The 72,089-nt window shown below is 41.9% G+C and overlaps 2 protein-coding genes across 5 annotated transcripts; both read right to left on the bottom strand.

Moving 5' to 3' along the window:
• Positions 1-1,310: 1,310 nt before the first annotated feature.
• LOC140200716 (homeobox protein CDX-1-like) lies at positions 1,311-7,650 on the bottom strand. The gene is made up of 3 exons (XM_072264296.1): positions 7,224-7,650; positions 2,536-2,681; positions 1,311-1,505 (listed from the first exon to the last, which is right to left on the bottom strand). The coding sequence occupies exons 1-3, from the start codon at positions 7,648-7,650 to the stop codon at positions 1,311-1,313; spliced, it is 768 nt and encodes a 255-aa protein (XP_072120397.1).
• Positions 7,651-45,184: 37,534 nt separating this feature from the next.
• On the bottom strand, positions 45,185-71,528 carry urad (ureidoimidazoline (2-oxo-4-hydroxy-4-carboxy-5-) decarboxylase). 4 transcript variants are annotated; one of them, XM_072264295.1, is made up of 4 exons: positions 71,354-71,528; positions 51,525-51,605; positions 47,960-48,126; positions 45,185-45,773 (listed from the first exon to the last, which is right to left on the bottom strand). In XM_072264295.1, exons 1-3 carry the CDS (start codon positions 71,526-71,528, stop codon positions 47,978-47,980), a joined length of 405 nt encoding a protein of 134 aa, XP_072120396.1. In that variant the 3' UTR covers positions 45,185-45,773; positions 47,960-47,977. The 4 variants fall into 4 exon arrangements, 2 of the variants coding, with proteins under 2 accessions (XP_072120396.1, XP_072120395.1); XR_011886701.1 differs by lacking the exons at positions 47,960-48,126; positions 51,525-51,605; positions 71,354-71,528 and adding an exon at positions 48,197-48,442; XR_011886702.1 differs by lacking the exons at positions 47,960-48,126; positions 51,525-51,605; positions 71,354-71,528 and adding an exon at positions 48,197-48,442 and having other exon boundaries at positions 45,185-45,703.
• Between the last annotated feature and the right edge of the window lie 561 nt (positions 71,529-72,089).

Below are 72,089 nucleotides of genomic sequence, written 5' to 3'. Positions count from 1 at the left end.
AGTTTATGGTCTGCTGTTTCACAGCAACGCATAGCAACCAGTAAGCTCATGGGCAATAAGATCAATTATCTAGCTCTATTTATTCGATAGCATGTAGGAAGTATCAAAGTACGTTTCCAGCACAATGCACAAAGTGATAATGTGACCTATTCCACTTTAGCAAACAATCGACGGATCTTCTCATGCCAATCGGCGCAAAGGTTAAAGAGACTGAATGGCAGTTTCTACTTAATCATTTTTCTCTAGTGGTGTTTCAATTTATTCTGGAACAGAATTAAATCAAAAGACTTTGGTCACATTTGCACATGTTCTAAGGTTCCATCTTTCGCCATTCATTTTTGCATTTATTATAAATGAAGATTGGGCTGTAATATGGCCAAATCATAATGTAATGTAGTCCCATATTCTAAGCACACAGGTAATTGCCAGAGCATTATAAATGCAGCTCGCAAAAAGTTCAATATGTGGATGTCCTTGTGCAGTAAAGATTTAAGTATTAGCGGATCGTTAAGCAATAGTTGGTGATCCACTATAGTAAAACCAATCCATTAAAACTTCTGAGAAAGTGCTTTCCCTTCTTTCCAAATGCAACTAAAATAGATGGTTTATTATGCTCCGTACCCTGGAGCATAATAACAACAACGACCCGAGCCTCTTTGTCCTTCCCGTCAATAAAAAAAACATTGTGCTGAAAAGTTACAGCTGACATTCTGAAACTTAAAGAGATAAATCAGATTCTGTGATTCGGAATAGAGGCTTCAAAATCTACATTATAATAAACTAGCCAACTCACAACTAACCCAAAAGATTTACAGTAGTATCTCTAAAGGGGAAAATACAGAAATTATTTACATTGAAAGATGAAAACAATTACAATACGTACAGTACAATTAGGTGCATTTCTGGGGGAAGGGAATTCACATTTGAAATGTCAAAATGCATCTGGTAGTGTTTCAGACTCGGATATAATCTAACATTTGACAACTATATTAAAATATTTCAACAATATAAAGCCTGAAAGACCCTGGAAAAAAAAATCCCAATTACAATTGGTTCACATTGTCAGAAGGTCCGCGGCCATCTTCAGTTTCCTTTAGTGTTGAGGCCCTGATTGCTTGATGCATGAAGTCTGAAACAAAATGCCCAAGCAAATTGTTTGATTCTAAACCTCCAATGCTGCCAGTATGAATTTGTGGAGTGCTGTAAAATGTCCTCTCGGACACGGAAGAGTCTGGAACTCCTGGCTTGAATAGGCACCAGTTCACGCTTTGCCTCCATCCCTTCGGGTGTAGGTAAACATCTGTATGGGTTCACTGAGAGACCGTGCCAGGTAAAACCGCACTGCTGGCCGCCCCCATTACTCCGCCGTTGGTAACCGACAGAGCACCGGCTGTCCCGGGAGGAACCGGGCTTAACTGGGCCGACGCCTGTTGAGACTGCTGTTGTAACTTCTTCTTCGTCATTTTCCGCTCCTTCGCCCTTCGATTCTGAAACCAGATCTTCACCTAAACGTGACGAAAAGGAAACCAATTTAGTACAGTCAAAAAGTTCCACTTCAATGTTAGGATTAAATAACTCATAGATTGTAGAAATTAAGACTACGGCAACTGAGAAAAAAATTAAAAGAGATTGCATTTGTATAATTTATGTTTATTTTTTAAAATAAATTATTTTCTCCGCGTAACAATCCAAACAAACTGTTAAAACTGATTTGTTACGCAATGGAGAAATCTTTAAGGAAACAGCTTTTGGTCGCTTGTCGCCGGATTTCAACACTTGTCGCCATAACTCTTTGCAGGCGCGGCCGATTTCTCTAGAAACTGCGTACTGAACATTTCAGCAACTGGATCTAATTGACCGAATAGCAGGGATGTGATACATCACAAATTCGGTTATATCAGCTACAACATTTAATTGGAAGTTTCTAATTTATGTTCAGGACATGCACACACACGATTAGCCCATTTTCTAATAGTTTTTTAGCTGTTATTTAATTATTAGATTTATCCACGAATATTACTTTTTAATTTTACTTACATTATTATCCACTCAATGGGAGAGAATACAAACCATCTTATAGCCAGCTATTGCATGTCGTATGTGATTAAAGGAAGTTTAGAATCTCTGTCCTAATCTGTCCGTCTCCGCTTCTGGACCTCTAGTTGTTAGATAGCACAAATACCGACTCTCCCGATATATTTGGAAAAGTAATTATCATTGTAACTCGTTTTATTTTTGAAGATATTCTGACTTTAGAAGTTACATTTCATGCTCTGTTACATTACAAAGATAGTTTGCTTGACGCTATGAGCCTTACTGTTCAATTACCAGAAAATTGCTCATAAAACGTAAACCAATTTTGTGATCTATGTTAACTTTCCCTCAGTCAGACGTGGAAGAAGAAATCGGATTACAGTCACTGGCAAGGTAACATATCCAAGCCGCTCTGCGGATACGGTGTGCGCGACCTAAGGGGCAGCTCTTAGATTTTGTTTAGAGTCCGCTAGGATGCCGAGTCTTAGCGCCGTCACCTACCTGCCTTTCGGAAAGTCCCAGGTTCGCAGCCAGTTCCGCTTTACGCCGAATGGTGATGTAACGGCTATAATGGAACTCTTTTTCCAGTTCCAGTCTCTGGTGATCTGTGTACACCACCCGATATTTGTCCTTTGTTCTCGTTTTATCTATATAAAAAAACAAGTAAGGGCGCTTAAATAATAGTAAAAGCGAATTGCATTGTATGATGTGCTTTCTCTCGAATTCCTTAACCCAACGCCTGAAAATGCATGATGGAATTATTATTAAACAACTTGTAAGTATCATATAAGTATTTTTGAAAGCTCAGTTTCTTGAATTGTGGACCAGCATTTTTGAAAACAATTCCTATTAAATTTTGATGATACCTACGCCTCTCGAAATTAATGTACAAGGCAAGATGTGTGAAGTTCACATAAATATGCTAGCTATTTCAGTTTCTCCGTGATAACAGAACGGATAAGGATGATTGATTTGGAAACACTTTAAAAAAAAACAAAGATGTATATTTCAAAATTAGAATAAAAGGTTAAATGGGGTTAATCGATAGGTGAACTCAGATGTTAAATCAGAGTGGAAGAGCACGGGAAACGCCCCGTCTAACCTACAGAGTGCTGTAAAGAGACATCCCCTAGGGAACAATCAATAGAATATACCTTAGAAGCGTGGCCGGGTTCTACTACTATGCAGCTATAATTATACATTTCCTAATGTTGCACACCCCCCTACGCTCAGTATATTGTTAACGCTTTACAATTAATGCTCTAAATTTTACGTTTCTTCAATTTTCTTCAGTATTTTTTTCTACGTCTTTCTGTGATCAGATGGGGTTACGAGAATTTCCAGAATAAATGCCTAGTTTTCTGGAAGAATTGCAAGTGTTTTGCCTTCTAAACACAGAAACTTCGGGTCAGAGCTGAATCCTCAGGCCCATCGCCAATACATGCATCCTTCAATCAAGATTTAAGGGACGGGTGTAACATGGAAACAATGCACCTCAATGGAGGCCCGAAAACAGTAAAAACGATTTAGGTTTCTAAGATCAGAATGGCAGGAAATTCACCAAAGTCCCAATCATTCAGATGTTTAAGGTATTTTAGTAACTTGATTTTAGAATAATTATAAAAATATTCATTAATCTGCGACGGGAATTTGACGATAAGATTTAATGGCTGAAACTGTTTTTGCTGATCGATAATGCATGTTTGGCGGAAATATCGATCCTAGTGTCTTGTGTGGATAATTTAGGTCAAATACTGGCCAGGCTGAGCCCAACACTAAAAGTAAATCAAACTAACTCAAACAGATGCTGTTAAACTAATGCCGGGAGGTGTCAGTAACAAGTCTGAAAATATTGAGTGCAAAATGAGTTTGAGCACACATCGAACGCTTTAAGGAGAAATTGCAGCATCTGAGCATTTGGGAGTAATTACCATTCCGCCAAATAACAGCCGTAAATGAAAGCTGCAGGGATAGTAGGGCATCCACTCTCCCACTTACATACCACAAACAGGTGTGTTCGTGATGTACAACGGTGTTCACTTCTGAGCGTAGCGAATGGTTAACGGCGGAATAGGATTTGATAACCTCGTTTATTTATATGTGCCCCGGAAGCATTTTATAAAGAATGCAACCGCTATTGGCGATTCGTATCCAGAAACATTTTTCCCCTCCTGTATTCCGACTTTGAACGCCAGCAGGCTAACATTGTTCAGATAATTTGCTGCAAACCTCAACAAAAGAGCCCCACGTAGAAACAAGCTTGATGCGGGGAAAATGTATACAGCTGGTTAAAAGCGAACACGGCTCGAACAATGCAGTACAAGGCGACCTTATCAAAGAGATTTTTTCCCCGTGGTGGAATAACAAGCACATTCTGTTTGAATTGGCACTCATGAACAAATGGCGGCCGAACCTTTCATCTCAAACTTCAGCACATTTACATTTAAAACCCCATTCCGAAAGAAAGAAGAATGCTGAAGCATTTCAATGGGGATACGCTTCAAAGATGAAGATTGGCCATTGGAGGGCACAGACGGACATTTTTAGGAGGCAAGAAAATGATCTGACAAATGTACTTTAAAAACAACATTAATAATCTAAAACACACATCTTATCTCGTGCAGCACGCACTACTGAAATAATTCTCGGGCGCTTATTGGGAGGGTCAGCAAACTCATTGAGAAAGGGATCAGATTTTTGATTATGTATTTTTCTGCGAGTTCATCCAAAACCAAATTCTGAATAAACGTGATAAAGTAAAGGAAACACGGGCACGCATTTAAAAATGATGTGATTTCTAACTTCCACACACGCTAAATTGTTTACACTTTTCCCGAGTTATTACAAAAGGAACCTTATAACCTGATCTACACACATCATAGTTGCTGGTGTGTAACTTGAATTTCCAGCATCTGCAGAATTCCTCGTGTTTGCGCGTATAACCTGATGCTATATTGCTCACGATTTCTTGGGGTCATTACGAAAGCAACATTTTATAAAGTAAAATTCCTTTGTAAATGAAAAAATAATGCAAGCCATGACATTTGCCATTCAAACGTTTGCAGTTTTAAGATTTAAGCAGCATGTTGTGTTCATTTAGTGATTTTTTTGAAATTTGAACAGCAATGCATTTTTAAAAAAAATCCTTCACAAGCATATATTAAGTCACGATTTCACATAAATATTTTCTTTTGCAGTCATTCGACTTGTATGTATGTCACGGATAACACTTCGTTAGTTGGAATAAGTAATATTTATTGTTCCGTGATGGCCTGGGAACCGAATGAAAAGAAACAGAAAGAGGCTGAAAAGGATCGTGCAGAAACGTCAAAATTCTTTATTTGCTGCGAAACTCGCCACCTTTTCCGGGAGATGGACGGAACAATAGACTGGGGTTGCTGGAAAAAAGGTGTATATCAAAGCACTTCATGTTAAAAGGTCATGACACAGACTGAGCGGGGGTGGGGAGGAGATACAATAAATTAAAGAGATCTGCACTCCATATAAATCTTTAATTTACATTACAACCATGGCCAGCACCTGGTCGTGCTGCCTGCCTCTTTAGTTACAGCTCAGGTTAGCATTTCACCTATACGGAGGACGGTAATGAAAAATTCACCGATAATCTTCCGTTTCAAAACTAAAAGGACTGTAAGCTTCATTCGAATGTTGCAACGGCAGAATCCTACTTGTAGTCGCTCGGAATAGATTCAAAATATTGTGGTTCAACACCTATTTGTGTTTTAATTAAGGCCAAAATATTCTTGAACGTCCGGGGACGTATAATCTACTGCGAACGCGCAGATTTGTGAAGATTAGCCATTTTCCAAGTAAACCAAAGTTCACTTGGGTCGATTTCTTGTAAAAGTTTTGAGATCGTGGTTAAGGAGTTATGAGGGTAGCTCTAGCCATGTGGTTACATGGAATGGCTAGGGGATGCAGTCGTGCTACTCTGATTGAAGAGCGGGCGATGGTTAATTTTAGTGAGGGATTGAGAACGCAGCATTCCTATTCTATTATATCAACATTTTCGGTTGCGAGCAGTTTTGGGTAACGCTGGGCACAGAGGGCTGGATGAACAATTCTACTCGAGACGAGCGGTAAAGCGATTTTCAGATTGGCTATTTATCAAATAATACAGCTTAGTGTTTGGAAAATAGCGGGTACTAATATAAGTATTTGCTTAATGACTCAGAAATTACTGTTAGTCGACTGTTATTATGGTTTATATGGTCAATCGATAACAGAATTTGGAGTTATAACAATTAAAGTATGTCTCCACAATTCAAGAGGTTTATCCGAATACTAATGAATAAATTAAGCTGAAAAAAGCAAAATAAATAACTGCCACAAACTGCGTTACCGATTTCCTGTCGTTCATTTAGACATTAATTATATTTCTAAGTTGCCTCATAGTGACATTGTTCACATGAGAAGAAATTGACCAATAAATACTGCACGCATGGTAACGGTTCAAAAAGCATTCTGACATCGTATTACCTCCTCATTTGCCATTATTTGAGCAGGATTTTGTAACACATTCACAATAAACGAAAGAGGAACAGACATTAAGGTACATATATTAGGAGGTCGACATTACTTCAAAGTTTAAGACTTTGCAGATCCGGTGGGCGTTTGGTGCAATGGAGTTAAAACATCTCGGGTTATTTGTACAATTGTTAACGGGAACTGGATTATTATTTAAAATCTCAAAATTAAAAACGTTTATATTCATCTTGACGAAGGAGATCCCAGAAATTCCAGGAGCCTGTACAATAAAAGCGTGAGCAATTCCTCAAAGTAATATGAAGTTTCTAGGCGAGGATACGCGCAACAATTGGATTGATTTCAAAATTTTTCCCTCTTCTGGACGAATTATTTTATGATCATATTTTCTATACGTAGGGTAGGGTGAGAATGACGGGGTCTCTCTTTTGTATTTAGTGTTCGGGCTAATCCCCCTAGATAGAAGGAGCAATCTTTATCACAAGCTGCACTGAGGCGTGGGAAGTTTTATACCATAGAAACGTAATAGCTGTTGCTTAAAAGTATTCGGGGTTTCTTTTTGCACAGTTACTCGAATGGTCGGTATTGAAGAGAGAATGCGATTTTGCCAGTAATGTGAAAATGGAACCTTGGTAGCAATCTCTCTAATCATTTTCTGCTCTGGAGTGTAACTACAATCTTACCTGTTCCTGATAGCTGCTGGCTTGGCTTCCTCATCCATTGGTAAGGGTTGCGCCTTTGGCTATTGGGAGAATGCTGTTCCAAAAGATTATTGTTTAAAGGCTGTATGACGCCAGAACCCGGGGTCTGAACGGAGTTATAATCTGCAGGGTTGTAAGACAGCGTCCCTGGTGAGGCGTTGATGGCGTGGACCGTGCTTGTAGGTGCAGCATACGCACTCCATTCATCCCGGGGAGGCCCATAAGGTGACGGCCAAGATCCTGACGATTGAGGGTGATTGTCCAAATTTACGCCGGGTACATGATAACCAGCATACTCCGGGTACTGTGGTGGGTTGACGAAATTCTGAGCTCCCAGGTTAATGCCAGAATGCCGGACGGACCCTGGGTACATGCTCACGTCTTTATCCAGAAGATAGCTCACGTACATGTTGGCGGCGGAGCGCAAACGGCATGCTTCTTTGGAGAAATCCAGGTTACTGTAATTTCAAGACTTTCTTTTTCCTGGTTTGCCACTGTGTCTCCAAAGGCGATCAGGGCGATCCGCCCGTGTCCCACATGATTAACGATTGTTTACAAGCTTCTATTAGTAATGGCAAACTGAAGGTAGGTGACGTCAACTAATTCATACAGCCAAAGATTTGCATTTAAAAAGATAAGGAGACAGGAGCGACTCGATCAAGACCTGCATATTCAACCAAGTATTGTTCGAAAAGCTTCCTCCTTCTACTTCAACCTTCCGCACTTTAACCTCTTGCTCTCGACGGTCAAATCATTTAGAAACTAAAAAAAAACAGATTTGAAAGGTTTACTGGTTCTGCGGGTAGCGAGGATGACCCGAACAAGAATCGCGGAAGTGATTCGACACGCAAAGGTCAAGAGGCGGCAGATTCGCCCACTTGGACAGCACATCACGGGCGCGTAGTCCAGTCACATTTTAAGGCATGGCGAGGAAAGGCACGCAAATATCTGGTCTCATACACTAGTTTTGTAAATGACAAACCCCGAGAAGCCAACCCAAACATATTATACTAAAACTACGTGCTAATGAAATGTGTGTGTGTGTGTGTGGGGGGGGGGGGGTTCTCGAATGTCAGAATGCAGCTTCTTCTGACGTTTCAACTTTCAAAGCTCAGAATGCATGAATGAAACTCCCCAGAGACTTTAACAAATGATTTGAAGATGGTTGAGACTAGCCAAACGGACTGTACGAAGGGCAGAAAATGACGTGTAGTGCAGAACAGATATCGATATGAATTTAACGTTTCTATGCAATTACTTTGTCAAATGCCAAATGTTCAATGGACTGAAATCATGTTTGAAGATATTCAGGGCAGCAGAGATGAAAGTGTATTTTTACTGCACAGTTTAGGATCGTTATTTTCATGTAAGACATTTTACATCTATGACATATTTGACTTCAAATAAAATAAATATAAATGACATTCGTCGATAATTTAAACCATAGGGAACATGCTGGGTTAATAATACTGAAATATTGAAAATAATCGAAATAAGAATAGCTAAAGTGGAGACAAAGCACCCACCTTCACCCCCCAGACCTGAAACAATAACTGGAGATTGGTCAAAGTTTTACAAAGATAAGTTTCCGAATTTCGTTGCTTTTTATAATTTAGTATTAAAGAACTTCCGTGACAGTTCTCAAAATATTTCATATTCAATAGCAGAAGAAGATGTATATGCAACAAGGAATTGATAACAATTTGGGTTATTATTACAATAAAAAATGCCAGAAACATGGAAATGATTATCGGAAGACGGAAAAGTATAAATATTTTGTGCCCTATAAAAGACCGCTTAGTGTACTGAGATCCAGATGGGGATGATATTATAATAATTGTTTATTGTTTAATTTGTCATGTCTCCACAAAGCGAGTAGTCGTTATGAACGATATTCGACTCGGCTCAGGAAGTTACAAGAATCGAACCTGACTATTCTTCACATTTGCTAATACAGTCACACAAATAGCATTGACGCTCTTGACTCAACTTTTCCAGAGCATTTTGAGAATTCTTCGATGCGTGGCGCGGAGAGGCGTAAAGCTTCCATTTGAGTTTGTAGTGGTACTATTCAATTACTGAAGCAATGGACGTGGAGAGCTGCTATTAAAAAGTTTTCATTATTATTCAAATATTACAAAGGACAATAAATGTCCTAATTACATAGCATATTGTATCCCACGCACGTTAACCATTTTAAACGGAGGATGATATTAGCAAAGAGATCCTGTTTTACGTTACAAAGTACGGCCATATTGAACATCAACCTGCTGATTCCAATGATACGGGTTAAATCGTTACGTTTCAAGCCCTGAATGAATGTGTGCACGGAACAGTACAGGTTGTAGAAGGTGTGTAATTACATACGGTCTAGCACCAGAAATTATTTGAAAGGGCAATTTCGTTTCTTGCTGGTCACCACCTTCCGCGCCGCGAGTGTGTGAACGAATGATGATAGAAGCCGGAGTAACAACGTTCGGTCAATGCTGACAAATTGGCCAAAAAAAAAAGCTTAGTCTTTTTTTAGAGATAACGGTGAACCGAGGAAATATTTAGCGACAACCATTTATTTTGTGGCACGGGCCACATCTGCGCACATCTGGTTAGGCTTTAGCATTTATCCCGGTGCCATCCGGAGTCGGGCAATCCTACCCAGAGTTTTATTACCATTCATTTTGGGTTTTATAAACCACCCAATCTTCTTCGCCGGTTTTAGGTAAAGCTGCGACCAAACTGAAGTCTCCACGGCTCTCTTCTGGTCGATGTCAACGACATGTTAATGGCCAATTTTAAATCGCGAATTCGATGAAGCAATAAACTTAAAATACAATTTAAAAAGGCGATAAAACTGACAAAAGTTGCTGTAACTTGAATTATATTGCATGATTGTGCTTCATAAATTTCAGCTCGCAGCTGTCTGCTCTGTAAATAGCTTTTAGATTAAGTAATCTCAAAGTGATATATGACCATTAACTAGACGAGTTATAATCATGGCTATTTATTAGGCTAACGTGACTCTGGTCTCTGCAGCTTAATCTGCTATAATTCATTTTGTCAAAACAATACACGAGTTATTTTGGTCAAGTTCTGAAAAGCGTATTCGAAAGACGCTTCTGGGATTGAGGGTTGGCGAATGTTCGTTGTAGGTTAGTGTCCAGTTTAATCAGATTCTGACTATTTCCGAGAATTTTACCGATATTCTACAATGTAAAATACCCTAACCAAATCCAAGGACATGTTCGGATGGCCTTTATGTTCAATAAAGGATATCCATCAACGCCAAAGAAACGAATATTCTAACATGTGGGAATACGGTAAAGTCAATATATAGATATATTTATTGCAAAAAAATTAATTAAAACAAGCCAAATAAGTTTTCGTCTCGCCACTCTTATTATTAACAAGTTCATACCATTTATGCGATTGCCGATATTACGGTTCTGGAATCAAGTATTCTCGTATTTCATTCGGAGTGCAATGTGATGTCGTGTTACCTACTGGTTTTTTTGGTTATTTCGGAAGTCTCTTACAATCTTTATTTCATTTGGTAGCCTGGGCTACGTGGATAAGGGTATTCAAAAGGCACAACGGACAGATGATTTATGCTCCTCATTGTTAACCTTATTCCCTGCATGTTACGAGTCCAGCCGGATGATCGTTTTGAATATGGTGTCCCAATAATTCAGCCTGACGAATCTCTTCTTCTAAGCACCGTTACCCCACAAACTCTGGCTCTGGCTCTGGCTCTGGCTCGCATTGAGGATGGTTAAATCAGATCGGCCTCTGCTCCCAATGGGGTTCGGTCAGTATCCGAGCATCCCCGTCAGGTCAGCACAGAGCGGCGGGGTTCCTTCACAGATGCAAATGCACTCTCTTTGATTTAAGAAACTTAAATACGTCCAGGTTAAAATTTAGCAATCAACTAAAACCGAGAATAAATAAAAATAAAAATAAAAATAGAAATCGATATAGCTTGTTCTAAATAGTAAGAAGCTGATGAAACTTACGAAAAGTGGGGTCATTAAACTTGGTGGGAAGACACTGGCGGTTAATAATATGTTACCTGTTCGAATGTAAGTCTGTGCACAGTTGTAGGAATTTACAGTTGGGTCACATTTGGGCGGCTGCTCTCAGTTCTGAACATTGTTCCTTGTGCTAACCATTCACTCAGGTGAATCCGGAGCTAAATAGCAAGCTACGAAGGCAGATTGCAATAAGCCCTGGAGTATATGAAATGAATGATTGGTCTGTTTGAAGAATGAAGCTGATTAAACGATTTGATATGGTATGCAGAAAAATATTTCACGCAGTGACTGGAACAAAGGGCGTTAAACTGAATGTGGGAGGCAGGTTTTTCAGTGATGAAGTTAGAAAGCACATGAATATACTTTTAAAAAGTATTGAATATTTTAAAATCATTCTACCAAAGAAGATACTGAGAGGAGATCCATCGAAAAAGTCACAGTGCAAATGGATAGCTCTTGATAATATATGTTATAGAACAAAAATGGATGAACAGATATGATTTAGAGGTTGTCCATAATCTATTAAGCAGGGTCCACTCAGTTACTAGAGCTTCTACTTCTACTTGTCTGCTTCTCCCCTTCTATCTCTACTCCTCTTCCACAATCTTTGCCTTTCTGACTGTCTGTCTGTCTGTCTCTACTTCTCTTGTCTCTAACTCCCTATTTCTCTTTTCCCCTTTCTCTGTCTCTCACCATCTCTCCACTGTTCTTTATCCCTCTTCTCTAACTCTCACTCAAATCATTCCACAGCACAAAACATATCTATTTGTCTAGCTTCCTAGTCCCTCTTTTAAATCTATGACTTCTGGTTCACTACCAATTCGCTATGAAAATATAATTTCCCTAATCATTCAGTAACATATAAAATTTGATCATATGCGAAGTTCAAAAGTTATCCTGGAGTGAATGTTTCAAACTGTCACCAATATGATTAAGAGCAGCTTTTCCTTCACTTAACCTTATTTTGCTATTCTAAAAACAAAGCATTGATTGTTCAGCTGATTTGATCAGCCATTCTAGTTACGCTCCCCCCCAACGTACTTCCTTCTATCTATTACCTCAGTCATTGCACTGAACTGCAAACAATTTAAACCTCTTTTTATAATGCTGTTTACCTTGTAAATTCATGCTGATATTTAAGTATTTATGCACATTGTATTCCACACCCATACTTTAACCTCTAACTTGTTGTCGTATATAATTTTTTATTCTTTATAATTGTTGAGTAGTGTTTTTGTTGCATATTGCACTAATACACTACAGCCAATTCCCAATACATGTAAATAAAGTTAATGTGAATAAAGTTAATCCTGGATGCTTGATCCTATGCATTTCTTGTTAGAATGTATTGTCAAAACAAATTATGTAGAAACCCAAGAACTGTTGATATAAAAATTCATATAGTTCTTCTAAATGCATCTCGTTCATAGAAGATATTGTGTTTATTATTACATTGCCCCAGTATTCTATTCACAGTTATGATTTTGATTCTTCAAAAAATAATAATATATTCAACTCTGTCTGATTGGTTCAATATCAGTTTCTGTTTAAGGAATGTGTGATTATTTAGCCAACTGGCTGTCTGTGTTAAACAATTTAAGGGCACTCTCCTAAATAACTTCCCCTTTGTTAAATCAATTCAAAGGTGCAAATTTGCTCTGCATCTCTGTATCCAAGCTGACTCAATTGTACCTAATCATAGTTTTCCCCCCAAAAAGAACTTTAAAGGTGCCTTTCAGTACAGGGCATTTAGACCTTTCAGGTGATTGTTACTCATAAATTAGTGGGAGTTTTTGGATCTCTACTTTTGTCTCGCTTTTCTAATGACAGGCAATAATTAGGCTCTGAAAATCAGAATCAGGTTTATTATCACCGGCATGTGTCGTTTCCTCAAAATTTACCTCAAAACACAAACATATCCAAAAGAACATTTTTAGTTATTCATGCTTTTGTAATCCCTTGGTGATTCCACACAGATAATGTAACTTAATTCAGACATAACTTTAGTAAATTTCCTCTTAGGTAGTGCTTTATCCTTGTTTATGCTTGAGGATATACAATACAAATTATAATGTTATCTGGAGCCTGGAAAATTTTTCCTGATCAATAAATATTCCATAAAACTTTTAAAGTGTTTCTCAGATATTCCTCATCAGTTTTTAAGTTACTTAAGATTCTATTGGTTATTTTACATCATAGAGAGATGCATTTTATCCTGATATATTGCACTTTTGTACAATCTTTCATTTCAAAATTATCCCAAATCTAAACATTGCCAGGCTGCCGGATTCTGTCAGTTTTATTCACAACTAAACTATATTTCTTGGTGAACAGCAAACAATCAACATATAATTTTCTATTTTTCCTTTCACTCAAGATTTCATCATTCATTTAGGCTTCAGCTACTTTTTGTATATTGTATTGGAAAGTAGCAAGCACCCTTGCATATGTTAAATCCAAGCCTCTGATGGTAAATGGCTTAAATTCAAATGATCATTCTCTAGTAATATTTGACGCAGTCAAAACAGATCTTACGTTTCCCAAGCAACTAGTTCTTTTGTTTCACCATAGTAATGCTCTTATGAATGTAAAATCTCATTGTGATTTGTTTAGACAAGATGACAAGACTCAACTGTGTGTCTATTTAAGGGCCCAAAGCTCAGTTTAACTTTTCTTTTAAAGATATTGTGGGGAATCATTTACTCCAATAGTTAAGACTCATAATATCAAACATTATTTATATTTTCATTCAATGAAAGTTCTGCAATGAACTTAAGAAGCTGTCTGTAGGAGAGTTAACTTCTTTGTCGACTTACAAAATATTACTAGATGTGATTGGTTTGAATAGTGTTAGTACACATACAGTATTCTCAATGAAATATTTTACCTCTTGTGGAAGCTGCTTATTTTCTCTATCAGATGATATCTCCAGGTATGTAGGAATGAGCATCTCATAACATGATGAAATGAGTTCTAAAAAATGCTAAACGGGTTTGCATTACAAGTTGAAATATTAGAAATATGTTGGAACATTGAATGCTATGCTCTATGTGAAAGTCCTTTAGAAGGTTTCTAAATTCCTTTCACTACCCAAACTGACCGTGTGTACAATGGAAGATAATGAGTTATATTCAAATTACGTTGTATTTTGTAGATCGTTAATTGTTTTCCTGATGAAATTAGACCATTGTCCTGAAGCACTCTACAACTCTCAAGTACAAGTCACAGCTAAAAACTGTTCTGGAATGATATGATTCTTGCTTTTAATCCATTAGTTTATTGTTATTGTTCCAAGGTCTTCATTCAAATTCTGTGAATAGAGATTGAACATTTACAAACGTTGCACATGTTTATTGTTGAGATCAGATTATGACAATTTAAATTCAGACTTGCGTGCCAATAACAGGTAACAAAAGAAAAAATGACTAAGGGAGAGAGTGTAAGAAAGCTTGCAAAGAGCTTATAAACAAACCCTGGAAAATTACATAACTCATGTTGTATTTTCAAATGATTTTAAGTTGTGATCATAAAAATATGGAAGGTAAAAGAAGAGTAGTTGTCACATTCCCAGACGAGCTAAAGAAGATGGAACTTCACTCAGATTCTGAGACACTTACACCAAGATGTTCTGAAAATAGAAAATAAGTCCTTCCATTTATAGCTTTGAAAAGAATGGAATATTTCCTTTATCTCATTTTTTTTACTCTGTCACATTGATTTTCTTCACTGTTTGTCTACATTGATTTTCTTCCCTGTTCCCATTCAACAAAATCCTAGTGAGTGGGTGTGGAAGGAGGTAATCAGGTCTCAAACTTGTAGTAATCAAAACAGAACTTTAGTCAATGTTCAAGTTAATATTAAACAACACCACTCATTTTAACTTGAGATGCATGTAGCAATAATTTCTGGCCATAATCTAGTTAAAACAGAATATTTTGGAATACTCATGAAAAAAATGCAGAGGCTGGAGATTTAAAACAAAGATAAAAGTCATTGGAAACACTCAGAACTGTAGGCTAGCATCTATGGAAAAAGAAAGAGTTAATGCTTGAGTTCTTCAAAAGGTCTTCAACTGGGAGCAAAAATGGTATTTCTCCTTCCACAAATGCTGCATAGCTGGCTGTGATTTTCCAGCATTCTCTTTTCTTATTTGATTTGAAATGCTTATTTAATTTGACACCACAAGAAATCTTGTATCTAAGACTTTTCATCCAAATACTCAACTTCAAACATTCTCTGTGAAAATTCTTCCTTTTCTTTAGTGCACAATAAGTCTCAATCTCAATAAGATCCATACTAGTGTCTTTAACTTAGAACATATGCACATGTCCCTGGGTACAGACACTTAAACAATATATGACTACTTTCACTTTCATCTAGCTTGGAAGTATTAATCTCTAACTGTAATAAAATCATAGAAAACCACAACACAGAAACAGGCCCTTTGGTCCATCTAGTCAGTGCCAAACCATTTAAACTGCCTGAACCAATGAACCTGCACCCAGATCATAGCCCTTCCTACCCCTCCCATCCATGTATCTATCCAAGCTTCCCTTAAACTTCAAAATCAAAATCGCATCCACCACTTGCGGTGGCTGTTCTTCCCACATTCTCATCACCCTCTGAATGCAGAAGTTTGCCCTCATGTTGTCCTTAAGCATTTCACTTTTCACCCTTAATCCATGACCTCTAGTTGTAATCTCACCCAAACTCAGTGGAAAAAACCTGCTTGCATTTACTCTATTTATACCCCTTATAATTTTGTATACGCAGTTGGTTCAAAACTTAAAGTATGCTAACAATCAAGGGATAATCTGGTCTTGCAAATCAATGAAAAAATACATATCTGTTAAATAAGTTAAATTTTAAAGTTTAAATTTAAATTTAAAATTTTAATAATAAAGATAAATTTTCAGGTTGAAGAGCCTTTGACAGTCTTAGGGACAGAAATGAGCGTGCTACCTGAGGGTAGTAGGAGAATTATTGCCCACATGATGGGAGACTTCAGGATCATGAACTCATACACCAGGCAACCTGTCGCTGGGTAGACCAGTGTTTCATTGACACACCGTTTCTTCATTGCTTAAACTTCCTGGCCCGGAGCTGAGCCAGCTGACAGATCTGGAACCACAGGTGGCTTGAGCTCCTCTCACTGTCAGCTCTCTGCACAAGCTGAGCAGTAAACTACTTGCAACAATGAGGGCTGTGGGTGGAATGTTGCTGCTGTTGTAGAGGAGCAACAAGTTCCTGTGCCATATCTCTTGTGGTGGGAAAGACATCTGCCGACATGCACTGTCACCATGGAGAACAGCAATCTGCTTGACGGGGACACCATGCTGCTCCCTGGTTGCATATCATTGTTCTTTTAGTGTTTCAAGCTGCTTCCTTTCAGCACGTATTAGTCCTCTACCTGAATCAGGGTGAGACTGCACATAGGCAGAAATACTTCATTGCGACCATTTATAGATCCAGTAAATACAATCATTACACAACTTTGTAGCCATTGTGTACATACTCATTTCTACACCACAGTCAAATAATTCAAAGGTTCATTTATTATCAAAGTATACAACTCTGAAATCCTTCTTCTCCAGATAGCCACAAAACTAAGAAAAAAAAAGAGAATGGCAACATGATCATCAACCTCCAAATCCCCCTCCACCTCACAGAACACTACAAGAACACCAGCCTCCAAATCCCCCTCCAGCACACAAAACACTACAAGAACATCAGTCTCCAAATCCACTCCCCGCACAAAAAATGGGCATAAAACACAGAATATATTAAAACTATAAGACTGAAAATGCCAGTGGGAGTTGTGTACAGGCCACCTAACAGTAGTAGTGAGGTTGGGGATGGCATTAAACAGGAAATTAGAAGTGCATGCAGTAAAGGAACAGCAATTATAATGGGTGACTTCAATGTACATATAGATTGGGTGAACCAAATTGGTAAGGGTGCTGAGGAAGAGGATTTCTTGGAATGTATGCGAGATGGTTTTCTGAACCAACATGTCGAGGAACCAACTAGAGAGCAGGCCATTCTAGACTGGGTATTGAGCAATGAGGAAGGGTTAATTAGCAATCTTGTCGTGTGAGGCCCCTTGGGTAAGAGTGACCATAATATGGTGGAATTCTTCATTAAGATGGAGAGTGATATAGTTAATTCAGTAACAAAGGTTCTGAACTTAAAGAAGGGTAACTTTGAAGGTATGAGACATGAATTAGCTAAGACAAACTGGCAAATGATACTTAAAGAGTTGACGGTGGATATGCAAGTAATTTAAAGATCGCATGGATGAACTACAAGAATTGTTCATCCCAGTTTGGCAAAAGAATAAACCAGGGAAGGTAGTGCACCCGTGGCTGACAAGGGAAATTAGGGATAGTATCAATTCCAAAGAAGAAACATACAAATTAGCCAGAAAAAGTGGCACACCTGAGGACTGGGAGAAATTCAGAGTCCAGCAGAGGAGGACAAAGGGCTTAATTAGGAAAGGGAAAAAAGATTATGAGAGAAAGCTGGCAGGGAACATAAAAATTGACTGTAAAAGCTTTTATAGATATGTGAAAAGAAAAAGATTGGTTAAGACAAATGAAGGTCCCTTATAGTCAGAAACAGGTGAATTGATCATGGGGAACAAGGACATGGTAGATCAATTGAATAACTATCTTGGTTCTGTCTTCACTAAGGAGGACATAAATAATCTTCCAGAAATAGTAGGGGACCGAGGGTCTAGTGAGATGGAGGAACTGAGAGAAATAGATGGTAGTAGGGAAGTGGTGTTAGGTAAATTGAAGGGATTAAAGGCAGATAAATCCCCAGGACCAGATGGTCTGCATTCCAGAGTGCTTAAGGAAGTAGCCCAAGAAATAGTGGATGCATTAGTGATAATTTTTCAAAACTCTTTAGATTCTGGATTAGTTCCTGAGGATTGGAGGGTGGCTAATGTAAACCCGCTTTTTAAAAAAGGAGGGAGAGAGAAACCGGGGAATTATAGACCGGTAAGCCTGACATCGGTGCTGAGGAAAATGCTAGAGTTAGTTATCAAAGATGTGATAACAGCACATTTGGAAAGCGGTGAAATCATCGGACAAAGTCAGCATGGATTTGTGAAAGGAAAATCATGTCTGACGAATCTCATAGAATTTTTTGAGGATGTAACTAGTAGAGTGGATAGGGGAGAACCAGTGGATGTGGTATATTTGGATTTTCAAAAGGCTTTTGACAAGTTCCCACACAGAAGATTAGTGTGCAAACTTAAAGCACACGCTATTGGGGGTATGGTATTGATGTGGATAGAGAATTGGTTGGCAGACAGGAAGCAAAGAGTGGGAATAAACGGGACCTTTTCAGAATGGCAGGCAGTGACTAGCAGGGTACTGCAAGGCTCAGTGCTGGGACTCCAGTTGTTTACAATATATATTAATAACTTAGACGAAGGAATTAAATGCAGCATCTCCAAGTTTGCGGATAACACAAAGCTGGGTGGCAGTGTTAGCTGTGAGGAGGATGCTAAGAGGATGCAGGGTGACTTGCACAGGTTGGGTGAGTGGGCAAATTCATGGCAGATGCAAATTAGTGTGGATAAATGTGAGGTTATCCACTTTGGTGGCAAGAACAGGAAAACAGATTATTATCTGAATGGTGGCCGATTAGGAAAAGGAGAGGTGCAACGAGACCTGGGTGTCATTATATACCAGCCATTGAAAGTGGGCATGCAGGTACAGCAGGCGGTGAAAAAGGCGAATGGTATGCTGGCATTCATAGAGGCAAGAGGATTCGCGTACAGGAGCAGGGAGGTACTACTGCAGTTGTACAAGGCCTTGGTGAGACCACACCTGGAGTATTGTGTGCAGTTTTGGTCCCCTAATCTGAGGAAAGACATTCTTGCCATAGAGGGAGGAGAGAGAAGCAGCGTGCCGCGCGTGCGCAGCCCTCCGGTGAAAAATGACATCGTATCCATTAAATAGGGGCCGTGGACAACTCTGATTTGATGGAGATGGACATGAAAGCACAGAAGAACATCTGGAAGAATTTCTGAAAGGCTCATTCGCTGCTGTCGTTACTGCACGATCGGGAATCTTTCGAAGGGTAGGTCTCAAAATCCCCGGCTTTGCCTGCTGTTGGCGACCGACATGGAGGTCAAATCGTTCGGATAGAGATGGCGCTCAGTACTCGGTGTCGGACAGCTCTCAGAGTCGGACCGTGGTCAGGTATGGCAGGGAGAGTTTTTCTTCCTTCTCCCGTCTGCGTGAGATGTGGGACATTTGAGAGACTTTGAGCTTTTACTGTGCTCATGGACTTCTTCATCAAGTTATGGTATTGTTGCACTGTTGTAACTATATGTTATAATTATGTGGTTTTGTTAGTTTTTTTCAGTCTTGGTCTGTCCTGTGTTTTGTGATATTACACCAGAGGAAATATTGTATCATTTCTTAATGTATGCATTACTAAATGACAATAAAAGAGGACTGCGTGTCTTCCTAATCTAAGAAGGTTCACCAGTTTGATTCCAGGGATGGCAGGACTTTCATATGATGAAAGACTGGATCGACTAGGCTTATACTCTGTGGAATTTTGAAGATTGAGGGGGGATCTTATTGAAATGTATAAAATTCTAAAGGGATTGGACAGACTAGATGTAGGAAGATTGTTCCCGGTGTTGGGGAAGTCCAGAACGAGGGGTCACAGTTTGAGGAAAAAGGGGAAGCCTTTTAGGACCGAGATGAGGAAAAACTTCTTCACACAGAGAGTGGTGAATCTGTGGAATTCTCTGCCACAGGAAACAGTTGAGGCCAGACATTGGCTATATTTAAGAAGGAGTTAGATATGGCCCTTGTGGCTAAAGGGATCAGGGGATATGGAGAGAAGGCAGGTACAAAGTTCAGAGTTGGATGATCAGCCATGATCATACTGAATGGTGGTGCAGGCTTGATGGGCCGAATGGCCTACTCCTGCACTTATTTTCTATGTTTCTATGAAAAAGAAGTCCACAGTCCATAATCCCAAACCATATCCATATAAATTTTTAATATTTATTAATTTTTACTATTTTTAATATTTAATATTTGTAATCCAGGGAGTGGGAAGCGCAGAATCAAATCTCGCTGTGATGATTGTACGTTCTAGTATCAATTGTTTGGCGACAATAAAGTATAAAGTATAAGTATATCCATATTCACAATGCAAGAAACCTGGGTAACACCCTCCGGGCACAGCGGCGGGCCCCACAGGCCCCCCCTCTCTGGGAGCAGAGTGATCCCGCCAGCAATCAGAAGGCAGGCAGCTGGCGCTCATCTTCAGGTTTTCTCTTTAAGCAATGTGCCCATGAAATGTTTGAGGGGTTGTTACACTGGAGCCAGTCCCTTGGAGTACGGCGATGGCAGGACCCTAGACTGTGATCTTTGCCTACACAGCCTTTGCAGTGGCATATTGGAACCAGAGAGATTTTGTGTAGCCTCTGTCCTTGGTGTCTGAAAAAAGAGGTGCTGTGCGCTGGGATTGTTGCTGAAGAAGAGCATCTGATATTCACAGTAGAGGGCCGAGGTTCAAAGTTCAAAGTAAATTTATTATCTTCTATAGCTGTACTGTGGAGAGCATTCTGACAGGCTGCATCACTGTCTGGTATGGAGGGGCTACTGCACAGGACCGAAAGAAGCTGCAGAAGGTTGTAAATCTAGTTAGCTCCATCTTGGGTGCTAGTCTACAAAGTACCCAGGACACCTTTAGGGAGCGGTGTCTCAGAAAGGCAGCGTCCATTGTTAAGGACCTCCAGCACCTAGAACATGTCCTTTTCTCACTATTACCATCAGGTAGGAGATACAGAAGCCTGAAGGCACACACTCAGTGATTCAGGAACAGCTTCTTCCCCTCTGCCATCTGACTGGACATTGAAGCTTTGGACACTACCTCACTTTTTTAAAATATAGAGTATTTCTGTTTTTGCACATTTTCAACAAATCTATTCAATATACGTAATTGATTTACTTGTTTATTTATTATGTTTTATTTTATTTATTACTAGTATTTTTTCTCTCTCTGCTAGATTATACATTGCATTGAACTGCTGCTGCTAAGTTAACAAATTTCACGTTATAGAAACATAGAAACATAGAAAATAGGTGCAGGGGTAGGCCATTTGGCCCTTCGAGCCTGCACTGCCATTCAGTATGATCATGGCTGATCATCCAACTCAGAACCCTTCCCTCCATAACCCCTGATCCCTTTAGCCATAAGGGCCATATCTAACTCCCTCTTAAATATGTGCCAGTGATAATAAATTTGATTCTGATTCTGAAGTATATATATGTCACCATATACAACCCTGAGATTCATTTTCTTGTGGGCATACTCAGAAAATCCAAGAAACACAATAGAATCAATGAAAGACCACACCCAACAGGACAGACAAACAACCAATGTATTAAAGACTACAAACTGTGCAAATATAAAAGAAAAGACCATAATAACAAATAAATAAGCTAAAACTAGTTAGAACATGAGGTGAAGAGTCCTTGAACATGAGTCCACAGGTTGTGGGAACAGTTCAGTAATGGGGTGAGTGAAGCTGAGTGAAGTCACCCCTTCTAGTTCAAGAGCCTGATGTTTGAGGGTTAATAATGGTTCCTGAGCCTGGTGGTGTGGATCCTGAGCCACTTGGATCTTCTTCCTGATGGCAGCAGGAAGAAGAGAGCATAGCCTAGGTGCTGGGTGTTCGAGATGACGGATGCTGCCCTCCTGTGACAACACTCCGCATAGATGTGCTCAATGGTGGGGAGGGCTTTGCCCATGATGGACCGGGTCATATCCACTTACTTTTTGTAGGATTTTCTATTCAAGGGCATTGGCACTTCCCTACAAGGCTGCGATGCAACCAATCAATGTACTCTCCACCACACATCCATAGAATTTGTCAAAGTTTTAGATGCTGTGCCAAATCTTCTCACAGCTCTAAGGAAGTAGAGGTGCTGTTGTGCTTCTTTGTGATGATACTTAGGTGCTGGGCCCAGGAGAGATTCTCTGAAACAATAACACCGAGGAATTTCAAATTGCTGACCTGCTCCACCTCTGATCCCTCGATGAGGACTGGCTCATGGACCTCCAGTTTCTTCCTCCTGAAGTTAATAATCAGCTCCTTGGACTTGCTGACATTGAGTGAGAGGTTGTTGTTGTGGCACCACTCAGCCAGATTTTCAATCTCCGTCCTACAGTACATGCCGATTCGTCACCATCTTTGATCCGGCCAACAACAATGATGTCATCAGCAAACTTGAATATGACATTAGAGCTGTGCTTAGCCTCACAGTCATAAGCACAAAGTGATATAACGCTCAGTTATATTGGCTCGTATATGTCTCAGGGAAATCCCACGCAGCACCTGCCTCAACGCTTCCCATGGAGTCGGTTGCTGCCCAAATCAATCCCAAACATCAATCATCAGCCAGCACACCCAGTACGTTTTACCAAATACACTTTATAGATATTACTAATTCTATGACATTAATATAAATTCAATACAGAAAAGGAAGTAATGAAAAAAAGGCGCCAAGACTTATCAAAGTCCAAGTTCTTCGCGCGCAACCGTTGGAGCTCAGTCGATTCCTGACGACCACCCGAATCCTGTCGACTCACGGCTCGGGACCACCCAAAGTGATTGACCGGAGCCTTTCTGCACGTCCGCTGTCCTCTCCGCCTCTCCTCCGACTCCCCGCCAAAACCCCGTCCACAGTCATATGATACAGCATTATACCTGAAAACAAAACAATACATGACCACCCATCGGCTAATAGCAGCCTGCTATCTGTATTAACCCAAGCACCTGTCTAGTTAGAGACTTTCTCAGCATTTAACATAACAAAGAAGCATTCCCCAATATAACATAACAAAGAAGCCATTTTAAATTTAACGTAAAAAAAGAAAGACTCCGTACAGCGAGTAGAGCAGGGGCTAAGCACACAACCTTGTGGTGCACCTGTGCTGTTGGAGATTGTAGAGCAGATGTTATTGCCAATCCAAACAGATTGGAGTCTCCAAGTGAGGAAATCGAGGATTCAATTGCACAAGGAGTATTGAGGCCAAGATCTTGAAGTTTATTGATTAGTTTTGAGGGATGACAGTGTTGAATACAAGCTACTGTAGATGAAGAGATGTTCCAGGGTTGAGTGAAGAGCCAATGAAATGGCATCTGCTGTGGACCTGTTGTGATTGTAGGAAAAAATTGGAATGGATCCAAGCTGCTTCTCAGGCAGGAGTTGATATGTTTCATCACCAACCTCTTACAGCACTTCATCACAGTTGATGTGAGTCATTGAGATAGGTTACCATATTCTTCTTCAACACCAGTATAAATGAAGCCTGCTTGAGCAGATGGGTGCCTCAGACTCTTGAAGCAAGAGGTTAAGGATATCGGCGAACACTCCTGCCAATTGATCAGCACAGGTCTTTGGTACTTGGCCAGGTAGCCCATCGAAACTAGATTCATTCTGTGGGTTCACCCCCCCGAAGGATGTACTAACGTCGGCCTCAGAGACTGAAATCATCAGGTCGTCGGGGGCTGTGGGAGTTTGTGAAGGTTCCTCCATGTTTTTGATGGTCAAAGTGAGCAGAGGAGACATTGAACCCATCTGGGAATGAAGCATTTTTGTCACCTATGCCACTTGGTTTCACTTTCATGATGCTTTCCTGAACAATGTCTCTATTGTCCTGCACTGCTTTTTTCAATCTTCTTTCTTTGTCTGCTCCATATATTTAACTTTTGGGGATGGAGAAACCTGTGGTTTACCCTATCGCTTCATAGAGAGACATTTGCACTTTACTAATGTAAGAGATTCTGCGGCTGTTGGGAATCTTGAACAATGCATACAAAGTGTGGGGGAACTCAGCAAGTCAGGCAGCATCTATGTTGAGAAATGAACAGTCAACATTTTGGGCTGAGACCCTTCATTAGGACTGGAAGGATTGAAGCCAGAATAAGAAACTGGGGAAGGTGTACAAACAGGCAGGTGATAGTTGAGACCAGGTGAGGTGGAAGGTGGGTGGGTGGGGGAGGGAGGATGAAGTAAGAAGCAGGGAAGTGATAGGAGGAAGAGGTGAAGGACTGAAGAAGCAGGAATCTGATAGGAGAGAGGAGTCTGACAAAAAATAGTGGAAATAGTTCTGCCCATCACATGGAAAGCATATCGACATGGAACGCTGTTGCAGAAAGGCAGTATTCATCATCAGGGACCCCCACCACTCAGGTTATACTCTCTTCTTGCTGCTGTCCTCAGGAAGAAGGTACAGGAGCCTCAGGACCCACACCACCAGGTTCAGGAGCAGTTATTACACCTCAGTTATCCGGCTCTTGAAGTAATGGAATAATTTCATTCAACTTCACTTGCCCCAGCACTGAAATTTTCCCACAACCTGTGGACTCACTGTCAAGAATTCTTCATCTCATGTTATTGATACTTATTGCTTATTTGCTTGCTTGCTTATTTATTTATCTATCTATCTATCATTGTTATATTATTATTTTCTCTGTTTTGTATTTGCACAGTTTGTTATCTGTTGCACAGTGGTTGTTTGAATGCCCTGTTGGGTGTGGTCTTTCATTAAGTCAAAGTTCCAAACAATAAAAAATTCAATGATTCAAAGTACGTTTATAATCAAAGCATGTCTGCAGTTACAACCCTGAAGTTCATCTGCCCCACATACATTATGGTTCTTGGATTTACTGAGTGTGCACGCAAGAAAACAAACCTCACGGTTATATATGGTGACATATATGCACCTAGATAATACATTTACCTTAAACTTTCAACTTTTGGTGGACCATGGAAGAAAGGGAAGGAGGAGGGGCACCAGACTGATGAGCAGGTAAGACGAAGAGAGGCGAGAGGAGGAAAAAGAGGGACGGGGGAGTGGAATAAATTACCAGAAGTTAGAGAAATTAATGTTGATGCCATCAGGTTGGAAGATACCCAAATCAAATAAGAGGTGTTCCAACCTGAGTGTGCCCTCATTGTGGTAGTAGAGGAGGCCATGAAGTAACAAGCCAGAATGGGAATGGGAGGTCGAATTGAAATGGGTGGCCACCAGGAAAGCCTGCCCTTTGTGGTGGATGGAGCAAAGGTGCTTGATGAAGTGGTCCCCCAGTCTACGTCGGGTCTCACTGTTGCACTTGCAAGCTAGGACCAAAACATAGTTAAGGTGTGCAGTGGCACACATGATAATGAAAGTGCCTGCTTGTTGTCAGGGATGTGGTAGTCACAAAGAAACACTCTTAGTGTGTTTTGTCAAAACTCCAGTGTTTTGGCAAACCACTCCGTTGAGCACCTCTGCTCCGTCGAATACCTCCACTCCATTACAAGTAATTGAATTTCCCATCAGCCAAACATTTTAATTGCTGTCCTCATTCCCATTCCGACTTGTTGGTGAATGGCCTCCTCTTCTGCCATGATGAGGCCACGCTCATGTCGAAAGAGCAACACCTTAATTTCTGTCTGGGTAGCCTCCAACCTGATAGCATGAACATTGATTTCTCCAACTTCCGGTAATTTTTCCCCCTCACCCTTCCCTTTCTTCAATTCTCCACTCTGGCCTGTTACTACTTCACCTCTCCTGCCAATCACCTCCTCATGCTGCCCCTCCTCCTTTCACTGCCTCTCCTATCAGATTCATTCTTCTCCAGCCATTTGACTTTTCCCCCTATCATCTCCCAGTTTCTTACTTCACTCCCCCTTCCCCACCTATCACCTTCTAGCTTGTACTCTTCTCCTCTCCCCCCTTCTTATTCTGGCATCCTCCCCCTTCCTTTCCAGTCCTGTTGAAGGGCCTCCACCTGGAACATCAGCTGCTTATTCCCCTCCATAGATGCTGCCTGACCTGCTGTGTTCCTCCAGCATTTTGTGTGTGTTGCTCTGGATTTCCAGCATCTCTGGATTCTCTCGCGTTACTGTGAGTGCCTGTAGTGGGCAGTCTCCAGGTGACACTTGCTCCTGAGATGATTTGCAAGTTGATCCTGCTCACAAGTCCTTCTTGTGAAGGCGGCCTCCTCTTTCTCACTGACTTTGACTGACCGGAAGCAAGGAAAGATACTGATATACCATGGAACATGGGACCCAAGCCAAGTGGCTCGTCCGAGCTCCGGACAGGCTCAGATTGCCGGTTTTGGTGAATTCTGAGGGAGCCTGTGTAGGGTATTGTAATGGGTGGAAACATATGAATAATTCACAACCAGTGACATTGAGTTGGGGTTCCCTTTAAGAGGCTGACAGCTTAATGACGTTAAATTTTTTACCGCACTTTAAATTCTGTGTTTGGAGGACAATAAAGGATTTGATACTGTTTCCTGTAAGCTTAAAACACCTCCACTATCTTACTTACGAGAACCTAGGACGATTCCAGAATTATTCAGCATGTCGGCTAATGCAATCTCTTTGAAACTGCCAGAGCTTTGGGAGCAAAATGCCATCGTGCGGATTGTACAAGCCGAAGCCCAATTCGCGCTGCGAGAAATCTCTGTGGACGATACCAAATATTACTATGTAGTAGTGTCACTCAGTAGGCAGTGAGAGTGTTGAGGCTGCTTGAACACCCACCTTAAGAAGATAAATATCTCACATTGAAAACTCACCTTTACAGAACTTTGGAATATCGGAGTCTGAGTGTGCCGATCAGTTGCTCTCCTTGGGGATGCTAGGCCTTCGGAGCTAATGGATCACATATTTTCTCTCCTGGGAAATCACCATTTTCGCTTTATTTTTAAAGAACTGTTTATGCAGCAAATGCCTGATCAGGTTCGCATTTCCCCCTCTGATGCAGCCGTGAAGGACTATGGGGAGCTTGCAAGAATGACTGATGGTCAACACTCAGCCATGCAGACATGCATGATCGCTCCTGTCCCTTCCTCAATAAGCCTGGTCAGCTGAGTCTCCAACATAAGGACGTCCACGGCTGCAAAAGAGACAACACCGGGCCTGTGCTTTTACTACACTTGCTTTGGTAAGAACACTAGGAAGTGCTGACCACCTTACAGCTTCGACAGTGCCAGTGCATCAGGACGTCAATGGTCTGTGAAATTGTGGGTTCCAGCTGCCTGGGTCATCTACTGTTCATTACAGGCACCCCCTCAGGTGATGCTTCTTGTGCAATACAGGTGCTCAAGTTAAGCCCAATTTATACTCCTGCATCAAATGTACGCCGTAGGTACCGCGTACCCTACGCTGTAGGGTGACGTGCCCCTTCCCAAAAATGTAACTCACACGTCGCGGTGACACAGACCGCAACAACTGCGACTGGTCCGCTTGGTAGCGTCGCATTTCCTCATACGCATTTCGGGTTGCTTTTCTCCGCCATGTCTGTACACTGATGCGAAATAAATGGTTGGAGACGATGGACCAAATCGTCAAATCTACCTGCCGACATCCGAAAATATTTGAAATGCATTTCCTCATCCGTGTCTCTCACGAAGAAATTCAACACAGTGGCATAGAAACCCCACCACGAACTAACGTTTTGGCGGTGAATTGCAGAGCAACGCAGACACAACTACGCATGCTCACTATGGCGTAGGGCTACGCAAAAGTATAAATCAGGCCTATGGCGTAGCCCGTATGCACAAGTATGAATCAGCCTGAGGTGTGCTGCCAGCATCGCCCATTGAGCAGAAGGCAAGAAATGATGAACCCTCACTGGAGGCTGTCAATGGCAGCAGGATCCAGACTTACAGGACACGACGGGTGACACTCTGCTTCAGTGGGCAACGCCACCCATGGGACTTCGTCCTGGCCAAAGTGGCTAGACTACTGCCTGGTGCAGATTTCCTGTGTGCCAAAGGACTGTGAGATGATCTTAATTGGCAGCTTGTGGATGTCAAGGACTCTGGGTCATTACACCACTCCCCAGTAAGTTCCCTGCAACGACTCTGTCAAGCACATGCACCACCGCATGTGAGTTTACCCTACCACTGGGTGAATTCCCAAACCTCACGAAGCCCACCTTCTCAACTACAGTCTCAAAACACGGGGCCGGGCACCACATTTCAACAACTGGCCCGCCAGTTCATGCACACATTCATAGACTGGGCCCAGCAAAGCTGGCCACCATAAAGGATGAGTTGCCTACATGGAAGCTTTGGCATTGATCACAGGTTGAATAGCCCCTGGGCTTTGCCCCTCCATATGATCCCTAAGTCCGATGGTGCTGGCCGCCCATATGATGGTAACCGACACATTAACAAGGTCACCACACCTGATCCTTACCGCTCCCACACATACAAGACTTTTCATCGCAATTAGCTGGAAAGTTCTTTTTTTTAAAGTTGACATCAAGTGTGCTCGGAGGACATTCCCAAAATGGCTGTGATAACCCCATTTGGCCTCTTGAGTTTCTGCCCTTGCAGTTTGGGGTGAAAAGTGCAGCACAGACTTTTCAATGGCTGATGGACTCTGTATTGAAAGACTTAGATTTTCTTTTTGTTTATTTGGATGACATACTTGTCGCCAGTACACCACGTACCACATTTTCGTACACTTTGTGAGCGCTTAAGCCAACACAGACTGATTATTAACCCTGCTAAATGCCAGTTTGGGTTGTCAACCATTGACTTTCTTGGGCATCGCATTACCGCAGAAGGTGCAAAGCTTCTCCCATCGAAAGTGTCGGCTATTATGGATTTCCCACCAGCATGCAGTACTAAAAAAACTACGAGAGTTTTAAGGTATGGTGAATTTCTATCACTGCTTCATTCCGCCAGCTGCTGAGTTTATGCTCCCCCTGCATAGTGCTCTTCAAGGCAATGGCCCTAATGGCATGCTTGTCTGGTTAGCGGACATGATCAAAGCAATTGATGACACCGAGTGAGCTTTTTCCAATGTGACCTTACTGACGTACCCTCTCCCCAACATACCTACAGCCATTACTACTGGCGTTTCAGACCTAGAGCCATTACTAGCGACGCTTCAGACCTAGAGCCACTACTAGTGATGTTTCAGACCTCCAGCCATTACTACTGATGTTTCAGACCTATAGCCATTACTAGTGACGCTTCAGACCTAGAGCCATTACTGCTGACGTTTCAGACTTACAGCCATTACTAGTGACGTTTCAGACCTAGAGCCATTACTACTGACGCTTCAGATCTAGAGCCATTACTAGCGACGTTTTAGACCTAGAGCCATTACTAGTGACGTTTCAGACCTAGAGCCATTACTACTGACGCTTCAGATCTAGAGCCATTACTAGCGACGTTTTAGACCTAGAGCCATTACTAGTGACGTTTCAGACCTAGAGCCATTACTAGCGATGTTTCAGACCTAGAGCTACTAGTACTGATGTTTCAGACCTAGAGCCATTACTTCTGATGTTTCAGACCATGCCGTGGGTGCTGTGTAGAGGTTGGAGGTGTGTGGCAGCCACTTGCTTTCTTCAGCCGGCAGCTCCATGCCTCTGAAAAGAAATACAGCACGTTTGTCTGCAAGCTTCTCAGTCTCTATCTGGTTGTCCACTAATTTCATTTTCTACTGGAGGGTCACCATTTCACCGTGTTCATTGACCACAAGCTCCTCATGCATGCGATGGCCAAACTATCAGACACATGGCCAGCCGTACGTATAGATGTTGAAGATGCCGCCATGTCAGCTGATGAAGCTACTGACCTATAGGTCCAGGCCTACCGAACAGCAGTCACATGCCTGTGGTTGGCTGGCATTAAGGTCAAGGAAGCTGGGGTTTCTTTCCTGTGCAATATCTCAACCGGTCGTCCTCAGCCCATGGTGCCCGTAAACTGGAGGCATGTTGTTGTTAACACCATTCACCGCCTCTCACATCTGGGCCAGAAAGCCTCACTGAAACTGGTTGCACTAAAGTTTGTTTGGCTTGGCCTTGGAAAGGACGTGCATGATTGGAGTGCAGCCTGTGTTGAGTGCCAACAGGCAAAAATTAACCATCATGTTCGGGCACCCTTGGCACCTTTTGAGATCCCTGAGTGAAGATTTGACCTGGTTGATCTTCTTCTCCCCCTCTCACAATTTCTCACACCTCCTTACCATGGTGGGCAGAGGTTGTCCCTCTAGCATCAACGACAGCTGCAGACACGGCTCGGGCATTCATCAGCACCTGTGTTGCTCAGTTTGGAACCCCATCTGATATTTCCTCTGATTGCAGCCCCCAATTCACATCAGACCTCTAGACTGCGATGGCCCAGAACCTCAGTGTTAGGTTACATCACACCACGGTGTATCACCCGCAGTCCAATGGCGTATATGAGTGATTTCACCAATCCTTAAAGGCTGCTCTGAGGGATTGCCTGACCGATGAGTGTTGGCATGATTGTTTCCCGTGGGTGCTGCTGGGGCTCAGAACGGGTCCCAAAGTGATATATGGGCAGCCATTACAAGTGCCAGCTGATTTTATTCCTGATGCCATGACCGCCTTGTTGGCCTCTCAACAGTGTTCCACCCTCCTCAGAAAATACAATACCTTTGCACCCATTCCTACCCCCCCCCATCATGGCATAAAGCATTCTTGGGTTCCTGCTGACCTACACTCCACCTTGTTCATTTCCATCTGCCACACCAACATCTCCTTCGGCCCCCTTACGATGGCTTATTCCAGGTTTTGGAATGGAGAGAGAAAAGACTGTTATCATAGACAGGAGGGGTAAACTTGAATGTGTTTTGGTTGATCGCCTTAAACAGCCCACTAAGATCTGGAGGATTCCGTTACCATGCCCCTGGTTTCATGACATGACCATGAGCATGACAACGCACTTCTGTATGAACCAGAGGCACCTGCTGTTCCTCCACCAATGGAACACAGGACTGGAGTCAAGCGGCTTATCTGACCTCCGGACAGGATCACAATGCCGGTTTTGGTGAATTCTGGGGGAGCCTGTGTAGGGAAATGTAAAGGGTGGAAACATATGAATAATTCACAACCAGCAACATTGAGTCGAGGTTCCCTTTAAGAGACTAGTGTGATGTGATCATGTAATGATGTGAAGTTTTTTTTTAACCACACTTTAAGTTCTGGGTTAGGAAGAAATAAAGGAATATGGTTTCCCTTAAAATTAAAATGCCTCCATTGCTTTATTTAGTGTATCTTTAAAGTCTGCAGACAGTTGGACCCTGGAGATGATATTGTCCAAACAGTTCTTCAGAAGTCAAAAATGAAGTGTGGTTACATTCATTTTATTAGATGCTCATCAAAGTACATGACAAGCAGTGTCAGCCTGAAACAGCAAGTAACACGACATAAAAGCTAGTATGGCAAGCAAGTCAAGAAAAGTAAGTAGAACAAGTAAGAAAGGACTGGAGAGTTTGTGTTTTCCCTTTATGCTGCAGACTCATTTAAGGTGGTTAGATAACGAAGTCTTATGGTTAGAACAATTGATGAATTCCCAAGACAGTTGCTACTATGACATCTCAGGCTTACAGGCAAAGAAACTTAAAAATCTACTAAACATTTGCAAACAAACAGGATATTATTCAAGCATATAAAGAAAACTGAACTACAAGAAAGATACTTTAAAATTGCAAATGAAACTAATCCAACATGACCTTCTGTCACTGCAATGTACACAAAATGCTGGAGGAATTCAGCAGGCCAGGCAGCATCTATGGGAAAGAGTACAGTTGATGCTTCAAGCTGAGAGCCTGTAGCAGAACCGGGAAAAAAAGCAGAGGAGTAGAATTAAAAGGTGGGGGGAGGGGAGGGAGAACCACGAGGTGATAGATGAAACTGGGAGGGGAGGGGTGAAGTAAAGAGCTGGGAAGTTGATAGGTGAAAGAGGAAAAAGGGGATAGAGAATGGTGAATGAGAGGAAGGGCATTACCTGAAGTTTGAGAAATTGATGGGTTACTAGCGACGTTTCAGACCTAGAGCCATTACTAGCGACGTTTCAGAACTATAGCTGTTACTAGTGACGTTTCAGACCTATAGCCATTACTAGTGACGTTTCAGTAGTAATACAGTGGTATTTCTGTTTCCCTGTCACTGGTTACCAGAAGAGTCTCTGTGGCTGTTGTCAATTATAAGTTAGATGTATTCCTGTGAGGAACTGTTGAGATCCTGTTTTACCCCTTGCTTCTGGGTCTTGGGATGTGGATATTGCAGGCAAGGCCTGTATTCATTGACCATCTGTAATTAGCCAATACGAATCGGATTTATTCCATAAAACCATAATACCATAAGACATAGGAGCAAAATTAGGCCATTCAGCCCATCAATTCTGTTCTACCATTCCATCATGGCTGAGATATTATCCCTCTTAACCCAATTGTCCAGCCTTCTCCCCATAACCTTTGGTGTTCTGACTAATCAAGAACATATCAACCTCCGCTTTAACTATACCTAGTGACCTGACCTCCACAGCCAGCTGTGGCAATGAATTCTACCGATTCACCACCCTCTGGATAAAGAAATTCCTCTTCACCTCTGTTCTAAATGGACATCCCTCTATTATAAGGCTGTGCCCTCTGGCCCTAGACTCCTCCACTATAGGAAACATCTTTTCCACATCCACTCTATGTTGGCCTTTCAATACTTGATGTATTTTAATTTTATCCCCCTCAGACTTCTAAATTGCAGTGAGTACAGGCCCAGACCTATCAAACGCTCCTGATATGTTAACCCTTTCAATCCTGGAATTATTTTCATGAACCTCCTCTAGACCCACTCCAATGCCAGCACATAATTTCTTAGATAAGAAACCCAAATCTACTCACAATACTCCACGTGCAATCTGACCGATACCTTATAAAGCCTCAGCATTGCATCCTTGCTATTATATTCTAGTCCTCTCGTATCGAATGCTACATTGCATTTAGAAAATAGTCTACATTTTTATTTCTTCTACCAATGTGTATGACCATCCACTTGCCTACCCTATATTCCATCTACCACCTTTTTCCCATTCTCCCAATCTGTCTAAGCATTGATGCAGAATCCCTGCATCCTCAGCACTACCTGCCCCTCAACCTATCTTTGTATCGCGAAGCCATCAATTCCCTCATCCAAGTCAATGACATATAATGTGAAAGGAAGTGGTCCCAATACTGACCCTTGTTGAACACCACTGGTCACCAGCAGCCAACCAGAAAAGGCCACCTTTATTCCCACTTCTTTTCATGCAAGTATCTTTCAATAATAGAATGGGCTCTTATCTTGTTAAACAGCCTCATGTGTGGACTTCCTGAAAATCAAATTGAAAACATTCACTAACTCTCATTGATTATCCTGCTGTTATTTCCACAATGAATTCCAACAGATTTATCAGGCAAGATTTCCCCTTAAAGAAACTATGCTGAGTTTGGCCTGTCTTATCATGTGCCTCCAAGTATCCCAAAACCTCATCCTTAATAATGAACTGCAACATCTTTCCATCTACCGAAGTCAGGCTAACTGGCTTATAATTTCCTTTCTTCTGCCTTTCTCACTTCTTAAGGAGTGGAATGACATTTCCAGAACTGTAATAGAATCTAGTGATTCTTGAAAGATCATTACTAGAGCCTCCACAATCTCTTCAGCTATCTCTTTCCAAACCTTGGGGTTTAGTCCATATGATCCACATGACTTATCTACAATCAGACCTTTCAGCTTACCAAGCACCTTCTCCTTTGTAATAGTAACTGCACTCACTTCTGCATAGTGCTAGTGGCTTCCACAGAGAAGACTGATGCAAAATACTTATTAATCTCATCTGCCATCTCTTTGGTCCCCGTTACTACCTCTCCAACGCCATTTTCCAGTGGTCCGATATCCACTCTCACCTCTCTTGTACTTTTTATATATCTGAAAAAATCTTTGGTATCCTCTTTTATAGTATTGGCCAGTTTACCTTTGCATTTAATCTTTTCTCTCTTTATGGATTTTTCAGTTGACTTTAGTTGAGTCCTGACGAAGGGTCTCGGCCCGAAACATTGACTGTACTTCTTCCTATAGATGCTGCCTGGCCTGTTGCGTTCCAGCAGCATTTTGTGTGTGTGGCTTGAATTTCCAGCATCTGCAGATTTTCTCGTGTTTTAGTTGACTTTAGTTGGTTTTTAAAAGCTTCCCAATCCTCTAACTTCCCACTAAGTTTTGTTCTATTATATGACCTCTGTTTTGCTTTTATGCAGTCTTTGGCTCCCTTGTCAGCCACAGCTGTATCATCCTCCCTTTAGAATACTTCTTCATCCTTGGGAGCACCACATCACCAAGGACTTCACATGGTCTGTACACACCAGCTGTGTGGTGGAAAAGGCACAACAGCACCTCCTTCTCCTCAGACAGTTGAGGGAGTTTGGTATGGGCCGCTAAATCCTAAGAACTTTCTACAGGGGCACAATTGAGAGCATCCTGACTGTCTGCATCACTGCCTGGTATGGGAACTGTACTTCCCTCAATTGTAGGACTCTGCAAAGAGTGGTGCGGACAGCCCAACACATCTGTAGATGTGAACTTCCCACTGTTCAGGACGTTTACAAGGACAGATGTGTATAAAGGCCCATAGGATCATTGGGGACCCAATTCATCCCAAACACAATCTATTCCAGCTGCTGCCATCTGGGAAGCGGTACCACAGCATAAAAGCCAGGACCAACAGGCTCTGGGACAGCTTCTTCCACCAGGCCATCAGACTGATAAACTCATGCTGATTTGAGTGTGTTTCTATGTTACATTGACCATTCTATTTATTTCTATTTATTTATTTAAGCTTTCCTTTATCTTAAGCTCCCTAATCAAAGTTGGTTCATTACACAACAGCCAGTCCAGAATTACCTTCCCCCTAGAGGGCTCAGCCTCAAGCTGCTCTGAAAAGACATCTCATAGGCATTCTACAAATTCCCTCTTCTGGGATCCAGCGCCAACTGGAATTTCCCAATCTACGTGCATATTGAATCCCACATGACTATCGTAACATTGCCCTTTTTACATGCCTCTTCTATCATCCATTGTAAGTTGTACCCCACATACTGGCTACTGTTTAGAGGCCTGTACGTAGATCCCATCAGGGTCTTTATACCCTTGCATGTTATTAATTCTAACCACAAAGATTCTACATCTTCTGATCCTATGTCATCTCTTTCTAAGGATTTTGTTTTATTTTTTTACCAACAGAACCAACACACCCCCTTTTTCCTGCCTGTCTTCTTGATACAATGTGTATCCTTGAATGTTAAGCTCCCACCTATGATCTTCCTACAGCCACAACTCAGAGATTCCCTGAATGTCATACCTGCCAATTTCTAACTGCATTACAAGATCATCTACCCTATTCTGTATACTATTTGCATTCAAATATAATGCCACCAGTCCTGTATTCATCACCTTTTTCAATTTTGCTCGCATGTTACACTTCAACTCATCCTACTGACCGCAATTTTTCCCTATCATCAGCTCATCTTTCTTCACATCTCATTACACGTTGTATCTACTTGCGTACTAATTTCCCATCCTTAACCTTATCACTCTGGTTCCCATCCCCCTGCCAAATTAGTAAATTATGTTAAACCCTCCTCAGTAACTCTATCAAACCTGCCCACCAGGGTATTGGCCATTGAGTTCAGGTAGAACCCATCCTTTTCGTACAGATTCCACTTTTTGTACATGACTCCACATTCAACTGATCATAAGTTCATCCATATTTTCCTCATATCTTCTACTATCTTCCTGCCCTAATTTTAGACTTAAAATTAACAAATAATCCAAAATCAATTGCTGTTTAGGGAAAAAGTTCTCAATTTCTGCCATCCTCTTCATGTATGAACTTACAGTATTTCTGACGACTCCTGAATGGCCTGGGTCTCCTTTTTGAAACACCTCCCCTTATCTTCAACTCCCCAATCCAAGGAAATAATCTGAACGTACTTACCCTGCCCCTTAACAGCAAATCACCCCCTCACCCTCAGTCCTACATTCTCCCATAATTCAGTCTGTGGAGACCAGCTGTTCCACTGGCTAAATAGCAAAGCATAAGGAAAAGGGTACTGATTGTGGATGATCAGCCACGATCACAGTGAATGGTGGTGCTGGCTCGAAGGGCTGAATGGCCTACTCTTGCACCTATTGTCTATTGTCATACACTTTAAAGGCTGGGTGTGCTCCTTTTGGTTCTGAGGCACCCTAGAGATTTTCACAGGCCATAACTAACCCTCTCCCCTTTGTCTTCTATCCCTACCTGCCGCTCCAGTGCACAGATATCCAGAATACAGTCAGAGCAAATTGGAATGGGCCTGGGCAAGCAGCCTCTCGAGGCAGTGTGGGTGCTGGCACCTTGTGTCAACTATTCACACATGGCTGATGGACTAGCTTAAATCAAACTCAGGGATCCCTCATAAAACACAGATACGTATAAGTGGGCACATTAGGAGTTGCACGTAAATAAATGATTGGGATATAATTATAATCCATTCACTAAAATGGATTATAATCTTTGTGATTTTTATAAATGACCTGGATGAGGAAGTGGAGGGATAGGTTAGTAAATTTGCTGATGACACAAAGGTTGGGGGTGTTGTGGATGGTGTGGAGGGCTGTCAGAGATTACAGCGGGACATTGATAGGATGCAAAACTGGGCTGAGAAGTGGCAGATGGAGTTCAACCCAGATAAGTCGTTCATTTTGGTAGGTCAAATATGATGGCAGAACATAGTATTAATGGTAACACTCTTGCCAGTGTGGAGGATCAGTGGGATCTTGGGGTCCAAGTCCATACGATACTCAAAGCTGCTGCACAGGTTGACTTTGTGGTTAAGAAAGCACACGATAAATTGGCCTTCATCAATTGTGAGATTGAGTTTAGGAGCCGAGAGGTAATGTTACAGCTATATAGGACCCTGGTCAGACCCCACTTGGAGTACTGTGCTCAGTTCTGGTTGCCTCACTATAGGAAGGATGAGATTAATAAGGATGTGGCCTGGATTGGGGAGCATGCCTTATGGGAACAGGTTGAGTGAACTCTGCCTTTTTTCCCTGGAGCGATGAAGGATGAGAGGTGACCTGATAGAGGTGTATAAGATGATTAGAGACATTGATTGTTTGGATAGTCAGAGGCTTTTTCCCAGGGTTGAAATGGCTTGCACAAGAGGGCATAGTTTTAAGGTGCTTGGAGGTAGATACAGAGGAGATGTCAGGGGTAAGTTTTTTACGCAGAGAGTGGTGAGTGTGTGGAATGGGCTGCTGGTGACAGTAGTGGAGGTGGATACGATAGGGTCTTTTAAGAGACTCATGGACAGGTACATGGAGCTCAGAAGAACAGAGGGCTATGGGTAACCCTAGGTAACTTCTAAGGTAAGGACATGTTTTGCACTGCTTTGTGGGCTGAAGGGCCTGTATTGTGCTGTAGGTTTTCTATGTTTCTAAACTATCATTCATTAAAGTTATTAAATAATCTATAAGGCTGGTGGTACTTATTCAAAATATTAATGGACAATATTTACTTGAAATTTGCATGCATCATCATACTGGGAAAATGGCAGTAAGTCCAGAACATATATGTAAAAGAAGATTTTCTTCTCCTCATCAGAGGGTGTAGTGATATAATTTTGGTTATGACAATCAATGTGGAATTAATAAATCATGGTGGCTATTTTGCTCACTTTTCTGGAATGTGAAGCCTCTGAAAAAGTTGTATCTTGTTGAATGAGATGCAATAAGTTTTTAAACAATATCCTAAGTCATAATTATTGTTGATAATCTCAGTAGTCCTGAAGAACTAAATCTATGCAAGGCATCTTCTTTCATTAGCATATACTGTTTATAAATACAGTAGATTTTTTATAACGTCATTAAATTTGTTAATGATCTTTTAATTTCTACTTCAATACATTTTTGTCTGTCTTTTTTTTAATTGGCTTCCAGAAATTGAGTAAAACATAAATCAAAGTTAAAGGAAATTTTATGGTGGTAAGCTTATTTGAACACCATAGTCTAGTTGGTTACTCAGCCAGTTGGATAACCTTATTGTTGCTGGAACCATAGAACTCGTATGACTCCAAACAATTTGCAGATACGTCTTTTTTGACATCTGTGGTAATCACCATTCCCTTATCACTGAACAAACAATTCTGCCAATGGATTGGACACAATTGACGGAGAGATTCCATTCACAAACAAGAGAAAATCTCCAGATGCTGGAAATCTGAGCAACACGCACAAAATGCTGGAGGAACTCAGCAGGCCAGGCAGCATCTTTGGAAAAGAGTACAGTCGATGTCATGGGCTGAGTCCCTTCGTCAGGACTGGAGAAAATAAAGGTGGGGGGGGGAGGAAGAAACACAAGGTGATAGGTGAAGCCGGGGGGTGGTGGGGTGGTGAAGCAAATAGCTGGGAAGTTGATTGGTGAAAGGGATATAGGGCTGGAGAAGGGGGTTTTGATAGGAGAGGACGGAAGACCATGGAAGAAAGAAAAGGGGGAGGAGAACCAGAGGGAGGCGATGGACAGGTAAGGAGATAAGGTGAGAAGGGAAATGGTGAGATGGGGGGGCATTACCAGAAGTCTGAGAAATCAGTGTTCATGCCTTCAGGTTGGAGACTACCCAGATGGAATATAAAGTGGTACTCCTCCAACCTGAGTGTGGCCTCATAGCGACAGTAGAGCAGGCCATGGACGGACATGTTGGAATAGGAGTGGGAAGTGGAAATAAAATGGCTGACCACTGGGAGATCCTGCTTTTTCTGGTGTGTGTTGCAATTATTCCATGACTTAGTTCATGTGGATTCTGTGTTGTTGCGTGAATGAAATCACCGGAGGGAGAGTTACTGGTAGATACAAAGCAGCTTCTTTATTTGACAAAACAATGTACAACAGGCATCCTACTGAGACGCTTTCGGTGGAAAGGTCTGCTGGTCCGACGTGGGGCTCGATATTTGCTGAACACAAAGGACAATTCCTTATTTACAAAGTATAGACAATGCTTTCTTTTGAAGCTACATGCAAACTTCACACCTTCTGGTTCACATCCATCCAACAGACACCAGGATCATAGAAAATAGGTGCAGGAGTAGGTCATTCGGCCCTTCAAGCCTGCACTGCCATTCAGTATGATCATGGCTGATCCTCCAACTCAGAACCCTGTACCAGCCTTCCCCCGCCACACCCCCGATCCCTTTAGCCACAAGGGCCATATGTGGACTGAGATTCACAGCTTTTAGGAAATACATTGTTACAAACTAAATCCACAATACATTGTCAAGGAACAGAAGACTGGTGACCAAAGCCATTTGCTAAACGTAAATGAACTAAACCCAAAAATCACTGTAACATTCTGCAATGGATTAGCTTACATTATATTTCTGTAAAGTGGATTCAATTTCAGATTTCAGACCCATGAACATTTCATGGTCTGGTAGAGCAATTCAAATATGCTGAAAGGCAAGAAGCTGGAGACAGTAGTTGACTTGGTCCAATACATTACAAGTACATTCCTCCCTATCAGTGGTAGTATCTACAGGAGGCACTGCCTCAAGGAAGGCAACAGCTGTCATCAAAGACTCCCACTATCTGGGCCTTGATGTTCTCTTGCAGCTGCCATTGGGCTGGAGATAGAGAAGACTGAAGCCTCACACCATCAAGTTCAAGAACAGTTACCTGCCTTCAGCCATTCAGTTCTTGAACCAAATGGAACATTCCTAATCATCACAGTTTAGTAACACCATGACCATTTTGATCACTGTGCACTAAATTGATCTTTGATGTTTTGTTCTATTTTGTAAAAATTGTGTTTATGTTTTCTTGTAAGTGCTGCTTATGAGATACTGTGTAGATGCGATGCTGCTGGAAATAAGACTTTCATTGTGCCTGTGCATACATATACTTGTGCATGTGACAATAAACTTGACTCTTCTACTCCTAATCCACTGCATAAAACACCTCTTTCTGTTAATTATTGATAAACTAGCAGCTTTGGGCTGCATTTGAATCACATCCACACATTTGCACCACATTATAAGGCTTCTAGTTCTACAAGATGAAATGCTTGTACTGAGGAGTACATGTTAAGACCTCCAGAAGCAATCAAATAAGTCAAGTCTACAAGAAGCAAAGTACGGAACAAGATTTCTGTGGCAGGAGTTAGGGGAGTGGTTCGTGGTGGGAGGAAACTTCAGGTGAATATTTAAATGAATATTTAGATGAATATGACTTTGATAAAGGTTTGAAACCAGCACCAGAGAACAACCCGTTGGGTGAGGGAAGTAGCTATTGGACATAAAGCATAAGTCCAAGAGAATCTGCAGATGCTGGAAATCCAGAGCAGCACACACACCCACACATGCACAGAAGATGCTGAAGGTATTCAGCAGATCAGGCAGTGTCTATGGAAATGAGTAAACAATCAACATTTCGGGCTGAGTCCCTTCATCAGGACTGGAAAGGAAGGGGGCGATGCCAGACTAGAAGGTGGGGGGGAGGGAGGGGAAGGAGGATGTGCTAGAAGGCTTTAGGTGAAGTCGGGTGGGGAAGGAGGATGAAGTAAGAAGCTAGAAGGTGATAGGTGGAAAAGGTATAGGGATAGAGAGGAAGGAATCTGATAGGAGAGGAGAGTGGGCCATTGGAGAAAGGGAAGGGGGGAGATGATAGGCAGGTGAGGAAAAGTGAGGAACGGAAGAAGAGGGAAGGGTGAGGGGGTAAAATTGCCAGAAGCTGGAGAAATAAATGTTCATGCTCTGAGGTTGGAGGCTACCTAGATTGAATATGAGGTGTTGCTGTTCCATGTCTGAGAGTGACCTCATCAAGGAGGAGAGGAGGCCGTGGGCTGACAGATAAAGCAGCAAGTTCATGGTCAAAGCTACATATATGGCTTTGGTTCAGATTGCTTGTTCTCTGGCACACATGCACTGGAGATTACGCCCATCCAATAGGAAAATCCGGTTGCTTGTCCTGCCTCCTTCCATATCCTTGGCTCCTCCTCTGCTGTCTCAATGAGTTCAGAAGCCATCTCGAGTTTTATCACTATGATCAGCTTTCAAAAGATAGGGCTGGTAAGTCAGCTGAGTCGAGTTCAAATCTTCATCAGCAATTACTAATTACTTGCCACACAAGTGGCAATCCAGTGAACTGCTCTGTAAGAACACCATTAAATACCGTGCTAAATAGTTCCCCATGTGCGAGGGGTGAAATTGTACTGGAGTAAAATTGACAATCTCTCTCTTCAATAATCATTTAAAAAATTGTACTACCTGAGACTGTAGACATGCCTGCACACGTGATACCCACTTAATGTTAAGGAAGTTTATGCACACTCTTCTGAAAGCGATCAAATTTAAATTCCTGTACGTGGTCCTGGCTCCCAGAATCGCAATCAGAATCATTATCATATTTATCATCGCTGATGTTTATTGTGTCTTTACACTGTATTACTGCTGCTGCAAAACAACTAATTTCAAGAGTCAGTGATAGAATGAGAAGTGTTGTTCGGTGGACGCAGGACAGTGCAATGGCATAGAAATCTATAAATTAAGTAAGTAAATAAATAGTCCAGAAAAGAACTAGTGAGGTAGAGCTCTTGGGTTCACGGAACATTCATAAGTTTGAAGACAAGAGGAAGAAGTTGTTCCTAAATTGTTGAGTGTGGGTCCTTAGGCCTCTGTACCTTCTCCCTGATGGTAATAATGGGAAGGGGAAGTGCCCCTTGTGGTGAGAGGCCTTAATTATGGATGGCTCCTTCTTGAGGCACCACCCTTTGAAGATATCCTCAAAGGTGCTGAGCATTGTGCCCGTGATGGAGCCGGTTGAGTCTACCACCCTTTACAGCCTCTTGCAATCCTGTGCTCCAGACTGTTATACAACCAGTTGGAATACTCTCCACTGTAATCTATAGAAATACAGATATATTAAATCTGCTCAAACCCCGAATGAAGGAGAGTCCCTGGCATGCCTTCTTCATGATCGCAACAATGTGCTGGGGCCAATCTAAATCCTGTGAGATGTTGACAGCAAGGAACTTGAAGCTGGTCACCTTTTCTGCTACTGGCTCCCCAATGAGGACTGGTGTGTGTTCTGACTTCCCTTTCGTTAAGTCCACAGACATTACCTTGGTATTGCTGATGTTGATTGAGACATTGTTGTTCTGATACCAACTCAACCAGTCAACTTATAATGCTCCTGTAAGCCTCCTCCTCACCATCTGAGATTCTACCAATAACTGCAGTGTCATTAGCAAAGTTATAGATAAAGCTTGAGCTGTACTTAGCCACACAGTCATGAGTGTAGAGAGAGTAGAGTAGCGGGCTAAGCACGCATTGTTCAGATGCTCCTGTGTTGATCATCAATGAGAAGATGTTATTACCTATCCACATTGATAGCGGTCTCCCAATGAGGATGTTGAAGATACATTTGTAGAGGGAGGTACAGAGGTCCAGGTTTTCAATCTTTATTATTAATATTGCTTATTAATATTAGTTATTGGTTATTAATATTAATAGCAACCCAGCAAGTTAATTTCAATGATTTCTGTTTGCTGGCAGGTACCTTCTGGCAGAACGTGTAATACTTTAATGAATAACATTTTAGAATAATTTCAAATAATTACAAGTATTCTAGTTAAAGTACAATGATAAAATCCTATAAAGAACTATAGTAGACTGCTGTAATTTAAAGGCTTACAGTGCCACCTACTGACTCTTCTTGCTCAACTGAAGATATCTTGCTTGCTCTCCAGTTCTCGGGATTCTCACATCATAATGATACCCTCAGACCACACCACAGCTGGGCAGGACCTCAAGGAAAGCAGATGGTTTGTGAGGTAGATTCAAAGGTTCAAAGGTCCAATTTAATGTCAGTGGAATGTATACAATATATATCCTGAAATGCTTTTTCTTCGCAAACATCCACGAAAACAGAGGAGTGCCCCAAAGAATGAAGGACAGTTAAACGTAAGAAACCCAAAGTCCCCCCCCAGCTCCCCTCCGTCGCGCGAGTAAGCGGCAGCAAGCAATGATCCCCCTCCCCCACTAGCAAAAAAAGCATCAGTACCCACCACTGAGCACTCAAGCATGAGCAGTAGTGTGTTCCTTCTGCCATCTACACTGGGCTTCTGTTTGCTCCCAAGAAATGGACTTGAGATTCTCATTGCTATCCGGAGCAACAATGATTTTGTTCTCCTTTACACTTGTGTACGGGAAATGACATTAAACAGTCTTGAAACTGGATGACCCTTCTCAATTCAGAGTAGTAATGAGCCAGAGGTTGCCATCATGGATGGAAATGTCGTACTTCTTCGAGGCTTTGAAAACAGACTTGAAACTTTTCCACAGAAAACCTGGAAATTTCTTGGAACAATAGAGATTGGGACAGTCTGGTGTCAGTATTGTAGCTCATCCATCAGAGCAGACTATGTGTGATTGGTGCCTGTGAGATGGGTTGATGTTGCTTCACTTACTCTGCCAGTGGCTTTGTAGGGTTTTAGACTGTGTTAGCTGTCTCCTCAGATGCCTGCTGTAGGTAGTCCATGTCTTTGAAACGCATAAGAGGACAGGGAAGATATCTGCCGCCTAGTAGACCAAGTTGGGTCTGAGGCATTAATCTGGCACTCGTCACCAGACACCAAAGGCTACATTGGTGCACTGATGAAGACAGCACATTTAACTTTCAATGTCTACTTTCACTGTGAGGTGGCACTTGAAGATAGTTATGGATCTTTATTGTTAGCCAGTGTTGTGCATTGGTGGCAATTTGGTTGAGGACTGTTATGTTGTTGATGTTAAATGAATCAGTCAGTAATGAAACATTGCCTCTGTTTTGCTCTGTTCAGCTGCTGTTTTTGACCTATTGATCATTTCCAGAACCTGCAGTTTTTTGTTCCATGCTTGCAACTTGGAGCTGATCCTCTGAATGTGCACTTAGCGCCACCTAGGAATGAATTCTTGCATCACAGTCTGGATATTTAATTAAAGAAGATGTAAAAACATGTTTAATAAATGAATAATATGGTTTATTAGATATGCCAAGTGTACCACAACTATAAATTACAGACTATGTTAGCTTCAGATAATCTTGCGAGATGATTTACACACATCTACAAAAGGCTTTGGGCTGCCTCTGATCTACTGTGTAACCCCTTCATTTCTGTAGCCGGGTTCTGAGTTTCTGGTGAACGATGACCCCCTTAGGTATTGACAATGGGGACTCATTGTAACTGATGGTTAATCTCTCTCTCTGAAGATGACCACAGCCTGGCACTTTTGTGACGTGAATGTTACTTGGCATTCCTCATTTCTGGAGAAATTTTCTTTCGTCCTGTAGCTGGAATGATATGTGGTCCTGTATTGTTGCCGCATCCAGTGCTTTTAGTCATCTCTTGATGCCTCAATGGAGTGAATCAAAGTGGTTGAAGAATGGCTTGTGTGATGGCGGGATCTTAGGAGGAAGCTGAGATGGATCTCACTGAATGTGGCTCTAATTTTCCTCCCTGTGGCTACTTCATTAATAATATTAATAAGTTGATAGATTCAATCCAATCTGCTAGTGAGATCAGCTAGTTCTCCATTATTATGGATTGGCAAAAGCATACCCACAGCCTCCGTCAGCACAGGTGCACCACGACACTGTGTGCTTAGCCCCTGCTCTACTCACTTTACACCTTTGACTGTGATGCTAAGCACAACTCCAGTGCCACATTCATCTTTGCTGATGACATCACTGCCATTGGCTGAATCAAAGGTGGTGGTGAATCTGCATATCGGAAGGAGGTTGAAAATCTGGCCGAGTGGTGCCACAGCAGCTTCTCACTCAATGTCAGTAAGCCCAATGAGATGATTATTGACTTCAGGAGGAGGAAACTGGGGTCCCTGAGGCAGTTCTCATCAGGGAATCAGGGGCGTAGGGGGTTAGCAAATTTAAATTCCTCGGTGTTATCGTTTTAGAGGATCTGTTCTGGGACCTGTACAGAAGAGCGTTACAAAAAAAGCACAGCAGCACCTCTACTTAGATTATGAGGACACGCAGTCCTCTTTTATTGTCATTTAGTAATGCATGCATTAAGAAATGATACAATATTCCTCCGGTGTGATATCACAAAACACAGGACAGACCAAGACTGAAGAACTGACAAAACCACATAATTATAACATATAGTTACAACAGTGCAACAATACCATAACTTGATGAAGAACAGTCCATGGCACAGTAAAAGAGTTCAAAGTTTCTCAAAAGTCCCACATCTCATGCAGACGGGAGAAGGAAGAAAACCCTTCCAGCCATGCCCGACCACAGTCCGACTCTGAGTCGTCCGAAAACTTCGAGCCTCCGATCAGCCCTCCGACACTGAGTGCCAAGCACCATCTCTATCCGAACGATTCGACCTCAGTCTCAGTCGCCAGCAGCAGGCAAAGCCGGGGATTTTGAGGCCTTCCCTCCGGAAGATTCTCGATCGCCCAGTAACAACAGCAGCGAACCGGCGTTTCAGAAATTTCTCCAGATGTTCCTCTGTGCTTTCACGTCTGTCTCCATCGAATCAGAATTGTCCACGGCCCCTATTTAACGGATACGATATCATTTTCACTGGAGAGCTGCGCACGCGTGGCGCACTGCTATCTTCTCCTCCTTAAAAGATTACAAAGATTCAGCACAACTTCTAAAACTTTGACAATCTTGTATAGATGTATGGTGGACATTATAGTAACTGGTTGTACTATGGCCTGGAATGGATACACCAATGCCCTTGAATGGAAATTCCCACAAAAAGCAGCGGATACAGCCCAGTCCATCACAGATAAAGCCCTCCCACCATTGTGCACATGTATATGGAGTACTGTTGCAGGAAAGTAGTACCCATTATCAAAGACCCCCACCATCTGGACCATGCTCTCTTCTTACTGCTGCCATCATGAAGAAGGTACAAGAGCCTCCAGACCCACGCCACCAGGTTCAGGAACTGTTAGTGCCCCCCAGCCATCAGGGTCTTGAACCTGAGAGGATAACTTCACTCAATTTCTCTTGCCCTGTCACTTAACTGTTCTCACTTTTAGGGCATATTCCGGAGATACAATACAGCAAACATTAATTCCAACAGCAACCTGTAAATTTCAGTCTTTATTTGAGATACCCACAAGCTGATAGCTTTGGAGTCACTCAAGAGAGAGGCTCTCTGATCCAACATCACAGCACATTTTTATATGCTAAAGAACAAAGACAACAGGACAATGTCTATAGTTACAATACCATCATAATGATTCTTTTGAGTTACGTGAGTAATGCCCTGGATAAGATTTCCATTGTTATGCTGTGAGGTAGTTTTCTGTAAACAAAAGCATGCTAAAAATGTGCTTTGGTTTCGACTGAGATTAGGACCCATGTTGTCCAACTTTAGAATGTGTGTCAGCCAATCAGGATTGTGGGATGTGAGAGAAGGTTCGAGAGAGCTGTGGGGAAGAGTTTTCTGAAGGACAGTAGTCTAGTTTGGGGTCTTTTGGCGGGAGCTGTGGAGCAGGACACAAAGGAAGATGCCACAGAGTGCCATTGGAATGGGGAGTCTCCGTTGCAAGAATGGCCTTGTGCAGATGAAAGGCTCCAAGGAGGAAAGGCCAGTACTCCTGAGAGAGGGCCAGTTTGTTTGAAATAGTCTTCAAGGGGAGTTTGCAGTGTGGCAGGTGCTTTCACACAGACCATGAGTCCAGCATGTGAGTAAGAGATATACCCCAGGCTACTCCAGTTCTGTGCACATTGGACAGAATTAACTCTAATGGCCCCTTTAACTTTTCCTTTCTTTTTCTGTAACTGTCTGTTAAAGTTGACAATTTGGTAAATATACCTTCTGTATAATTTTATGCTGGTGTGCAATCTGTCATTTTTGGGCTACTGATAATTGTGTATGAGCAGTACTTACATAGCATTTGCTCAAACTGAGGTTTCTTTGAATGGAACATCACGAGGTTCCTGTTTGGTTGAACCCCAAATCATATCGACCCTAGATGTATATTGTTTATAAAAGAAGGTTTTCTCATCGCAGAGTCATGTGCTGTTAGCAGAGCAGGCTAATGAGCCAAGTCTGTATATGAATCCTGGTGAGAGGGTTACACATGCAATTTTTCAAATTTCTAGGTCTTCCTACCAACGCACCCAAAATGAGTGTTAATTTCTGTGGTGTCTGAATTGTATTCATGCAGTGGGGTGCTAATTGCATTCATGCATATGCAGACATATCAGTCAATTGTATGTTTCCTGGTCTGCAATTTACTTTAAAATGCAGCTTCAGGAAGACCATTGTTCTGAGCTGCATTTTAAATTCAATCTACAATCCATATTCAGATCTGAAGGCTGGTTGCTATTGAAATTAATATTTGCAATATTGCATCCTCAAAATATACCCTAAAAACCACAACCTATGTTATCACTTTCAAGGACTCATCATCTCATGTTCCTGACATGTATTGCTTATTTGTTTAGTTATTATTATTTTTTTCTCTTTTGTATTTGCACAGTTTTTTCATCTTTCCCACACTGCTTGTATGCCCAGTTAATGCAGTCTTTCATTAATTCTGTTATGGTTATTGGATTTATTGAGTATGCCCACAAGAAAATGAATCTCAGGATTGTATTTGGTGACATATATGTACATACTTTGATAATAAATTTACTTTGAACTTTGAACTATTTTATTTTGCCTTTCAAGCATGTAGTTGTGTGTTGAGACTTCACTTGGCTAGTACCCTAGCAATTTTAAGGAATGGTTCGTGCTGCCACCAGCATTCTCTCCTATATTCCTGATTGAATTATGGTTTATCTCCTACCTTGATAGCAACGTGACCTTAATGCTGGTGGTGGTGTACTTTTCTGCTGTAGTTGATGGTCCACATGTTTGAGGAATACCCAGCTTTGAACTGCCGGACTTGTTCTGATCGTATCTCATTTAGTACCATTACAGATCCATTGACGATGGTGGTCTCTTCTACCTGTGCTATGTTGGACGAATGTAGCATAGTGAGGACTAGATCAGGTAAGTCTATCACTTTTATTCATTCACTCACCTCCTGCCATAGTGCCAGTCTGGCAGCTTTGCTCTGGCCTATATACTGTTGCTGTCTTCCATTATTTGGTTGAATTTTAAATATTCTCTAAAATAGCAATCATGGATGAACTGTAGTCATGGGCGTGCCAACAGTGGCCAAATGCTGACAAATGAATAAGTAAAAAAAACTGATAAACAATGATACAAATATTCTAACATTTAAGGTAGTACTAAATATAATATATTATAGAGAAATACTGTATCATTAACATGTAAAACCCAATCGGATCAAACAAAGAATATATTCAATATTTATCCCATTCATTAACACGCTGAAATTTTTTATTGGGTTTTGTGGAATTAATTCTGGATTCCACAAGGTCATTGTCTATTTCATTCCAAATGCAATTTTCCAATATTTGTAGTTTTGAAACTTTCTGACACTCCTCCAATAGACTCTCAAGTTTATAAAAACCAGACCAAATTATTACAGATTTAGGCAACACACATCAAAGTTGCTGGTGAACGCAGCAGGCCAGGCAGCATCTGTAAGAAGAGGTGCAGTCGACGTTTCAGGCCAAGACCCTTCATCAGGACTACACCAGCAACTTTGATGTGTGTTGCTTGAATTTCCAGCATCTGCAGAATTCCTGTTGTTTGTATTACAGATTTAGATAAGGTTGATGCAAGGATGGAGTAGGGTAGGGAATATTGAGAAACAGGAGTTAGAGTCTCAGAATAAAGTCAGGTTTCAGAAGGGGAAGTAATTCCTTCAGAAACAGGACAATATATCACCGGAATTTTCTAACCAAGCAAAGGCTGTGGAGGCATAATTGCTAAGCATATTCATAATGGCTGAGGTAATCTGATAAAGGTTTGTAAGATGATGAGATGCATAGACATAGACAGGCAATATTTTTTCCCAGGGATAAAATGGGTAATGTCAGTGGGCATGCGTTTAAGGTGGTGGTGGGGGGGTAATTTTAAAGGAGATGGGAGGGTTTTTTTACGGAGTGGTGGGTGCCTGGACTGCACTGCTTGGGGTGTTGGTAGAGGCAGATACATTAGAGACTTTTAAGGGACACTTAGAAAGGCACATGAATGTGAGGAAAGTAGAAGCATATCAAAGATCAAAATAAAATTATTATCAGAATACATCAGTGAGATCTTGGGGTCCATGTCCAAAGCTGCTGCACAAGTTGACAGTGTTGTTAAGAAGATGTATGGTGTGTTGGCCTTTGTCAATCATGGGACTGAGTTCAAGAGCCATGAGGTAATGTTACAGCTATATAAGACCTTAGTTAGACCCCACTTGGAGTCAGTTCTGGTATTCTGGTCACCTCACCACAGGAAAGATGTGGATACTACAGAGAGAGTGCAGAGGAGATTTACAAGGATATTCCCCGGATTGGAGAGTGTGCCTTATGAAAATAGATTGAGTGAACTTGGCCTTTTCTCCTTGGAGTGACAGAGGATGAGAGGTGATTTGATGGAAGTATATAAGATGATGAGAGGCATTGATTGTGTGGATAGCCAGAGGATTTTTTCCCAGGGATGAAGTGGCTAAGACGAGGAGGCATAGTTTTAAGGTGCTTGAAAGTAGGTACAAAAGGGATGTCAGAGATAGTTTTTTCACACAGAGAGTGCTGGGTGCGTGGAATGCACTGCCAGCGAAGGTGGTGGAGGCGGATACAATAGGATCTTTTAAGAGACTCTTAGATAGGTACATGGAGCTTAGAAAAATAAAGGGCTATGCGGTAGGGAAACTCTAGGCACTTTCTAGGTAGGTTACATGGTCAGCACAACATTGTAGGCTGAAAGGCCTGTAATGTGCAGTAGAATTCCAGGTTTCTATGTTTCTTTTAATCTATATACAATCCTGAGATTTGTTTTCTTGTGGACGTACTCAGTAAATCCTAGAAACTTACCCCAACAGGACGGCCAAACTGCCAATGTGCAAAGAACAACAAACTGAGCAAATACAAAAGAAAAAAAAAATAATAACAATAATAAATAAGCAATCATTATCATGGACATGAGATGAGGAGTCCTCAAAAGTGAGCCTATAGGTTGTGGGAACAGTTAAGTGATGGGGCAAATGAAGTTGAGCAAAGTTATTCACTATGGTTCAAAAGCCTGATGGTTGAGGGGTAATAACCTTTCCTAAAACTGGTGGTTGGGTCCTGAGTCTCCTATACCTCCTTCCCGATAGCAGCAGTGAGAAGAGAGCATGCCCTGGATGGTGGGGATATCTGATGGTGGATGCTGTTTTCCTGCAACTCTGCTCTGTGTAGATGTGCTCAATGATGGGGAGGGCTTTACCATAATGGACTGGGCAATATCCACTATTTTTTGTAGGATTTTCCATTCAAGGAAATACCAATTTCAAATGCATTGGCATTTCAATATCAGGCCACAACTAGTCAACGTAATCTACCAGACGTCTGTAGACATTTGTCAAAGTTTTAGATGACATGCCGAATCTTTGCAAAATTCACTTACCCTTTCCCTAAACTATGGACTCACTTTCAAGCACTCTTTGGCTGATGTTCTTGATATTTATTGTTTATTTATTAGTAGTACTTTTTATCTTTCTTTTTGTATTTGCACTGTCTGTTGTCTTTTGCATATTGGTTGTTTGTCCGTACCATTGGGTGCAGTTTTTAATTGATCCGATTGTGTTTCTTGTGTTTACTATGATTGCCCACAAGAAATAAATCTCAGGGTTGTAATTGGTGACAAATATATACTTTTATAATAAATCTATTTTGAATTTTGAACTTTGAACAAAATGCTGAAGGAACTCGTCAGGCAGCATCTATGGAGGAGAATAAATGTTGGACGATGAGTACTGATAAAAGGTCTCAGCCCAAAACATCAACTGTTTGTTCCACTCCATAGATGCTGCCTGGCCCGATGAATTCCTCCAGCATTTTGTGGTGCGTTACTCTCAATTTACAGCATCTGCAGAATCTCTTGAGTTTAAGTTTGAACATTAGCCATGATATTATTGAATGGTGGAGCAAACAGAAGGCACTAAATGACGTATTCCTGCTTTCCTTTCACGTAGTTTGGTCAGAGCTTGATTCCATGGCGTACTTGACTGAAGATATCCAAAAGCCTCAGGTGGCAGATTTTTTTAACCTCTTCAATGCTGGTCTTAAGCTCGTGCTCTGGGCTGTTGTGAATCCTGCTGCTAAGTTGTTTGATTATGGTGTCCTTGTCATTCATCCTGGCACAGATCACAAATGGGAAATGGAATCTTTTCTTATACAAAGCATTTAATTCACTAAACTGGGATCTCTGTTCTGCAGTGAGATTGACTAATCCAGCTTGAGTCTGCTCACCCTGGGATTCAGTTGAGAGTGTTCCTCTGAGCAGATCTCTACCAGCCAGGTCAGGATGGCATCGCAAGAGTCCCTCTTTCCCTATCAAACACAAATGGAAATGGTAGAAAGTTAAAAACCTGACACTTATTAAGATATTGTTTTCAAAATTTTATTCGATTCGCATTGAACTAGCGCACTGGAATGAACTTAACTCACGGGGCACTGAAACCAAAATAATTCCACAGCTGAAGTTTCTGATCTGTACCCAAACACAATGGACATTAATATACCATCTAAAGAAGGTATAGCTTTGTCCAGGCAGCCAAAAGAGCTGCGCATCTTTTGTTCACTGGAAATATCCCAGAAATTGAGATATTCTATGCATTAATCTCATCATTGATTTTTATGGATGCACCATAGAAAGTATCCCACTCAGATATATCACGGTTTGAGATGGGAGCTGCTCTGTGACCATGATCACCAGAAACAGCACTGACTTGCAGACACAGCTCAGAACGTCATGAAAACCAGATTCCCCTTCACGGACTGTCTACAATTCTCACTGCATTGATAAAGCAGCCAGCATAATTAAAGATCCCACTCACGCTAGACATTCTCTGTTCTCCCTTCTCCCACAGGGCTGAAGATACAAAAGTCTGAAAGCATGTACCACTAAGCTCGAGAGCAGATTCTGTCCCACTGAGGTCCCTATTGAATGATCCCCTATTATGATAAGATGGCCTCTTGACCTCGCAATCTACCTGGTCATGGACCTACACTTGATTGTCTCTCTACACTGCTCTTCCTCTGTAACTGTAACACTTTATTCTGCAGTCCATTACATTGCCTTGTACTACCTCAATGTACAGATGCGTCGCATTTTAGTGGAACGTGCTAAGTTTTCGAATACTGAAGTAAATCCTTTAACAGGATTTTAAACAGAAATGATCTACACGTGTGGGACTTCAACTCGTAGCTTCCATTCAGTGGTCTGACATCAGCAGTTCTCACTGTTCTCAAAGAAAGATCACACATGTTATGCAGATCTTCCATTGTGAACTTGAGAAATGCTGGGTCCAAACATGGTGGCAATACTTCCATTCTATTCAAAGTGAAAGATGCTGGAAATACTCAGCAGATCAGCTAGCAGCTATGAAGTCAATGATTTTTCGACAGAAATGACATCAGACTGAAACATCGATTCATTTTGTTTCTTCTCAGTGACACTTCTGCTTGTCCCCTTGTAAATCCAGTGACATTGTGAGGGGTGAGGTTGAGGGTGAATTGGGTGGAGAGGTGAGAATAAGGGTAGAGGTGGTCAGGGTGCTGGTAGGGAGGTGGGAGTGAGGGTGGTGAAGAGGTAAAGGATGACATGAGTATGGGTATAACATGCAAAACAAACCCCGATTACAAGACGGCCTGCTGCGTTCACCAGCAACTTTGATGTGGGTTGCTTGAATTTCCAGCATCTGCAGAATTCCTCTTGTTTACAAGATGCTGAGTGTCTTTGATGGCCAAGAAAGCCAGGCTCAGCAGCTCAGCCATTATTCAAGAAGGCAATTACATCAGAATTCAAAAATATTACAAAAAATTTATTTGTAAGGAATTCTCACAAATGCTTGAAAGTCAAATTGAAAGAGGCTGCAGAGGTTTATAGACCCAACCAGCCCCATCAGAGGCACAACCCTCCCACCACCAAGAACATCTTCAAAAGGCAGTGCCTCAAGAAGGTGGCACCCATCACTGAGGAAGAGCACCATCTTCTCATTACTACCACCAGGGAAGAGGTGCAGCCACCTGAAGGCACTCAACACTTTAAGAACAGCTTCTTGCCCTCTGCCATCAGATTTCTGGGCAGTCCATGAGCTTATAAACTCTTCCTTCCTATTACTCTAGTTCTCTCTTATTTATCTGTCTATCTATCTATCTATCCATCTATTTATTTACGAACTATTTATCCATCCATTTATTTATATATTTTTCATTTATTTGTATTTTCTATGTCTTGCACTGTGCAGCTGCCACAAATAACAAATTTCATAATATTTGTCGGTGATGATAAACCTGATCCGGATTCTGAAATTAAATAGACGTAAGCACTTCAACAAAATCACAAGTAATTGCAAGTAATGTTAGAAAATCTAACGTGGCCATTTCAGTGGAGGAGAATTCTCGGCACCAGATACAACAGGGTAAGTGGCTCTGCCGATGTGCTGACTAACTGTCAGAATTCCGTGTCATACCCAAAGTAGGCTCTCTGAATAACTGCTTGAAATTTGGCACTTTCGCTTGGTGTGCATGTGTGGAAACCTCAGGCTTGGTGGTACTTATTGGCTGAAATGTCAGCAGTTCTTTTGGAGCTGTTAGCAGTTTTCTGCAAAACTGAGGCAATGCGAATTATTGTCATGTAATAGGAACAGTGCTCCACCTGCTGGCCCATTACCATTTTATGGACAAGATTTCTCGAATTTATATTCACATGCTTAATGCAATCAGGAGAATATACGAGGGACGATTGATAAGTTTGTGGCCTAAGGTAGAAGGAGACGAGTTATTAACTTCAAAGTTTCTGCATAATCACTCAAAGAGTTGAACTGCATGTGTGTGTAACGAGAGCTGTGTAACTCATTTCCTTCTATGTTAGGCCATGAACTTATCAATTACACCCTGCTGTGGACCACTTCTGGAGGTCCAAGATGCTGACTTCTACAAAGAAGGGACCCGTATGCTCCACGACCGCTGGACTAAGTGTGTACATGTAGGAGGGGACTATGTTGAAAAACAAATGTGCTAGGTTTTCTAAAATTGACTCCTTCTACTTTAGGCCACAAACTTATCAATCACCCCTCGTATAACATATATTCATGGAATTAAATTAAAATACTGAATATATAATTCTTTATAATTATCATATTTGGTGACTGATTCCATCTATTGGATGAGATCAAAATGAAGCCTATGTTTCTGCACTGAAGTAACAGTTGAAACAAATGTTGAACCACTTCTTGTAGACAAGAATGTTTTCATGAGCAGAGTGTCAGAGACTTGAGTTGTTTCTGGTACACCTGCATGGTAAAGTATTTCAGTCAATAATTGTTTTGTGTTAATTCCACTGTTTATTTATCGCTGGGTGATGCTTGGATAGAAATTCTGTAGGTTAATAACATTCCGAGGCTGACCTCCTCAGCTGCTGACTAGGCCTCATATCATCCCAGGAATTGCTGCTTGTCTCTTCCTATGCAGCTCATGTCTCATTCATTCCCTCAGTCTTCTTCCCAACTCTGCTGACTTGGTGGTCCTGGTCTCTTGTACCTGGCTTCAACTTACTCTAGTTCAGCATTATCAGCATTTACTCCATAGTCTTGGGTTTTCTCTCAGGAAAGGTTCATCAGACTGCCTTCAACTGTCATCATGTGAAAACCACAACTGATATATTGTTAAACTTTTCAACCAAGTGTAACCTCCTCACCGGGCTGGTATGCAAACTTGGCTCTGCTAACAGCCACGGGACTCTGTGGTGAGCAGGCCACCTTTCATAAACAATATATGTCTAGGCAACACACACAAAATGCTGGAGGAACTCAGCAGGCCAGGCAGCATCCATAGAAGAAAGTACAATTGACATTTCGGGACAAAACTCTTCAGCAGGACCTTTTGTTGCTTGGATTTCCAGCCTCTGAAGATTTTCTCTTGTTTGTGATTTGAATATATGTCTAGGGTCAGTATGATTTGGGTTTCAATCAAACAAGAACATTGTGATGTTCCAATTAAGGAAACCTCAATTCGAGCAAAAGCTGTGTAAGTACTGCCTGTACAGGATTGTCAGTCAGCAAGAAATAACAGATTGAACACTGCATAAAATTATAAAGAAAGTGTATTTGCAAATTTTAGTTTTACTGATCAGTTAGTAGGAAAAGAAAAGAAAAAAATAAAAGGGCCTATTTAAACCAGTCCAAATGTGCACATAAAGTTGGAGCTCATCCTTGAAGCAGGACAGCAGGGCTCTTATCTCTAGCCAAAACCAAAACATTCTACCAGCAGGACACACAGCTTTTGCAGAAAACTGCTGAAATGAAATACCTACAGCATAACAGTATAAATCTTAACCAAGGCATTGCACAAGTATGAATATGGAAATAAAATAGATTATTTGTTCCAGCAGATGGAGCAAGTGATCATGATTCACATAAGGCTCCTTTTATCCTACTGTAATGAATATTGTCAAAATATCAGTCCACTCCCTTCTCCCTCCTGCAACAGTCTAACTTCTATTTGAATATGCTTGCCCCAATTATTTCCGGGCAGCAAGTTCTGCATTGTAGTATTAATACCAAAAATGCTGGAAATATTCAGCAGTCAGGCAGCATCTATGGAAAGAGGGACACAGTAAATGTTTCAAGCCAAAGATCCTTCACCAACATCGGTAAAGTGAGAAACAGGTTGGTTTTACGCTGCTTGAAGGTCAAGAAAGAGGTGGATGGGTTGAATGGAATATTGCTGATCAGGTGAGGCCAGATTTGTTCAGGTAATTCCAATATTTTATGGAGCCATCTCATTGGAGAGAGTGAAAATAAATTGAGAGACACGTTAAAGCTGTGTAATGAGATCAGCAACAGGAAACCAGAAGCAGAAGTTCAAGTTCAAGTTTAATTGTCATTCAATCATACATGAATACCCATGAATACAGCCAAACGAAACAGCTTTCCTCTGGGGCCAAGATGGCAAACATAGTAACAACAGTCATACACAGTATAGCACGTATAGTTAACAGTAAGGCACCTACAGCACATACAAGATAGCGAGTAAATATACAGTCACATAAAAAATATACTTGCTGGAAATTCCCGACAGATCAGACAGTGCCTGTGGAGAGATAAAGCCTGAGTTAATATTGTTTGCTCCCTCCGCAGATGGTAACAGATCTGCCGGGCATTTCCAACATTCTCCTTTTGGTTTCAGTTTCAGCAACGGCTGCAATTTGTCAGTTTTAATTTGTCTCTTTGTTTCAATCTCTCACTGAATCTGCCCTCATTAATCTATTAACCATTTTCCCTCTCAGCCCCAATCTTCTGCCTTCTCCCCATAACCCATCATGTCCTGACTAATCAAAAATCTCTCAGCCTCTGCCTTAAATATACCCAATGCCTTGGCCTCCACAACAGCTGCCAAAGGCAATTACTTCCACAGAACCACCACTCTCTGGTTAAAGAAATTCTTTTTCATCTTCTTTCTAAAAGGACTTTGCTCTATTCTGAGGCTGTGTCCTCTGGTCCTAGATTCTCCCACTATCACAAATATCCCCTCCACATCCAGTCTATTGAGGTCTTTAAACATTTGATAGGTTTCAATGAAGACACCCCTTATTCTTCTGAATTCCAGTGAGTACAGGCCCTGAGCCACCAAACACTCCTCATATGACAAGCCTTTCAATCTGGAATTATTTTTGTGAACCTCCTTTGAACCGTTTTCAACATCCTTTCTTAGATAATGTGCCCAGAACTGCTCACAATACTCCATGAGGCCTCACCAGTGCTTTATAAAGGCTTACCATTGCATCCTTGCTTTTATATTCTAGTCCTCATGAACTGAATGCTAATAGCACATTTGCCTTCCTCACACCAATTCACCCTGCAAATTAACTATCAGGGAAACCTGCACGAAGACTACCCAGTCCCTTTGCACGTCAGATTTTTGCATTTTCTCTCCACTTAGAGAGAAATGCTTTTATTTCTTCTACCAAAGTGCATGTCCATATACCTCTGGACACCCTATTCCATCTGCCATTTCTTTGCCCATTGTCTTAATCTGTCTAAGTCCTTCTGTAGCCTCTATACTTCATCAAATCTACCTGCCCTTCCACCTATCTTCGTATTGTCCGTGAACTTGTCCACAAAGCCATCAATTCCATCATCCAAATTAATCCAAAATACTGGCTTCTGGTATTATTCCTGACTATGGTTTTAGCTCATCTTTTAGTGCCTCCATCTTATTTCCATTATTGTAATCAGTGCTCCAGGAGTCTATGTGTTTGACATAATTCCTATATTTTTCAGTTTGTTCCCTTCTTCTAAAAATGAAGTGAATTGTTTTGCTTTCCTATATCTCAATAACCTAATTTGACACTTGTAAAAATCTGCATGTCTGGATTCTAAGATTACCAATTTGATACTTTTCTAGGAATCAATAAAGAATTCCAATGTTTGATGAAAATCAGCGATCTGATCAGAACTGTACAGTATGTGATGATGAAAATCTGATGGGTTAAGGCCATTATGTGAGATTATTAATCGAAGCAAATGGCAAAACCAGAAGCAGTGTTTGTTGATCAAATGGAAATAGAACTTCCTGGTTGTTAGTTGGGATACAGGGACACTGGCAGATGAGAATCTAGGGCATCCTGTGCTGCCAGATGAACCCATATTCCCTGAGTTCTAGACTTCGTCTTTAAAGGAAAAAAAAATTGAGAAGTGCTCCAAGGGAAGTCCTTTTGCTGTCTTTTTGGCTCAAAGGCACAACATGTGCATGAGCTGAAATCCTACAGCTACAAGATATGAATCAGAACTGAAAGAGATGAAGGAAAGAGGTAGCTGAGACTGCAAAATGCTGATACATTCACTCTGCATTTTGTAAAGGCATGATTAAGTAACTGGAGGTGATGCCTTGTAAGGGGCAGTTGACAGACACAAGCAAGACATATAATTATAGGTGTGAATGTACATCCTAGACACCAAGGCACTCAGCAGTCAATAACTAGATTATTACCATAAGAAAGCTTCTTGCTGTACAGTTTAGTAGGTGCTGAAGTGACAAATAATCCTATAAAAGTTGCTGGTGAATGCAGCAGGCCAGGCAGCATCTCTAGGAAGAGGTACAGTCAACATTTCAGCCCAAGACCCTTCGTCAGGACACATCGACTGTACCTCTTCCTAGAGATGCTGCCTGGCCTGTTGCATTCACCAGCAACTTTTATGAGTGTTGCTTGAAATTCCAGCATCTGCAGATTTCCTCGTATTGACAAATAATCCTGATGTGCAATCTGCAAGTTCTGCTGTAAATGAGGAAGGTGGATCTCATTAAGGCAGGAAGTGTGCTTTGTTTTCTTTTACTGTCTGTTAGTGCACAGCTCCCATCAAAGATACTCAAAGTTTTTGTTGCCTCCCCAGAAGTCCGTGAGGGTGTCACATTTTTTCCCCAGATTCTAAGAGTATCCTTGAAACACTTTCTCTGTTCTCCTGGAAATCCCTCACTGTGATGGAGCTTGGAATAGGTTTGCTCCATGGTTTTGATGTCAAAGATGTTTGCAGTAAAGTTGTTTGAATGTGATCAGATGTTGGCCGGAAGAGAGCACAAAGGTAGGTTTGCAGATCCTGCCAATGGAATTGAAGCATTTTATTTTGGCTGTAGCTTCCTCCATGTTGATGTGCTTATCACAGGCTGACAATGCCTTTGCTGTATACAGGAGGGGATACAGTCCGAAAACCATGGGCTTCATGCCGTGTGTGAGGTCTTGCCTTTGAAAATCCTGTTTGGTAGGTGGTGGTACTAGCACACTGGCAGTTGGATGGATTTCATCATTAATGTCTGCTTTGCTATGAATTGGTTCCTGAAGTATTTGTAATGATCCACTTAACCAGACTCTATGTTATGCTTATGGTACTGGGAAGCCAGGTGGCCATGAATAACACACAGGAACAACGGAGAGGTGAGACGGAGATATGTGCTGCTGTTTATTTTGCTTGTAAGACATCTACCAAGCATGCTCTTTCACATTACATTCAGAACATAATGCATAGGAAAACTTGACCGCAACTCGTAAGGATCAAAAGATACATGAATACATAACATGTACCTTCCCCTTTATTTTAAAGGTTTTACCCCTTCCCATATACAGACCAACTCCTGAACTATTTACATTAAATGGAGTAGGCATCAAATTCAACCAGCAACAAAAGATATTTTTTTTCCAAACTAGGCAGAGGGCAGACTGCCTCTATTCCCAGACATGACCTTGGGAATTATTCTGCCCCATGTACTGAGGTTTAGTCACTAAATGAGAGTTTCGATCGGTCTGGCAGATGCCTGTTCCTGTGAGGGTACTAAAAATCTGGGGATGGTGCCAAAGTCATTTTATCTCCTGATGATGTATGTATAGATCTTGGCTCGGATACTGCATTGGGCAGCACAGAAAGCACAGGTGCTGGAGAAGCCCTGGCTGTGTCAGTTGATCCTACTGGAGGATTTGCAGTTGTCTCAGAATCCTGTCCCATTTCCACAATGGGATCTGGTTTGGTCAGTTTGCGTTGGTTTTCAGTAGTTTCAGAAGTGGGCAACACCTGATCAACATGCCTTCCCCAGATGTTGTTACTAGTTTCCACTGTATTTGGCACAGGTAGTTTGTGCCACCACCATCGCAGGTATCCACTTTGTTTCAGGCAAGTTCTTTCTCTCCTGCCGGGAAACTTCTGTACTGCACTTTGGCATGTCTCTCTGCTTGGGTTTTCTGTTCATTTAGCACAATCCGCTTTGTGCTTGGGGGTTGAAGCAGGTCAAGCCAGGTGCAAAGCTGTGTTTTCATCAGTGCAGCGCTGGAGCCATTTTTGTGGTGGCATGAGGTCCGTTGTGATATGTCAGCAAGAAAGCGCTAAGGTTGAGGGGTCCACTCCCACTTGTAATATTGATGTGACTCGGACACCGCTGTAGATTGAACAACTGTGTTTATTCAACAGACTTCCATTTTTTACTTCTCTACGTCCTGACGTCATACGCACTCTGACGCTATGAATACTCACACAATACATTACATCCCCCTTCTCAAGATTTTTATTTCTTTTTACAACTCTGTGAATTACCAAAAGAATGCCTCTAGGTATGCCCTTCCTACAGTGCAACAACCATGACATAAACTAAAAAAATCTTAACTTCTTGTACTGTATTCTGCATTGTATCTTACAATACTAACAGCAGTGTATTTTCTTTTACTAACATAGACTAATAAACCTTTTATTTCACACCTTGGAACTTATAACATGTGTGACTTTGCCTCAAACTGTATGTCTGGTCTCTGTATCTAGCTGGAAGTTTGACTTGTCTCCCAGACTGTGTGCGATACAACTGTGACTGTGCTTGTCCTTCATCAGTGTCAGTCTCTGGAGTGACCTCTGTGTCTTTGTGGTCTGCATCACTCTTGGTGTCATTTGTTTCCATATCTGTATATGTGGACATGTCCTGTGCATCTGTACGTGGAAACTCACTCTCGCCTGTCTTCAGCAGATGCTTCCTGTTCCTCCTGTAGACTCTTCCATCCGGCGTGCGAACTGTGAAGGATCTTGGTTGCTGATGTCTGTTCACAACCACAGCTGGTTGCCAAGTGTCTCCTCTCCGTATTCTGACATTTTCACCTGTATGCAGATCTGGCAACTGTCTTGTATGTCTGTCATAGTAGCTCTTTTGCTGTTTTGCATAGACCTCACCAGTTCCCCACCACCACTACCCTCCTCTGGTTGGCGGAACTGGTTCTCACACTCAATAACTTCTCTTTTGGCTCTTCCCACTTTCTTCAGACCAAGGGTGTAGCTATGGGAACTCGCATGTGCCCTAGCTATGCCTGCTTCTTCGTTGGTTATGTGGAACAGTCTGTGCTCCAAACCTATTCTGGTACTGCTCCCCAACTTTTCCTTCGGTACATTGATGACTACATTGGTGCTGCTTCCTGCACCCATGCTGAGCTCGTCAATTTCATCAACTTTACTTCTAACTTCCACCCAGCACTCAAGTTCACTTGATCTATCTCGGACACTTCTCTCCCCTTTCTCGATCTCTCGGTCTCCATCTCTGGAGACAGACTGTCCACTGACATCTTCTATAAGCCCACTGGCTCTCATATCTACCTCAACTATACCTCTTCCTACCCTGCCACATGCAAAAATGCCATTCCCTATTCCCAGTTCCTCCGTCTCCACTGCATCTGCTCTGAGGATGAGGTTTACCATTCCAGGACATCTCAAATGTCCTCTTTCTTTAAGGATCGTGGTTTCCCTTCTGTCGTCATCAATGATGCCCTCACCCGCATCTCCTCCATTTCCCGCACTTTGGCCCTCACCACATCCTCCCACAACCACAACAGGGACAGAGTTCCCCTTGTCCTTACCTACCAACCCACTAGCCTCCAGATCCAACACATTATCCTCCGCAACTTCCGCCACCTTCAACAGGACCCCACCACTAAGCACATCTTTCCCTCTCCACCTCTCTCTGCCTTCTGCAGGGATCAGTCCCTCTGCGACTCCCTGGTCCACATGTCCCTCCCCACGGATCTCCCACCTGGCACTTATCCCTGTAAGTGCAAGTGTTACACCTGTCCCTACACCTCCTCTCTTGCCATCATTCAAGGCCCCAAATAGTACTTCCAAGTGAGGCAACACTTCACTTTTGAGTCTGTTGGGGTCACCTATTGCATCCGGTGCTCCCAGTGCGGCCTCCTCTACATCGGTGAAACCCGACTCAGATTGGGGGACCGCTTTGTCGAGCACCTCCGCTCCGTCCGCCAAAACAGACAGGATCTCCCAGTAGCTACCCACTTCAACTCTGCTTCCCACTCCCATTCAGATATGTCCATACATGGCCTCCTCCACTGCCATGATGAGGCTAAACTCAGGTTGGAGGAGCAACACCTCATATACCGTCTAGATAGTCTCCAGCCCCTTGGTATGAACATAGAATTCTCCAACTTCCGATAGTTCCTCCCCACCTTCCCCTATCCCTATGTCACTCTGCCCCCTTCCCCAGCTGCCTACCACCTCCCTCATGGTCCCACCTGCTTCTACTACCCATTGTGTTTTCCCCTATTCTTTCTTCACCTTTCCTGCCTATCATCTCCCTTCCTCCCTTCCCCCACCCCTTTATCTTTCCCCTTACTGGCTTTTCACCTGGAACCTACCAGCCTTCTCCTTCCCACCCTCCCCCTACCTTCTTTATAGGGCCTCTGCCCCTTCCCCCTACAGTCCTGACGAAGGGTTCCGGCCCGAAACGTCGACTCATCGTTTCCACAGATGCTGCCCGACCTGCTGAGTTCCTCCAGCGTGTTGTGAGTGGAGCTCTTTTGCTTTATTTGCTTGTACTTTTGCTTGTCATGTACTCGAACATTACCTTCAGGAATCAGTAGAGTTGTGGATGTTGGCAGTTTGGACCTCAGAGGACGTCCCATCAACAGCTGCGCAGGAGAGAACCCCACACCCTCAATCGGTGTGTTGTGGCATTCAAGCAGAGCAATGTAAGGGTCACCGCTGCTGCTTTGTGCCTTCTTGAGCATGTTCTTGACAGTTTGTACAGTTCTCTCTGCTTGTCCATTAGACTGAGCGTGCCCTAGACTGGAAGTAACATGTTGAAATTCCCAGCTCTCTGAGAATCCTCTGAACTCACCACTGGCATATTGTGGACCATTGTCACTAACGACAATATCTGGAATACCATGTCTTGCAAATGTTGACTTCATTGCGGTAATGACCCCTCGACTGGACATGTCACTTAACTTGGTGATCTCCGGATATTTTGAATAGTAGCCCACACAAAACAGATATTCTGCACCATTGTGGTGAAAGAGATCTGTGCCAATCTTCTCCCATGGTCTTCCTGGTAGTGGGTAGGGGAAGCAGAGGCTCTCTTTGATTGCTGTTTTTGTTTTCATTACAGACAGCACACTGAGACACAATCTCCTCTATCTGAGTTGACATACCTGGCCAATAGAGAATGTCCCTTGCTCTTTCTTGACATTTCACTATCCCCAGGTGTGACTCATGAATTCTGTTGAGCATTTCCTGTCTCATTTGGTTTGGTACCAAGAGCTTTGCTGTTTTGAACATTAGTCCTGATGCATAGCTGATTTCCTCTTTAAATGTCCAGTATTTCTGCATTTCCTTTGGAACATCCTTTCTCTCTGTTGGCCATCCATTCATTGTAATGTCTCTTAGCGTTTGTCTCGTAGGATCATCTGCAGCCGCTTTCCTGAACATGTTCGATTTCTCCTCAGAGGTGGGTAGCTGAGGTGTAACCCAGTTGACCTCCAGCTCTCTTCCCAGCAACTCTTCCTTTTGCTCTTTGAGGTAAGCACGGCTCAAAGCATCAGCGACGTACAGTTCTTTTCCTGGCTTATGGGTGACTGTGAGAGTGTACCTCTGTAGCCTGAGAAGCATCCTTTGCAGCCTCATAGGAGCTTGGTGGAGTGGCTTTTTGAAGATGCTCTCAAGTGGTTTGTGATCACTCTCAACCTGGATTTCTTTGCCATATACATATTGGTAGAACTTCTCACACCCATAAACTATGGCGAGTAATTCCTTCTTGATTTGAGCATATCGGCATTGACAGTCCGTAAGTGCTCGTGATCCATACGCCACAGGCCTCCCATCTTGCAGAATAACAGCTCCTATTCCCTCCGAACTGGCATCCACAGATATCGTCACTGGTTTATTGACAACATAGAACTTGAGTACTGGTGCATTGGTAACCAACTGCTTCAATGTGTCAAAACTTTTCTTTTGTTCGTCTTCCCAATGCCATTCAGCGTTGCTCTCTAGTAGCTTTCGAAGTGGAGCGCTGACCTCTGATAAGTTGGGAACGAATTTGGCAAGATACTGTATCATGCCCATGAACCTCAATAGTTCTTGCTTGTCTTCGGGTGGTGGTAGCTGTACCACAGCTCTGACCTTTTCATCATCTGGTTTTAGCTCATCAGCGCTGAGTACATGACCTATGTATTTGATCTCTGTAGTTCTGATCTTACATTTACTTTTGTTCAGTTTTAGGTTGTACTCGCGTGCTCTCTCCAGGAGCTTCCTCAGTCTCTGATCATGTTCCTCAATTGTGTCATCCCATATCAGCAAATCATCAGTGATGTTGGCCACCCCGTCCAGGTCTTCAATCATTTGTGCCACGGATCTCTGGAATACCTCTGATGCAGAAGAAATCTCAAAGGGTAGACACAGGAAACGATATCTCCCTATGGGTGTGTTGAAAGTGCATAATTTGGAACTTCCTTCATCCAGCTTGATCTGCCAGAAACTTTGATCTGCATCTATACTGAAAAGTATTTTGCATTAGACATGCGGGAGACAACCTCTTCAACCGTGAGCAGCGGATAGTGCTCTCTTTTGATGGCTTGGTTGAGATCTTGTGGATCCATGCAAATCCTCTTCTTTTTTTCTGTGACCACTGTCACCATACTATTCACCCAGTCGGTCTGTTCTATTTGTCTTGTTATGACTCCCATCTGTTCCATTCGGTGTAGCTCCTCCACTACTTGATCCCTGAGAGCTACTGGAATCTTTCTCGGGGCATGCACCACTGGTGCAATAGTTGGATCAATCTGGATATGGTGTTTCCTTGGTGAACATCCTAATCCAGAAAACAAGTCTTTGAGAATGTCATTTTCTTTTTCAACACCATAGATTCGCTTCACCAGGCCTAGCTTTGTGCATGTTGCTTTTCCCAGTATTGCTAGAACATGTTGCTGTACTATTTCAAACTCTATCTTGTGTTTTTGTCCTTTGTACACACAGGTGAGTGCTTTTTTGCCCAATGGTGCTGTCTTGTGGCTGAAATATGCAACAAGCTTGCAGGTGGATTTTCTCAGTCTTCCTTTGATGTCCGGTGAGTTGAATGTTTCTGCTGACATTACATTGCACTTTGCCCAGTGTCAAGCTTAAATGTCGCATTTCTCCTGTTTATTATCAGATCTTGAGTCCAATCATCTTCATCCTCCATCTCTGCATTGTCAATATTTTTGATGCATACCTTCTGTTCCACTTCAACTGTGCCAATGAACATGTCACTGTTGCCCTCACTCTGTTCCACAGCATGCATTTTCCTTGCATGCTCCTTCAATCTGCACATCTTTGCAAAGTGATTTCTTTTCTGGCATAACTTGCATGTCTGACCAAAGGCTGGACATTTCCTGTATCCATGTTTATAACCACATCTGTTGCAGTTAACTTCCTTTTGATCATCCTGTGGAACTGGCTTTGTCCTACTCTTGTCAGTTTTCACAGTTTTTATTTTGTGCACTTCGATCTCTTCATTGAGCACTTTAACCTGACTTGACGTGATCTCGCTGGCACGGCAAACATCAATCGCCTTTTCTAATGTAAGATCCGCTTCTCTCAATAGCCTGCCTCTCACTTGATCATCTCGTATGCCACATACAATCCTGTCATGTATTAAAGAATCATGCAGTTGTCCGAACCCACAGACTTTTGCCTTGTTCTTCAAATCTGTTACATAGGCGTCTATGGTCTCTATTGGTCTTTGTGCCCTCATGTGTCAGATGTACGGTAGGTTTTTTCTCATTTCGCAGTGATCTTGAAACTTTTTCTTCAATACTTCAATTTTGTCTTGCTCATCACCTTGGAAGACAAACATGTTGCAAGCCTTTATTGCCTCTTCCCCCGCCACATGCAGAAATGCAGCACATTGCACTTTCTCCGACTTTTCAGCTACGTCGCTAGCGGTGCAAAACAGCTCAAACTTCTGGATCCATATTTTCCAGTTCTCAGCAAGATTACCTTGTAGGCTTAAACTTGACAGTGGCTGTAACTGTGACTTCTTTTACATGTCTTCTCTTCCTTTTTTTTCCTCGCGATTTCTTCTGACACCATGTAATATTGATGTGACTTGGACACCGCCGTAGATTGAACAACCACATTTATTCACCAGACTTCCATTTTTTACTTCTCTACATCCTGATGTCATACGCATTCTGAAGCTACGAATACTCACACAATACATTACACCACTGAAGACTTGAGGGCTTGTTTCGTTGTTTGTACAACTTGTTCAGCAAGGCCATTAGTGGCTGGGTGATATGGTGCTGACTTGATGTGTTGAATAAGGTCACTTCAATAAATGCCTTGAACTCTTCAGACACGAGTTGTGCACCATTGCCATTTACAAGCAGGTGAGGAAGTCCAAATTGATTAAAGATGGAATGTAGCTCCTCAATGCATTTTTCAGATGCAGTGCTCTTCACGATGGCAGCCTCAGGCCATTTGCTGTGTGCATCCACTGTGACTAAGAACATCTGGCCTTCTACTGGTCCTGCAGAATCTATGTGATTCCTCTGCCATGGATTTCTGGCTATTCCTATGGTGAAAAGGAGCAAATTGAAGAACTTTTCTCACATGCTGACAATGTGGGCTTGCTTTGACCTTCTCTTCAATGGTTACATCCATCCTGGCCACCAAAAGTAGCTACGCGCAGTTTCTTTCATGCGCACTATGCCACAGTGTCCTGCATATAGCTCGGCAAGCACTTGCTTTCTGAATGGTGGAGGAATGACAACATGGTAGCCCCATAGTAAACATCCTGCTTGGACTGGGAGCTCATCCATTGAGCAAGGTTTCAGTTCTGTGCTTGGCCTTGCATTCCATTCATGAGTTACCATGTCCACCACTTTAGATAGAAAAAGGTCAGTACATGTGTGTGCTTCCAGACGTGCTGCAGTTATCGGAGCTGCAGGTACTTCCTTGAAGTAAAAGATCCCCTTTGGGGGATGGCTCTAGAGCTGTAACAGTTAAGGGAAGTCTGGATAGTCCACCAGCATTTGAATGGCGCTCTGACCTCCAGTACTTTATATCGTCCTGATGTGCAGGTGGTAACAGAGCCCAACATTGCATTCGACTGGTAGCCAAGGAAGGAAGTTTCACATTTGAGGGGCAATGATCTGTCCGTAATCTGTAGACCAAAGAGAATTTGATGGAGTTTCTGAATTCCAGAGACAACTGTGAGTGTGTCCCACTCATAGAGGTTTTCTGTTCTGCTTAATGTCCTTGATGTGAAAGCGATTGGACGCTTCTCACCCGACAGCATGATGTGTGAGATAACTGGCCCCACCCCACAGAGTGATGAGTGGCAGGCCAACCGTATGGGCAATGACAGGTTGAAGTGACTGCTTCAGATTGTGACTAAGCTGTTTTGGCCTTTTTAAAAGCCTCTTCACAGTGATCTGTCCACTGCCATTGTGTTGATTTATTGAAAAGCTTATGAAGTGGTTTCAGTATGCTAGCTAGGTTAGGATCAAACTTTGCATAGTCTGTTAGTAGTCCTAAGAAAGATCTTGACTGACTTACATTCTGTGGTGGTGGAACCTCCAAGACTGCCTTCACCTTTGATGATGCCTTGTGAAGGAATCCCTGAATTGTCAATCACATGGCCCAAATTTTCAATCAACGGTCGAAAGAACTCTGGACCCTTAGCCCATATTCCTTGAGTGTTTGTAGTTTTGAAGGTGCTCACACTCATTTTTCACAGTGATAGGTAAGTCATCCAGATAGTATTTCACCCCTGTCAACCTGCTCAGGATCTGGTCCATTGCGCACTGAAAAAGTACAGGAGCTGAAGCGATGACAAACAGTAGCCTTCGATACCTGAACATTCCTTTGTGAGAAACTTTAGTCAACAAGTCCTGTGACTCTGGCTCCACATGCATCTACGAGTATGCTTGACACAAGTTAATCTTGCTAAATGTCTGTCCTCTGGCCGATCCTGTAAAAAGATCATCAGTGAGGGGGAGAGGGTATTGCTCAGCCATAAGAAGCAGGTTAATGGTTACCTTGAGATCTCCAAAAAGCCTTAAAGACCCATCCCTTTTTTAGGACAGGAACCACTGGAGTCACCCATTTACTTACACACACTGGTTCCAATACCTTACCCTGGACCAGACTTTCCAATTTGTCCTTTATCTTTGGTTTGTGGGTATATGAAAAACATCTTGCCTTCAGGCATTTGGGTGTTGTGTCAAACTTAAAAGCCAGCTTAACAGTGATCCCTTTCATACTGTCCAATTCTTCTTCAATACCTCTTGTAGTCTTGTGTCTTCCACCAATCAGGCACACTTTGTGCCAGTTGAGTTTGAGCTGCTCCAACCACAAATGGCCCAGAAGTGCTGGAATGGAATGGACCTTTAACAATGGAATGCAAGTTTCTTTCTCTGTTCGTTAATCTCCACTGTAACATGTCCTACTCCTCTCACTGGAACAATCTCACCAGTGTAAGTCTTTCAGGTCAACCTTGCGTTTTCTGGGGTAAGAGGCTGCAATTTCTCCTTGTAAGTTGTCTCTGGCACTAGCGATACTGCAGCACCTATGTCCACCTGCATCCTCTCTGTGGCCCCATCCAACTGCAGGGTCATCCAATAGCTATCTTTGTGTCATGAAACAGATAAAACATGCAACGTTTCTTCCACCACAGAGTGAGAGTCACTCAGTTCATCCTCAGTATGCTGCATCTCATTCACATTTATCTTTTTGTTTTTCCAAAAGTCATTTCTCTTCATTACAGTGTCTTTTTACTTTTACAGACCAGTTCAATTTGTCCCTTTTTGCCATCGTTTCAGCAATTTTAATCCCTATACCAGCATTCTTTTGCTGAATGCCCAGTTTTGCCACAATGGTAACATTGATTACCAATAGGAGTCTTATTCTTAAAGTCAGTAGAAACTTTATAAACTTGGGAAGATGCACCTAATAGCTGTGCTTCTTTATCTGCCATCTCCATAGATCAGCTGGCGTTTATAGCCAATCAGGGAGGAGTGTTGTGTATTTTCAGTAATCACATAACTATATTGTTTGATTAAACATTCTTTTTTTGTGCAATTCATGATGGGTTATATGTAAGAAGTACGTGAATGAGATATGTCATTATGTCACCATGCCATATGTGTGTGCCTCACTACATAGAAACTAAGTGGACACGTTCATCCTGGCTCCTGTGTCTTTCTTTCAATTAGTTTCTGGCATTATAAAACATAACAAAAGTAGACTGCATGATAAATTAAATGTTTTATCACCCATCACAATCAGAAATGTTGGAACATGAATATCATCTGAAATTTGATCTGCCTGTGCAAAATTTTTCAAATCTTTCAGGATATGAATTCCATCGCTCTGTCATTTTGTCATTTGGCTCCATACTTCCAAACATTGTCGCAATTTTCAAACACAATCACATTCCACAAAAGTTAACTAGTCTTATCCACCTCTCTCTCTCTCCCCCACCCCCTCACTTGTTCTAATTATCCATCCCCTCACTTCCTGCAGCCATTTTCTCATGGAGTGCAGTGTCTTCTTTCCACTCACCCACATTACACAGCAGCACACCACCAGCATTGCACCCAGATTTTTCTTGCTGTAGGGAGCAAAACAATAAATTTTATGTGTGGACTTGTCACCTTGTTGTCAGATGTTGTGTTTGTGGCACTGGGAAGCCGGGTGGCCGTGAATAACACACACGAGAGACGGTGAGGTGAGGAACAAATGTGCTGCTGTTTATTTTGCTTGTAAATCATCTACCCAGAATGCCCTCTCACAATACAATCAGAATGCATTACACAGGGAGGCTTGACAGCAACCAGTAAGGGTCAAAATATACATGAATACATAATACTTTACCCATGGATCTTGATTTTTAGGGACACAAAGCAATCTTACGTTTAGGGTAAGCTGATGAAAGACCCTTGTACTATGGATATTTAGTATGAGTCTCATCTTCGGATACACTTAGTAAGCAAAGGAATTCCCAATGCTTTGGAGCTCTTATAAAACTCCACCTATTACCTCTATAAAGATAAATCAAGGGACATAAGCAATAATAGGGCTTTGCTTCCAAATGAACTCAATGCCCTCTATGCTTCCTTTGACCTTTAAAACATAGAGGAACCAACACAAACTCCCACAGCCCCCGAGGATCATGGAACATAGAAATCTACAGGCCCTTTGGTAGACAATGTTGTGCTGACCATGTAACCTATGCTCTACTCACTTTATACTTATCACTGTGCAGCTAAGGACAGCTTCAATGCCATATTCCATTTTGCTGATGATACCACTGTCATAGACCAAATCAAAGGTGATGACAAAACAGTATATAGAAGGGAGATTGAACATCTAGCTGAGTGGTGCCATAACAACAACCCTCACTCAATGTCAGCAAGTACAAGGAGCTGATTATTAACTTCAGGATGAGGAAACCAGAGGAGCACGAGCCAAGCCCTCATCGCGGAATTAGAGGTGGAGATGGTTAGCAACTTTAAATTCCTTGCTGCTATTATTTTGGAGGACCTGTCCTGGGCACAGCTTGTAAGTGCAATTTACAAAGAGCACAGCAGTGCCTCCACTTTCTTAGGAGTTTGCAAAGATTTGGCATGACACCTAAAACTTTGACAGACTTCTATAGATGTACATTGGAGAGTACATTGACTGGCTGCATCACACCAATGCCCTTGAACGGAAAATCCTACAAAAGGTAGAGGATAGGGCCCAGTCCATCACTTTAATTACAAGACTTCTGCAGAACACGAGCACCAGTATTACATAGTCGAGTGTCTACATGTGTTCAATAGTGATAAACTGTGGTAATTCAAAATGAAACAGGTGTTTCATTTCTTCCTAGGTTAAGTTAACAATCAATTTATTCTTGTTCACACTAATGTACCAAAGAATGACAATAAACAATCTTAAATCTTGAAATTTGAATGTTGGTTTCTTGGATTCATGGTTTCACCTTTAGTTAGAAATGTTTAACTTTGTGCAAAGTTGCATTCAATATTGATTTTGTTCTGGCTCTTGCCCTAAACAAATGATTATCATGTTCTGAGGCTCTGCTAACTATGTAAATAATTGTGATTTTCCTTTCAGTTTTAGTACAGGGTATTATTTTACTTTTATTTTAATCCTCATGATAAAAAATACAGCCTTGTCACAGTGGTGTTCAGCTGGAAGTTTGGGGAGTTTCTATTTAACATGATCTTACTTACATAAATTCAGGTTTTCGATAAACGAGGTAGAGCATTCTTGTTTACTTACCAGGTGAAGGCAATAAATCTATGAAGTCTCCAAATGCTTTTTCCAAAGCAGCCAAATTTGTAAAAGGACGATTAGTCCAAACTGTAGCTGCAATCAGTGGGCATTTCTCAATCACATTCCCAAACTTGTCAACAAACTCTTCATAATCCATAGAGTTAAAGACTTGTATCTCCATGACTGTTGCTTGGCTGTTTTGCAGAGCAGAATGCAAAGAGCCAGAAATGAATTCTGTTTACTTACAGTAACTGTGAACGTGAGGCTAGTGCTCCTTCAGAGAGCAAATCACCTCTCACTCTGGAGGTGGCAATGTTTGGGCAATCTGCTATTCCTAAACCTGCACATTTTCAGTTTTGTGAGGTGAGTGGAATTGGAGGTCAGCTCGGTCTGTGAGAAGTTTAAATGAACAAGATCTGTACGAGTCCTACCGGACATAGTTATCAGACGGTGCGGTTAGGGAACTGAAGCTTCTGCTGCATTTTAGAGGGAATTGACATCTATTCAGCTGTCTCAAACTTCTCATGGGGACTTCCAAACTCCTACAGTCACTGCAGTGGGAGATTCGTGGAAATCTTGGAAAAAGGCATCAGTAACAACAACAATCTGATTTACGTAAAATAATTTGAGGTACTTTTCTTTAGCTGTTTCCAACAAAATTTGACGCAGCCTTATGAAGAAATGTTACTGGCCTGGATTTTACAAGTAGTTTAAGCTGGAAGTTCAGAAACCCAGTGTAACT

This window comes from Mobula birostris, chromosome 7, assembly GCF_030028105.1.
Source record: "Mobula birostris isolate sMobBir1 chromosome 7, sMobBir1.hap1, whole genome shotgun sequence".
NCBI classification, from domain to species: domain Eukaryota; kingdom Metazoa; phylum Chordata; class Chondrichthyes; order Myliobatiformes; family Myliobatidae; genus Mobula; species Mobula birostris.
This window is presented reverse-complemented; position numbering and strand designations above follow the sequence as displayed.

Bases quoted from the DNA above. Each gene is read 5' to 3' on its own strand.
- LOC140200716 (XM_072264296.1), bottom strand. From the start codon at position 7,650: ATGTACGTGAGCTATCTTCTGGATAAAGACGTGAGCATGTACCCAGGG. The intron at 2,682-7,223 runs GTAAGATTGTAG...TTTTTTATATAG, and splicing joins CCAGCAGCTATCAGGAACAG to ATAAAACGAGAACAAAGGAC. The intron at 1,506-2,535 runs GTAGGTGACGGC...CGTCACGTTTAG, and splicing joins TGGGACTTTCCGAAAGGCAG to GTGAAGATCTGGTTTCAGAA.
- urad (XM_072264294.1), bottom strand. From the start codon at position 71,528: ATGGAGATACAAGTCTTTAACTCTATGGATTATGAAGAGTTTGTTGAC. The intron at 51,606-71,353 runs GTAAGTAAACAA...TGTGTTTGATAG, and splicing joins AGATTTATTGCCTTCACCTG to GGAAAGAGGGACTCTTGCGA.